The sequence below is a fragment of the Pongo abelii genome, chromosome 9 (assembly GCF_028885655.2).
Source record: "Pongo abelii isolate AG06213 chromosome 9, NHGRI_mPonAbe1-v2.0_pri, whole genome shotgun sequence".
NCBI lineage: Eukaryota > Metazoa > Chordata > Mammalia > Primates > Hominidae > Pongo > Pongo abelii.
Window position 1 is genome coordinate 17,885,352 of NC_071994.2, and position 68,742 is coordinate 17,954,093.

Consider the following 68,742-nt stretch of genomic DNA (forward strand, 5'->3'; position numbering starts at 1 on the left):
TCATCACAAGGAAGGTTACAGGAAACCTCTGTTTTTGTATTCTCTGCACCTGTCATGAGTGGTCAGGGCCCACTTGAAGAGATTCTAGATGAAAATTCTGCATCTCTTCTTCTGGGGCTGGGGACCCACCCAAGAGGACAATACTGACCCACAATGAATGACAAATATACAACTCACGTTTGCGAGGTTGGGAAGGAGTAGAATGCAGGGTAGATTGAGGAGCCAGAGTTTCAGCATGGTGTTGACCGAGATCAGTAGCTTTGGATGACATATCTGGAGTCTAAGGATATCTTCAAAGTCTGAGGCTATCTAAACTGTCTTCTACAAGAAGCAACTCAACTGGGACCATTGGAGATTCCTACCTGTAGGTCCCCACGTAGAGGAAAGACACAGTCTCATAGTAAATAATCATAATAACAATAGCATCATCATCAATAAGAGCAATGGTTTTCCAGAGGCTGAACAGCTGGGGAGATGGGGAGCTGCTGTTCAATGGGTATAAAATTTCAGTTATACAAGATGAATAAGTTCTAGAAATCCGTGTACAATATGGTACATATAGTTAACAATACTATTTTGTGCACATAAAAATTTGTTGGCTGGACGCGGTGGCTCATGCCTGTAATCCCAGCACTTTGGGAGGCCAAGGCAGGTGGATCATGAGGTCAGGAGACTGAGACCATCCTGGCCAACATGATGAAGCCCCATCTCTACTAAAAACACAAAAATTAGCTGGGTGTGGTGGCATGCGCCTGTAGTCCCAGCTACTTGGGAGGCTGAGGCCGGAGAATCCCTTGAACCTGGGAGGCAGAGGCTGTAGTGAGTGGAGATCGTGCCACTGTCCTCCAGTCTGGTGACACAGCGAGACTCCGTTTAAACAAAAAATTTTTTTTGTTAAGCAGGGCCCAGTGTGGTGACTCATGCCTGTAATGCCAGTGCTTTGGGAGGGTGAGGCAGGAGGATCGCTTGAGGCCAGGAGTTTGAAACCAGCCTGGACAACATAGCAAGACCCTAACTCTACAAAAAATTTAAAAAACCACTCAGGCATGGTGGCCTGTGCCTGTAGTCCTAGCTATTCAGGAGGCTGAGATGGAAGGATTGCTTGAGCCCGGGAGTTTAAGGTAACAGTGAGCTATGATTGGGCCTTTGCACTCCAGCCTAAGCGACAGAGTGAGACCCTGTCTCAAGGAAAAAATAGATAAATAAAAGGGCTTTATCTGTTAGAGATAAAAATAGATGAAGAAAATATGGACAAATGTTAACAATTCCTAAGTCTTGGTGATGAATATATGGAAGCTCAATGTCCTGTTCTCTCTGCTTTTCTGTATGTTTTAAATATTCCATCTGGGCATGGGGTGGCTCATGCCTGTAATCCCAGCACTTTGGGAGACCAAGAGGAGGATGGTTTGAGCCCAGGAGTTTGAAACCAGCCTGGGAAACATAATGAGACCCTATCTCTTAAAAAAAAAAAAAAAAAAAAAAAAATTAGCCAGGCATGGTGGCTCACGCCTCTAGTTCCAGCTACTTAGGAGGCTGAGGTAAGAGGATTGCTTGAGCCAAGGAGTTCGAGATTGCAGTGAGCACTGATCATACCACTGCACTCAAGCCTGGGTGACAAAGCAAGATCCTGCCTCAAAAATAGTAAGTAAAAATAAAAATAAATTTGCCCTAACGAAAGTCTAAAAATGAAAAAGAATGAAAACGATTTATTTTTATTGAGCATCTACCATGGACTAGGTACTTTACTTACACAATCTTTTATATAAATATTTTTCTTTCTTTCTTTATGGCCAGCTCTTACTCATACTTGTATAATCTTATTTCTTTTCTTTTTTGTAGAGATTTTTAAAACTTTTTATTTATAAATAATTATAGGTTCACAGGAAGTTGCATTAATAGTACAGAGAGGTCCTGTACACCCTTTAGCAACTGCCACTCAAGGTTAAATCTAACATAACTACATTCAATATCAAAGCCAGGTAATTTATATTGGTACAATGTGTGTGTGTAGTAGTTCTATGACTTTTTTTTTTTTTTTTTTGACCGAGTCTTGCTCTGTCGCCCAAGCTGGAGTGCAGTGGTGCGATCTCGGCTCACTGCAACTTCTGCCTCCTGCCTCCGGGGTTCAAGGGATTCTCCTTTCTCGCCCTCCCAAGTAGCTGGGACTATAGGCGCGTACCACCACACCTGGCTGATTTTTTTTTTTATTTTTAGTAGAGGCGGGGTTTCACCGTGTTAACCAGGATGGTCTTGATCTCCTGACCTCGTGATCCACCTGCCTCGGCCTCCCAAAGTGCTGGGATTACAGGCGTGAGCCACTGCACCTGGCTTTTTTTTTTTTTTTTTGGAGACAGAGACTCACTCTGTCACCTGGGCTGGAGTGCAGTGGCACAATCTCGGCTCACTGCAACCTCCACCTCCCGGGTTCAAGCGATTATCCTGCCTCAGGCTCCTGAGTAGCTGGGGTTACAGGTGCCTGCCACTACACCCAGCTAATTTTTTGTATTTTTAGTAGAGACGGAGTTTCACCAACAAGGCTGGTCTCAAACTCCTACCCTTGTGATTCGCCCGCCTCGGCCTCCCACAGTGCTGGGATTACAGGCATGAGCCACCGCACCCTGCCAGTTCTATGACGTCTTATCACCTGTGTAGATTCTTGTAAACACCACCACAATCAGGATACAGAATTATCCATCAACACAAAGATTTCTCTTGTGCTACCCTTTATAGGTACACTTCTATCTCCCCATCAACCCTAACACTAGGCAATCAGAAATCTCTTCTCCATCTCTATAATTTTGTGATTTTGAGAATGTTACTTAAATGAAATCATACAGTATGCAACCTTTCATAAGGCCCAGTAAATATTGCAAGATTCCTCTTGTAAGAAACCATCTCCTTTTCCCAAGCAGTTTCTTAACTTTCCATAATGTTTCTTTTTTGTGGGGGGCCGGGGGGGTGGTCAGAGTTTCACTCTTGTTGCCCAGGCTGGAGTGCAATGGTGCGATCTTGGCTCACTGCAACCTCTGCCTCCCAGGTTCAAGTGATTCTCCTGCCTTAGCCTCCTGCTTAGCCTCCTGAGTAGCTGGGATTACAAGCACCCGCCACCACACCGGGCTACCTTTTTGTATTTTTAGTAGAGATGGGGTTTCACCAAGTTGGCCAGGCTGGTCTCGAACTCCTGACCTCAGGTGATCCACCCGCCTCAGCCTCCCAAAGTGCTGGGATTACAGGCGTGAGCCACGGCACCCGGCCAATGTTGACTATATTTTCAAAGGCAAAAACCAAGGCAAGATATGTCCACCTGTACAAGAGTATCATAGCAGCATTATTGCATAATAGGCAAAAACTGGAAACAATCCAAACATCCATCAACAGGAGAATGGATAGATGAATTGTGGCATACTCATACAATCAAACACTAGACAGCAATAAAACAGAAGGAATAACAGATGCACACAACAATATGGAGGAAATCTTACAGGTACATTGAGCTAAAGAAGTCAGGCACAAAATAGAAAATAATGTATAATTCCATTTACATGAAGTTCAAGAACAAGGAAAACTAATTGATGGCGATAGAGGTCAGAATAGTGGCTAACTTCGAGAGGGGGTATTGATGGGGAAGGAACACAAGATAACTTTTTGGGGTGCAGGAAATATTTTATATCTTGATCTGGGTGGCAGTCATACAAATGTACATATATATACATATATATTTAATTAAGCTTAACATTCGTGTATTTTATGCACTTTATGAATGTTATACCTCAGTCTTTAAAAATTAGGGCACAAGTTTGGCAAAGATGAGTCTTCAAAGCAGTAGAAAGGTCAATGGTTTAAAATCAGGATGGTCTTGGACAATTAGGGAAGCATATGATGACCACACATAAAATGTCTAGCCCACCTTTTCCAATGGGCAATGTGCTCTTGCGTCATTAATTTACATCTTGTAAATTTATTTTACCAGGAAATTGTGTGACAAATCAAGGGACTGAGTGTTGTTTCCTTCTTTTTAGTGGGGAATGAGTGAATGGTGCAGTTTGAAGAACACATTAAGTCTTGAAAGTTGGAAAGTTCACCAGTACCCTTCTTTCCCTCACCCAAGATTAGCCCTGGTGGCAGCCGAAATTGCTTTTATTAATCTCTTTGTGGCTCAGGACCTCTAACTGTTGAAGAAAACATATTTTACACGTCTTGTCTTTCTGCGAGCAGGAAGCCTATCTCGCTTATCTTTGCAACCCCAGACGGGGCTTAGTGTGACCTACACACAGCAGTCCCGTGGAGCACTGCTTCTCAAATTTGGCTGTACATACGAATCACCTGGGGAATTTTATATTGTATTGCTGCCTTAGGAATTTTAAATTGTACTCCCAGAGATTCTGATTTAACTGAAATGAGGTGAGTCCTGGGCACTAGGATGTTTAAAAACGTTCCAGGTGATTTTAACGCGAAACAAAAACAGAACCGCTGTTTGGGGGCGTTCTTCCTTCTCCACGCCTGATTTGCGCTCAGGAGTCGGCTGTCCGGAACGGGGTTGAGGTTCACAGGTATCTGTCGCCACGCCTCTTCCTACAGAACCAATAAACTGAAGCCGCTCGGTGACATCTCAAAAGACTTGAATTCTGAACGGGCTGCAGACGCTCTGCACCCCGCCCAAGCCTCTATGGTACTTTGGCGTCCCCTCTAGCACTCGCAAGTCGCCTTCCTCTTCGCCCGGCGCCAGCCCCTCCCTCCCTATGATCGCCGAGTTCCCGGCGCCGTCTCGTTGGTATTTAATTCCGGAAGCGAGTTTGAATCAAAGAAGAGGCGGGACTTTCCTCCCGGGAGTAACCCACGTGCTTCCGCTGGAGCCTCTCGGGAGGCGGGTAACGTTATAGTATTTGTCAGAAGTTGGGGTCTCCGTGGGCATTGTGATCCGTCCCAGGCAGTGGTAAGTGACACATGACCTCTGAATTCTATGTGGCCCTGATGATGGCGTCGCCGTTTCAGAGGTGTAGCCTTTGGACTGGGTCCCGGTCGCCTCTGTTCAGCGTATGATCTCATTCCCAGGGCCCTGGAGGTTCAGGTTCGTGGGTTAGAGCGTTCTCCTCCGGTCCTCGATCTCCTGAATAGAGGTGACCTCCAGGGACTGGGGCATCAGAGATCCGGGGCTCGATTTCCAGGCTTGCCATGGACGTCCTGTGCGACCTTGGGCTAGGCCTCAGTTTCCACATCCGTGAAATGGGGTGGTTAAGCTCACTGAGGTTAGTGGCCCGTGGTGGTCTGGCGCCCTGTGAGTCCTCTGTATCCTCTAGCCCCAGGGGTAGGAGAATGAACGGCGGCGGTGGGTGCTGATGGTGATGTCTGCTCCCAGGATTAGGAGGCCAGAAGGAAATCCCTTCCACGGTGCTAGGCTGAGATGGATCCTCTCAGGGCCCAACAGCTGGCTGCGGAGCTGGAGGTGGAGATGATGGCCGATATGTACAACAGGTAAAGAGAACTATGTGCTACCCTGTCTTGGAAAATAAGTCTTGGTCACCCTTATCGAAGGTGAATGACTTATGACAAATTCCTTCCTGAATGTAGGGGAGCCTGAGGCCCATGCTTACCCTCCCCACACCCACCTTCAAGGTTGATCCTAATGTAGATGCAGTAAAGGGTCACTAGAATGAGTTGGGCATTTAGATGGGGATGGAACTGGCAATGCAGGAGCCAAGCAGGAAGAGAAACTCCAATCCAGGCTCTGGTTAGGTTCCAAGAAAAGCTGAGTATTTGCCTCCTGACAAATAGCACATAGCCAGCCCATTTAGTAGTTAACATTTTAGAACCCTTTATTCTGTGTCAGGCACTTGTTAATCTTCAAAATAACCCAGTGGGTTAATTTTATTAGTCCCGTCTTAAAATGAGGAAATTGATGCTTCTAGAGGTTAAGTAACTTCCTTAGGGTCCGCAGCTGGTCAGTAACAATGCCAGAACTAGCACCTCAGTCTGATTCTGCAACTAGTGCTCATAACCATTTGGCAAATTTGGGAACAAATCCTGGCTCCACCAATCACCAGCAGTATACTTGTACATGTTACTTGCACTGTTTGACAATTGGTTTCCTCATTATGAAAAAGACATAATGATACCTACCTCATAGGACATCATAAATATTAAATCTAAAAATATATGAAAGCCCTTAGCCTCAAGCCCAACACTTAGTGAAATGTCTGCTATTTTTATTGGCTTAAGCTCTCTTGATTGGTTGGTTTATCCTGAAGGCTATAAATTAGAAGGATTTTTAAGTGTAGACTGTGAGGTCAGATGACCTGGGTTCATATCCCAGCTCTGTGTGATCCTTAGAAAATGACTGAGCCTCTGTTTGCCTTAATTTCTTCATCTGTAAAATGGGGATACGTATCTCTTAGGGTTATTGTAAGCATTGCATAACAGAATGCAGGTAAAGCACTTAGCATGATGCCTGGCACATAGCCAGTCCTCAACAAATGATTTCTACTTAGTTAGTCATATACATGGGCTTAGGCAAGTTTCCTACTTGCAAGGACCTTCCAGTGGTTGAGGTGTAAACTGAGGATTTGCACTGCTTTCTTGGGGAAGGTGAAATCAATATAGCAGGGCTGGAATGGTCGAGGTTCCTGGGGTGTCACAGGATGCTGCTGACATGAACTTGCCCCTCCCTCCCTCCAGAATGACCAGTGCCTGCCACCGGAAGTGTGTGCCTCCTCACTACAAGGAAGCAGAGCTCTCCAAGGGCGAGTCTGTGTGCCTGGACCGATGTGTCTCTAAGTACCTGGACATCCATGAGCGGATGGGCAAAAAGTTGACAGAGTTGTCTATGCAGGATGAAGAGCTGATGAAGAGGGTGCAGCAGAGCTCTGGGCCCGCATGAGGTCCCTGTCAGTATACACCCTGGGGTACACCCCACCCTTTCCCACTTTAATAAATGTGCTCCCTGTTGGGTGTCATCTGTGAAGACTGCCAGGCCTAGGCTCTCTGTAGAGAGTCTTCAAGATCCCGGAGTGGTAGCGCTGTCTCCTGGTGAAGGAGTATTTGTCACACTGGAATGTGACTATGTGTGTGTGTATGTATATATATATATATATATTAAAACAAGTTTGTTGACACCTACTATGTGCAAAGCAGTGTGCTTGGCATTTGAGAGTAAAGAAAACAGACACAGCCCTTACCAGCAGAGGGAGACTAATGTAGTGTTTAAGAGTAAGACAGGCCGGGCACGGTGGCTCATGCCTGTAATCCCAGCACTTTGGGAGGCTGAGGTGGGTGGATCGCTTGAGGTCAGGAGTTCAAGACCAGTGTGGCCAACATGGCAAAACCCCTAAAAATACAAAAATTAGCTGGGTGTAGTGGTGGGTGCCTGTAATCCCAGCTACTCAGGAGGCTGAGGCAGGAGAATCGCTTGAACCCAGGAGGCGGAGGTTGCATGAGCTGAGATTGTGCCACTGTACTTCAGCCTGGGCAACAGAGTGAGACTCCATCTCAAAAAAAAGTAAGACAGCTTAGGTTTGCCTGCTGTCTGCTGCTTTTTGTGTGGCCCTGCACCTGTCACTTTTGTGTGCTTTAGCTTCCACATCTGTAAAATAGGGCTAGCCCCCTGACTAATCCTGTTTTACAGATGAGCAAGCTGAGGATTTAAGAAGTAAGTTGCTTGCTGGAGGTCACACAAGCAGAACAATAACATGGAGGCCAGACCCGACTGCTGCGTTTGCTGTCTCCAGATGGGACTGTGGTTGACACCAGTGCCACTGTGACAGCAGTACCTTCAAAGTGGTCCTTCCTGGTAGAAGTGTCTGGGATGTAACTAGGTCGTTGGAGTAAAGGAGATAGAATAGAGGCAGTGAGTTTGGGGCTTGTGAGTGGAGGTTCAAGCCAGACTGCTTATCTTTGAGTTTCTACTGAAATTTTCTAGCAGTGTGATCTTGGGTAAGGCATTTTAACTGCTCCGTGCCTCAATTACCCCATCATAAAACGGCAGTAAGGTTACCCACTTCATTAGGTAGTTGCAAAAAATTAAAACATGTTAATAACCAAAGCACTTAGGAGAGTGCCTAGCATACATTAGCTTTTTTCATTGCTAGTTTGGTGGGAGGTGAAGATACCGGATGTACTGCAAAACTTCAAAGCCTTTACTAGTCTTAGGGGTAGAAAGCAATAAAGCTCCTTTCCAGGTACTGAAGTGCAGATTTTGGTCAACAGGTGGCGCCGTCTGCTCATGGTCAGCGCTGCTGTGGACAATTCCGCACATTTTATCATTTGCCTATTCTTTGCTGGCCTTGTTCTTGAAAGAGAGGACAGGTGAGGAAAATCGATATTGTGCATGCCCTCAGGTTTAGCAAGAAACATCAAGAATTCTTTGTTAGCACATAGCCAGAGCATCTAGAAGGGGTGGTAGGAGTGGGGATTAGAGGTTCCAGCTGGAGGCAATGGCACTTGCAAAGGCTTCGTTGAAGTGGTGGTAAGTGTGGAGGTGGAGCACAGGAAAGGAGAGCTTCAGCTTCAGTGTGGCTGGAGTGCTGGGTGTGAAGAGAGGTGAAGATGAGGCTTGGAGACTGGGCAGATTTCGCTCCAAAAGAGCTTGGTGAGCTGTGGTAAGGAATTTGGATTTTCTCCTACTAAGGGCAACAGCAAACTATTGAAGAGTTTAAATCGTTCAGTGACAATGACAAGTTTGCGTTTTGGTGGCTCACTCGAGCTGCCAGCCAGGTAGACAGTGGCAGAAGATGGAAGATAAAGCACTAAAGGGTGATGAGGCAGGAAGCCAGTGAGGCGAGAAAGGGGATGATGTGAGTGACAGTAAATCATTTGTTGGGTTGCTGTTGTGTGCTAAGCTCTGTGCTAAATTCTTCACATGTATTATTTCAGCTAATTGATCTAACAACTCTGTAAGGCAGGTACAATCGTTCCCAGCTGAAGAAGCTGAGGCTCTCAAAAGCTAGTAACTTGCCTAAGTTCCTGCAGCATGCAAGTTGTCCAGCCAGGATTCTAACTTAGACACCAGAGGCCACTTTTAACCACTACTTTAGGACTGGGGGAAATGGTCCCTAGTGAGATATGTGTCAAGTTTCATATTTCATTCAACAATATTGTTGGCCTGCTACATGCGAAGAGCTGTGGAAAGTGCCCAAAGTGAGTTAGATCCCTATGAGCAAGTGGGATGGGGGTGGAGTGGACAGTAGGAGGGCTGGAACACACATAAAAGGGTATAAGAAATAACAATTAGGCCGGCCAGGGGTGGTGGCTCATGCCTTTAATCCCAGCACTTTGGGAGGCCGAGGAGGGTGGATCACTTGAGGCCAGGAGTTTGAGACCAGCCTGGCCAATGTGGTAAAACCCCATCTCTAGTAAAAATGCAAAAATTGGCTGGACTGGTGGTGCACGCCTGTAATCCCAGCTACTTGGGAGGCTGAGGCACGAGAATCACTTGAACCCGGGAGGCAGAGGTTACAGTGAACTGAGATTGCACCACTGTACTCCAGCCTGGGAGACAGAGTGTGACCCTGTCTCAAAAAAAGAAAACAAAACAAAACAATGAAGTAGGTACTTTCTGCCACAGGGAGGAGTCATAAACTGCTAGTCCTCAGGTGCGTTTTTGCTTATCAGTTTTAAAAATCAGAGAATGTCTCAAAAAATTAGGATGTCAGCTTCTTTTGAAAATTTGGGCCACAAGCGGTGGCTCACGCCTGTAATCCCAGCACTTTGGGAGGCTGAGGTGGGTAGATCACCTGAGGTCAGGAGTTGGAGACCAGCCTGACCAACATAGCAAAACCCCGTATCTGCTAAAAATACAAAAATTAGCTGGGCTGGTGGTGCATGCCTTTAATCTCAGCTACTCAGGAGGCTGAGGCATGAGAATCACTTGAACCCAGGAGGCAGCGGTTACAGTGAACTGAGACTGCGCCACTGCACTCCAGCCTGGGAGACAGAGCAAGACCCTGTCTTAAAAAAAAAAAAGAAAGAAAGAAAAAGAAAATTTGGAAGATCTGACAACAGTTGACCTGCATTCCTGCTCGGCATCAGCCTGATGGTGGATGGGCAGAGGCTCAGTTGTCTGCCAAACCTCCCATCACTGATGTCTTCCCTCCCTGTCATCATCTGCTTGACATGTAGGCATTTGGTGTGTGCCTTCTGCTCTGGGTGCCCAGATGAATCGGATGCTATATGAGAAAAATGTCTTGTGGTAGGCAACCTCAAAGATCACTGGGGCCTCCAGTGATCCCTCCTTCCTGGTATTCATGCCTGTGTATAATCCTCTCCCTTGAGTGTGTACTAGATCTAGATACTTGCTTCTAATAAACAGAACACAGCAAGGGTAATGGGATGCTACTTCTAAGGTTAGATTACAAGAGTGTAAAGTCTGTCTTGTTTGTTTCCCTCTTTTGATCTTCCTCTCATTCTCTCTCTCTGCCTCTCTCTCACTCTCTTACTGTCTTGTTCTTCCCTTTGTTTACTCTGATGAAGCAAGCTAGCAAGCATCCATGTTGTGACCTGACCTATGAAGAGGCCCATGTCGTGGTAAGGAACTGAGGGCAGCCTCCACCCAGCAAGGAACTGAGTCACTCACCATATGGGTGAGCTTGGAGACAAATCCTTCCCCACTTGAGCTTTCAGGTGACGGCAGCCCTGGCCGATGCTTTGCAGGCTTGTGAGAGACCCTGAGACAGAACACTCAGCTAAGCTATACCCTATCTCCTGAGATAGGGTATAATACATGTAGTTTTAAGCTACTATGTTTTGGGATAATTTGTTACTCAGCAATAGATAACCAATACATATACCATCTACATAACTGTTTCAGTTGTCTGAGACTATATTTAGTCATTTTACACCTACATCAAGAATGTGTTAGGCACGATTCCAGGTACTTGGAATACATCAATTAACAGAATAGGTAAGAGGCCAGGCATAGGGCTCACATCTATAATCCCAGCACTTTGGGAGGCCCAGGTGGGAGGACTGCTTGAGCCCAGGAGTTGAGACCAGCCTGGGTAAAATAGTGAGACACTGTCTCAACTAAAAAAAAAAAAAAATTAGTTGGGCATAGTGGCACGTGCCTGTGGTGCCAGCTGCTCAGGAGGCTGAGGTGGGAAGATCGCTTGAGCCCGGGAGTTTGAAGCTGCAGTGAGCCACGGTCACAAAACTGCACTCTAGCCCGAGCAACAGAACAAGACCCTGTCTCAATTAAAAAAAAAAAAAAAAAAAAAGGAAAGAAAGAAAAAAGTAGGTAAAGATCCTTGATTCTTGCCCTCTTGGAACTTGTATTCTAGAGGGGGATGGTTTTTCATAGTAGAAGTCTGTGTTGACAGCGCTGTTTAAAGCTCCTTCAGCATCTGGGGAAAAGGTTCTTCTTTCAGATCTTAGGCCTCTTTGAAAATCTGACAAAAGTCACAGCCTGTCTCCTGCACATAGAATTTTGCATGCAATTTTAGAGATTTTCTTTTTTTTTTTTCTTTTTTCTTTTGAGACAGAGTCTTGCTCTGTCACCCAGGCTGGAGTGCAGTGGTACAATCTCAGCTCAGTGCATCCTCCGCCTCCCAGGTTCAAGCAATTCTCCTGTCCCAGCCTTCCAAGTAGCTAGTATTACAGGTGCCTGCCACCATGCCCGGCTAATTTTTGTATTTTTACTAGAGACAGGGTTTCACCATATTGGTCAGGCTGGTCTCAAACTCCTGACCTCAGATGATCCACCTGCCTTGGCCTCCAAAAGTGCGGGGATTACAAGTGTGAGCCACTGTGCCCAGCCACAATTTTAGAGATTTTCATAAGAGCTCTTGTGGGCTGACCTAAGAGGAGTCTTGTGACAAGCATTGTTTTAGGTGCTGGGGCAAAGAAGATAGAAAATCTAAACCAGTTGTGGTCAGGTATAGTGGCTCACGCTTGTAATCCCAGCATTTTGGGAGGCCGAGGCAGGAGGATCGCTTGAGGCCAGGAGTTTGAGGTCAGCCTGGGCAGCATAGTGAGACACTCATCTCTACCCGCCCCTCAAAAAAGAGATGTTCAGCAGGGTGTATAAAGGAATGTGTCCCATTGTCTTAGTGTTCAGGGAAGACTGCCTCCCAGAAAGTAATAGGTGAGTGAGATTTGAAGGATGGTTAGGAATTTGTCAGGCAGGAGGCATGGTGGGTGGTGAGTTCTGTGTTAAGTGGTGAGAGGATAGTGGTGAGGAAGGTGGGCAAAGGCCCATGCCCTCTGAACTGTCAGAGGAACAAATATATGACGAGTTTTATCAAAGGGAAACTCAGATGTCATATAGGTTAACATTGCAAAAGGATTCATTGCTGGAGTCAGGCTAGTTACTACAAGAGGTCAGGCACTTAAAGGAAATGACCATTAAGATCTGAAGGGTTGCCTGGGCACAGTGGCTCATGCTTGTAATCCCACACTTTGGGAGGCTGAGGAGGGTGGTCATTTGAGGCCAGGAGTTCGAGACCAGCCTGGCCAACATGGTGAAAACCCACCTCCACTGAAAATACAAAAATTAGCCGGGCATGATGGTAGGTGCCTATAGTCTCAGCTACTCAGGACTCTAAGGCAGAAGAATTGCTTGAACCCGGGAGGTGGAGGTTGCAGTGAGCCGAGATAGATTGCACCATTGCACTCCAGCCTGGCAACACAGTAAGACTGTCTCAAAAACAAACAAACAAACAAACAAAAGATCTGAAGGGTTAGTTGGCTAGGCTAGTGCAGAGAATGTTCCAGCCCAGGAAGAACTTGAGGTAGGAGAGAGCATGGAGTATTAATGGGTGTGAAGGAGGTTACCATGGCAAAAACACAGAGGGCAGAGGGCAGACCCAGACGGCACAGGACTCAGGGGCCATCACTGGGAGTTTGTGCATTTCCCCGAGGGTCACAGGAAGCCGTTCAAAGGATGTGGCCTGATCAAATCTACATCTTGATTCGTCCATTCCGAGAGGCTAGTGGGGTCATGTGCAGGGGTTAGGATTGGGAAGACCAGGTTAGAAGGGTTGCAGGAGTCCAGGCCTGAGCTGATGGTGATCTGGGCTTGGGGGACGGTAGTGGCTGGAAATGAGAAGTCTTTACGTGGTAGGACCCACAAGCTGGCTGATAGGCTGGATGTGGAGAGTGAGGTGGGGAGAAAGTCTGGGATGACTTGAGTTTCGTGTCTTAAGCCACTGGGTGGAAGAGGGTGGTACTTTTATGATACGGGCAACAGTGGAGGCAAACAAGTTAGGGAGGAGGAAGGTCAGTTTCGGTCGTTTGAGATTATTGCATACTCTTTATTGTCTCAGAAGATCCAATGCAATTAGTGTGTTACCTTTCCAGCTGCAACCTCACACCACAGGCTCTGCATCCTATGTGCTTTGTTCACACTGCCCCTTGTTCAGCTCTCAGAATGTCTCTGCATCCTCCTGTTGTAAGATTTTTCATTTGCTGTTTCCTCCTCTGGAGGATTGATAAATTCTACTGATTCTGACATGGAAAACTCTTAACACAAGCATCACCCTGAAAGATTCCTCCCTGAGCCCCAGTCTAGATGAAATCCCCTTCTCTAAGCATATGTTCTCTTGGCACCGCGCCTCTCTTCCATGGCACTTCCTATAGATGACGTAACACTTGATTCATCTGTGACTCTGTCCTGCTGGGCTCTGTGTTCTCTGAGGATAGGGTCTGTGTCTTATTCACCATTGAATCCCTAGTGCCTGACACACGCAAAGGTTTTTTTTGTTTGTTTGTTTTTTTAATTGAGATATAATTCACACACCATACAATTCAGTCTTTTAAAGAATACAATTTAGGCCGGGAGCGGTGGCTCACACCTGTAATCCTAGCACTTTGGGAGGCTGAGGTGGGCAGAGCACTTGAGTCCAGGAGTTCAAAATCAGCCTGGGCAACATAGCGAAACCCTGTCTCTACTAACAATACAAAAATTATCCAGGCACAGTAGCACACGCCTGTAGTGTCAGGTACTCAGGAGGCTGAGGCAGGAGGATTGCTTGAGCCTGGGAGGCGGAGGTTGCAGTGAGCTGAGATCGTGCCACTGCACTCCAGCCTAGGTGACAGAGCGAGACCTTGTCTCAAAAAAAATAAAATATAATAAAGTATACAATTCAGTGTGTTGTATATTCACAAAGTTTTACAATGATCACCATTATCTAACTGTACAACATTTTCATTACCCCAAGAAGAAACCCCATACCATTAGCAGTCATTCCACATTTCCCATTATCTCCTCCCTCCAGTCTCTGGCAACCACTAATCTACTTTCTGTCTCTATGGATTTGCCTATTCTGGGCACTTCATATAAATGCAGTCATACAATATGTGGTCTTTTGTGTCTGGTTTCTTTCACTTAGCATAACATTATCAAGGTTCATCCATGTTGTAGCATGTATCAGTATTTCCTTTTTATGGCCAAATAATATGACTTTGTATGGGTATACCACATTTTGTTTCTCCGTTCATCAGTTGATGGACTGCTGGGATGTTTGCACTTTTTAGCTGTAATGAATAATACAGCTACAAACACTTGTGCATACACTTTTGTGTTAACAAATATTCTCAATTCTCTTGGGTGTAGTATATTTAGGAGTGGAATTGCTGGGCTATAGTGGTAACTCTATGTTTAACTATTTGAGGACCTGCCAAACTGTTTTCCGAAATGGCTGCACCATTTTATGTACATTCTTCATGCAGAGATTTTTTTTTTTTTTGAGACGGAGTCTTGCTCTGTTTCTCAGGCTAGAGTGCAGTGGCACGATCTTGGCTCACTGCAGCCTCTGTCTCCTGGGTTCAAGCATTTCTCCTGCCTCAGCCTCCTGAGTAGCTGGGATTACAGGCACATGCCACCACACCTGGCTAATTTTTGTATTTTTAGTAGACAGGGGGTTTCACCATTTTGGTCAGGATGGTCTCAAACTCCTGACCTCAGGTGGTCTGCCCACCTTGGCCTCCCAAAGTGCTGGGATTACAGGTGTGAGCCACTGTGCCCAGCCTAAAGATTTATAATAGCTATTTGTTAGGCTAAATAATTCATTAAATAATGAATTGAATTGGATACTTTTATTTTCAGCACTTAACAGACTAGAAGAGTGAGGCTCATGAGATGGAGTGATTTGGACAAAATCACACAAATAATCAGCTGCAGAGCCAGGATTTAGACCCACCCTGTCTCAGTGCTCTTGTCCACTAAGCTGTGAAGCAGCCTCTAGCCAGCAGCCCACACGACAGCCAATGTGATAATACTGTTATACTTAACCTATGAGTAGTGTCAGGAGAACAGAGTTTAGGAAGGAATTAGTTTTGGGGGCAGAGGAGAAGGTTGATAAATCCTATTGATTCAGATATGGAAATATATCTTAGGTCTCTTTCCTCTTCTCTGTTTTTTATTATTTTACTTATTTATTTAGAGACAAAATCTTGCTCTGTTGCTCCGGGTGGAGTGCAGTGGCATGATCTCAGCTCACTGCTACCTCCGCCTCCCAGGCTTAAGTGATTCTTCCACCTCAGCCTCCTGAGTAGCTGGGATGACAGGCATGCACCACCACTCCTGGCTATTTTGTTTGTTTCTTTTATATTTTTTGTAGAGACAGGGTTTTGCCATGTTGCCCAGGCTGGCCTTGAACCCCTGGGCTCAAGAGATCTGCCCACGTTGGCCTCCCAAAGTGTTGGGATTATAGACCTGAGTCACCATGCCGGGCCTATTTTTTATTATTTTAAATGGGAATTATTTTTGTTTGTTTCTTCTTCTTCTTTGTTTTTTTCTTTACTTCTTCTTAAAACAAAACAGGATCCACGTGCAGAATGTGCAGGTTTGTCACATATGTATACGTGTGTCATGGTGGTTTGCTGCACCTATTGTCCCGTTCTCTAAGTTCCCTCCCCTCACCCCCCAGCCCCCACTCCCCAATAGGCCCTAGTGTGTGATGGTCCCCTCTCTGTGTCCATGTGTTTTTGATGTTCAATTCCTGCTTATGAGTGAGAACATGCGGTGTTTGGTTTTCTGTTCCTGTGTTAGTTTGCTGAGGATGATGACTTCCAGCTTCATCCATGTACCTGCAATGCAATGGCGCGATCTCGGCTCACCGCAACCTCTGCCTCCCAGATTCAAGCGATTCTCCTGCCTCAGCCTCCTGAGTAGCTGGGATTACAGGCATGTACCACCACGCCCAGATAATTCTGTATTTTTAGTAGAGACGGGGTTTCTCCATGTTAGTGAGGCTGGTCTCAAACTCCCGAGCTCAGGTGATCCGCCCGCCTCGACCTCCCAAAGTGCTAAGATTACAGGCGTGAGCCACCATACCTGGCCTCATTCCTTTTTATGGGTGCAAAATGTGAACTATTATGGTGGTCTCCTAACTGCTTTAAGGTCTCTGTCCTTTCCAATATATCCTCTGTTAATTAAACACAAAAACCTGACGATAACTCTCTTCTTCATTAAAAACAAACAAAACCAAAAGAAAACAAAATCCAGGAGTTTCCTGTTACCTACCCTGCAAGACTGAAAGTCCTTGGCCTCCCAGGGGTAATTCCAAACTGACTTTAGCCTACCTTTTCAGCTTCCTTTCCCACCATTCCCTTTCATTTATTCAACAATAAATGGCCGCAAGCTTATTAGGCGCCAGGCCCTGTGATAGGCAGCAGGCACACAAATCACCTACCACCTGGTGGTTTCTGCCTCCACGAGATGTATATCTCATGGGGCGGGATGGGGGCAGAAAACTAAGCTGATTATTCTAGATCGGTGTGGAGACTTCCACAGAGGTTAGCAGAGTATTTGGGGGGGTATGTGGACAAGGCCCTGAATCCAGCCTAGAGTAGAGCTTCCGGAGAGAAGTGAAACTTGAGCTGAGTTGTGAAGGATAAGTACATTAGAAATGAAGGAGGCTGAGCGCAGTGGTTCATGCCTGTAATCCCAACACTTTGGGCGGCAGAGGTGGGTGGATCATGTGAGGCCAAGAATTCAAGACCAGCCTGGCCAACATGGTGAAACCCCATCTCTACTAAAAAAATACAAAAAATGGCCGGGCACAGTGGCTCACGCCTGTAATCCTAGCACCTTCGGAGGCCAATGTGGGCGGATCACGAGGTCAGGAGTTCGAGACCAGCCTGTCCAATATGGTGAAACCCCGCCTCTACTAAAAGATACAAAAATTAGCCAGGCATGGTGGTGCGCGCCTGTAGTCTCAGCTACTTGGGAGGCTGAGGCAGGAGAATCACTTGAACCCGGGAGGTGGAGCTTGCAGTGAGCCGAGATCTCGCCACTGCACTCCAGCTGGGGCAACAGAGTGAGACTCTGTCTCAGGATAAAAAAAAAAAGAAAGAAAAGAAAAAAATATCAGCCCACAGGTGGTGGTGTGCACCTGTAATCCCAGCTACTTGGGAGGCTGAGGCATGAGAATTGCTTGAACCTGGGAGGCAGAGGTTGCAGTGAGTTGAGATTGTGCCACTGTACTCCAACCCGGGCAACAGAGCTGGAATCTGTCAAAAAAAAAAAAAAAAACAAAAAAAAAAGAAATGAAGGAAATCTGTCATTCCCACAAGAAGGAATAGCAGGTGCAAAGACTGGGAGGTGTGAAACCAGCTGGCTGACTCTTCATTGCACATGTGCTGAGTGCCCCTTAGGTGCGGGTGCTGTTCTGGGTGCTGGGATACACAGCAGTAAATGAACACACCAAATGAGGCCTGTGTCCTCATGCAGCAGACAGTCCAACGCCATGGAAATGTGGGTTGGGATGAGGAAGAGCAAGTGTTCCAGCCATGGGGGTCCATAGACCACTGCAGTCTCATGGAAAGGGCCCATGAAAACCTTGAAATGTGAATGTCGATGAGTGTGTGTGTCCATGTTCATGCAAGCATTTTTGTTGAGAGTAGATCAATAACATCTTTATTCTTTTTTTTTGTTGTTTATTTTGAGACAGGGTCTCTGTCACCCAGGCTGGAGTGCATTGGCGAGATCTCGGCTCACTGCAGCCTGGATCTCTCAGGCTCAGGGATCATCCTACCTCAGCCTCCCCAGTAACTGAGACTACAGGCACATGCCACCATGCTCAGCTAAATTTTTTGTAGAAATAGGGGTCTCACTATGTTGACCAGGCAGGTCTTGAACTCCTGGGCTCAAGTGATCCTCCTGCCTCAGCCTCCCAAAATGTTGGGATTACAGGCACGAGCCACTGCCACTGCGCCCACTGTCTTTTGTATTCTCAAAGGGATCCATGACTCTCCTAGCTTAGAAAGTTGACTCTAGGGCCCCCTGTGCAGAGCTGAGGAGTTTGACCTTGATCTGGAAGTTCTGGGAGGCAGTATTGCATTTTAAGAAGTTAAACCATCAGAGCCTGACATGTGCTTTGGCCAGCGAGAACTCCTGTGCCTTTCCCACTGCTAAGCCTTTGCTCTTGCCATTCTCCTTCTGGGAGGAATGGAAGGAGCCGTACTTATAAATGCCAGGCCGACCTGACTCGGCATCCTACCTCTAACCGTGCTCCAGCTGCAAGCCTACAGTTTCTCCCTCTGTGAAAAGCTATGAGGTTTAAATGGGACCATGATGTCTTGAGGAATTAATAACAATATTTTTATTTTGGAAAGTGCCCTGTCTATGGTAGCCATTAGTTCCTCTCTTGGCTTGGTGGCTCATCTGTTCAGGGGTTCCCTTTTATCTGAGGCCTTCTTGGAGCTTTCTGTAGTCACTCTTGTTTTGTTTTTGAGACAGAGTCTCACTCTGTCACCCTGGCTGGAGTGCAGTGGCATGATTTTGGCTCACTGCAGCCTCCATCTCTCCGGCTCTAGTGATCCTCCCACTTCAGCCTGCTGGGTAGCTGAGACTGCAGGTGCACGCCACCATGCCTGGCTATTTTTTTTCTCTTTTGTACAGACGGGGTTTCACCATGTTGTCCAGGTTGGTCTTGAACTCCTGAGCTCAAGCGATCCTCCTGCCTTGGCCTCCCAAAGTGCTGGGATTACAGGCATGAGCCACCACACCTGGCCACCAGTATCACTCTTTTTTTGTTAATTTTTATTTTTATTTTAAGTTCTGGGGTACATGTGCAGAATGTGCAGGTTTGTTACATAGATAAATGTGTGCCATGGTGGTTTATTGCACCTATCAACCCATCACCTAGGTATTAAGCTCAGCATGCATTAGCAACACTCTTAACACACAATTAAGCTCACATGTAAGGAGATTACTTCTCATTACTCCACACCATAGTAGTCTATTTTACAGATGAGGAAACTGAGGCTCAGGGAGGCTGAGAGATTTACCTGGAGTCAATCAATTGTTGATCTGGAAGCATCCGATCACCAGGTCTTCTGAAATAATGACAGCAGCAACAATTAACATTATGCTTACTATGCCAAATGCTATGCTCAGCATTTTACCTGCATCACAATCCCGATTCCTAAGGGCAGTTAGGTAGGTTCCATTTTAACTGAATTTAGGGAGGAGGAAGCTGAGGTTCAGAGAGGTAACTTGCCCTAGGTAACCCAGGGTAGTCAGTTGAAAAGTCAAGACTCAGACCTCGATCTGACTAACTCCAAAGAAACCCGTGCCACTCTGCCTCTCGGAAAACACTGCTTCCAGCTGCACAGTTCAAAACCCCACCCAAGGCGGCCCTGAATCGCGGTCAGTCGGCTTCAGCCGAGTCGCACTTTGTTTTGAACAAGGATACAGAGGGCGCTGCCTGACGTTAGTCTGGGGGCTTGGGGGAGAAGATGGGGGTCCAGGGTGGAAATGTAGGTACCGGGGCTGTGCCAGAGGGAGAGTGTCCGGGACCAGCGGGCGAGTCACGTGCGCGTGAAACTCGACCTAAGGGGAGGGGAAGGGAAGGGAGCCCCCGCCCCCACCTCGGGGCGCAGCTCCGGACGCGTGTAAATACAACTATCAACTCCGCAGATCCACTTCATCCAAGCCCAGCTTCGCAGACCTCTGGCGCCCGGCGGGTTCCCAGTTCCCCCGCTTCTTCCGAGGAGACAGCGGAGGCGAGGCCACCGGGCTGTCAGGCTGAAGCTCCGTGGCCGCCGGGTCCTGCACGCAGAGAAGACCCCAGCGCGGGCGCGGCTCAGGGCTGGGCCCGCGGGACTCCGGACGCGCCGCGAAAGCGTTGCGCTCCCGGAGGCGTCCGCTGCTGCTGGCTGCTCATTTGCCGGTGACCGGAGGTGAGCAGCGTGGGCGGGGAGGGGGCGCGCGTAGGGTCTCCGGCTGTGCGTCGGCTGAGAAACACCGAGGCCGGCTCCCGCCGACACAGCCAGGCTTCCCAAGGAAAGCCTGTTACTTGCGCCCGCGGTTTCGCGGCACAGTGTCACATCTCGCCAAGCGCGTCCTTCCGTTTTTTTTTTCTCTGACCCCTCCGACTCTTCTCTTCCTCCCGGGCCCCCGCTCGCTGCACTTCCTCTGCTTAGAGCTGCGCGTTTGCCAGAGTTCCAGCGGACCTCCTGGAGCGCTTGAACCCAAAGCCCCATTTCACAGATGAGAATACCAAGTCCCCCTGGAAGAAGTGACTGGTACTTCCTCCCCTCTCTCTGGGTCTTTCTTGCCCTTCTCCTCTCCGCTTTCCTCGGTCTCATCCCGGTTGTCGCTCCCCACCCCCGCGCCGCCCGCTTTCCCTCTCCTCCCGCCGACGCTGCAGCGGCCGCGGCGGGGGGAGCTGGGGCTTCTTCCCTCCCTTTGGTAAACACACCCGCCCGCCAGCCCATCCGCCACCGCTGCCCTTATAAAGTCAGCAGCCGCCAGACTTCCTGCCAAAGTCCGAGCCCCCTCCCGAGGCTGGAGGGGGGCAAGCGGGTTCCCAGGTGCAAAGCCTGGTGCCCCGAGCCCTGCGGAGTGAGGGGCGCGCGGGGGAGGAGGGAACCGAGGAGAGCCCTTCCTGGGTCTCCCTCCACGTGGCAGCTGTTGGCTTGGCCCGAGAGACTGTAGGGTCGTGGGTCACCTGATACAGAAAGGGGAGGACTTGCTGTTGCCCGGCCCCAGAGGGAAGGAGAGGTCTTGGAGGGGCAACTGGAAGATGGGGTCGTAGGGTAGCCTTGAACTTGCCCTTCTTCCTGCCAGCTTCTAGGGGTCTTTCCTGGCGCGAGAGTCCGGACATGGTCCCGCGGTGCTTCAGAGCGCGCTCTGCCCCTTGCTGTCCTCTGGGGACCTGGGCAAATGCGGACTTGCTCCCCAGCAGCCCGGCCCTGCGCGCCCTGACCTGGGTGGGAGAACCCGGCAGCCTGCCAGGAAGCTGCAGTGCGCAGACAGGACCTTCCTTGTTTCCGATAGTGGCTCAGCGGGAGCCTCGTGCCGCGTGCACCTCTGGCACTGCTAGTGCGCGCGGAGCCAGCTCTGTGGCACCGGCTGGGAAGCCCAGGGCTCTATGGGGACTCCATGAGGGGCTCCTCGCGGGCTGGCCCGAGAGGTCTCGGGTGCCACCATGATACAGGACCCTTCCCTGGGGCCACTGGGGGGCCCTTCACCCAGCGCTCTGTTTCTGTGCAGGCTCGCGGCCAGCATGGCCCCCACGCTGCAACAGGCGTACCGGAGGCGCTGGTGGATGGCCTGCACGGCTGTGCTGGAGAACCTCTTCTTCTCTGCTGTACTCCTGGGCTGGGGCTCCCTGCTGATCATGCTGAAGAACGAGGGCTTCTATTCCAGCATGTGCCCAGGTATGCCTGAAAATGGGCTGGGTGGGCTGTGGGGAGGGATGGCAAAGGGGTAGGTGGAAGCCAGAGAAGGTTAGGTGGCCAGGTGGACAGAAAGCAGGGTCAGCAGTTGGACAGCCTCACTTCTCGACCTCTTCAAACTTCAGGGGGAGAATGGGTGGCACTCTGCCCACTATCTCATTTATCTAATCCAGTGGTCACTGAATGCCAGGTGTCCTGCTGGTCATCGAGACCCTGGAACTAATAGGCAGAGTCCTAAGCCTCTGACAGCCTCAGGTCTAGAGCTCTTTGAAGGAGACATGCTGGGGGAGGAATTTCTTAATAGGGTTATCATAAGACAAGGGAGAGCTGCACAAAGTGGAGTATGAATGTAAAGGGCCCCACATTCTTCCCTTTTCAGGACCTGAGAGCCCCCAGGTTTTCAAATTACTCATTTGGACCAAGTTACATAGCCTTATTTCCTCTAGGAGGGCATTGTGGAGGGTCTCTCGTTTCCACTTCAATCACCTTGTGTCAGTGGCCCCGAACCTGGGAGTGGGAATTCTAACACTCTTTGGGAGCAGTAACTACAGCCATAGGCTGTCTGCAGCTGCCTTGGGGGAGGGAGTTACCACTGCTGGTGTCTAGGACTTGCCTCTGATGGGTATCTTCCTATTCTGGGAAGGAGAGAGCTGTGCTGACAAGCTCCGCCTAAGGAGCTGGGTGGAAATGGAATTGGGCTCCCCTCTCTTTTTATCCCCTTTCCCCAACCTCTGTGTTGTGGAGTAAGCTTGGAAGGAAGGTTAGCTTGGATTTGAATCCCAGCTTCCATCACTTTTATCAGTTGGTGACTTCGGTGAGTTCCTTAAACATTGAGCTTCAGTTGCCTGGTCTTCAGAATGGGGATAATAATATCGATTCCATGGGAGTGCTGTGAGAGTCCGCAGTGCTTAATAAATGTTAGTGTCCTTCTGGTTGCTCCTGGCTTCTCGTTTCAACTCCTTGCTGCACAGCACCTGATGTGGCTATGGGAGAAAACCGATTCCTTGAGGGGTGGTGATGGAGAGGTCTTGATCACTGCTCTGAACAGCAGCTGCTCCACCCCAGGATCTGCCGCATCCAGCCATGGTTATCTGTAAAGATGCAACAGATGGCACCGAGAGATGGCGACTCTCCCATGCCTCCTGGCCCCAATTATGGGATGATAGGGGCTGGAGGAGGTGGGGTTGGCAGCCAGGCTGGGATGGCTGGGTGGGTCGGGAAGAAGAGGCCTGACATGAAATGATACACATACCAGGGTGGCTGCGAGAACCAAGTGGAGGGCTTTTAGGGACCCACATGGCATCTAAGTCCCCTGTAAGTTTGTCCTGGAGATAGGAGAGACCTTGCCTGCCCTTGACACCTGCCACTGTCCCCTATGTAACTTCTTTTTTTTTTTTTTTTTTTTTTTGAGACAAAGTCTCACTCTGTCACCCAGGCTGGAGTGCATTGGCATGATCTCGGCTCACTGCAACCTTCTCCTCCTAGGTTCAAGTGAGCACGTCTGGCTAATTTTTGTATTTTTAGTAGAGACGGGCTTTCACCATGTTGGCCAGGCTGGTCTCGAACACCTGACCTCAAGTGACCCACCCGGCTTGGCCTCCCACAGTGCTGGGATTATAGACATGAGCCATCACTCTTGGCCTACCCCTTGTGTAACTTCTTCCTGCCTTCTCCACCTGGTGCTGGTGGTGTTTCTTTAAAATCAACTTTCTTGAAGATTACATCATACATTTTGATGAGGTCTGATAAATTTATATGCCTCAGTACCCACCACACAATATTTAGAACCTCCTCAGACTCCTGCTTCTCTTTTGAGGGCTCATCCCTCCACCTGCATTTTTAAATATGTAAAACAGCTTTATTAAGATATAATTTCCATGCCTCACAAGTCACCCATTTCAAGTATATAATTTAACAGTTTTAGTATGTTCAGAGTAGCGCAACCATCACCAGAGTCCATTTCAGAACAGATTCTTTATCCCCAAAAGTAACTCTGTACCAATTAGCAGTATTCACTCCACTCACCCCCACCTCCGCCCCCAAGCACTAGGCAACCACTCATCTATTTCCTGTCATAGCTTTGCCTGTGATAAAGGTTAGATTTACCTATTCTGGACATTTCATTTAAATGAAATATTGTAATAGGTAGCCTTTTGTGATTGGCTTCTTTCATTTAGCATAATGTTTCAAGGTTCATCCTTGTAGCATGTATCAGGACTTCTTTTTATTGCTGAGTAATACTCCATTGTATGGATCAACCACCATTCTATTTATCCATTTGTCAGTTGATGGACATTTGGGTTGTTTTCACATTTCGGCTATTATGAATAATGGTCTGGCTGGGTGTGGTGGCTCATCTGTAATCCCCGCTCGTTTCAAGGCCAAGGCAGGAGGATCACTTGAGGCCAGGAGTTTGAATCTGCAGTGAGCTATGATTGTGCCACTATACTCCAGCCTGGGCCACAGAGTGAGACCCAAATGTTCTTCTGGACTTTTTTTTTTTTAATTTTTTTGAGACAGGGTCTCTCACTCAGTGACCCAGTCTGGAGTGCAGTGGCACAATCACAATTCACTACAGCTTCAACCTCCTGGGCTCAAATGATCCTCCCACCTCAGCCTCCAGAACAGTTGGGACTACAGGCCCGCATCAACACATGCAGCTAATTAAAAAAAATTTTTTTTGTAGAGACTGGGTCATGCTATGTTGCCGAGACTGGTCTCGAACTCCTGGGCTCAAGTGATCCTCCCTCCTGGGCCTCCCAAAGCGTTGGGATTATAGGTGTGAGCCACCGCGCCTGGCCCTTGTACAAGTTTTTAATGTCGAGGTATGTTTTCATTTTTCTTAGGTATTGCTGGTCAGTTGCAAGGGTAACTATGTTTAACATTTTGAGGAGCTACCAAATTGTTTTCCAAAGAGGCTACACTGTTTCACATTCTTAAAAATTTTTATTTTTATTTTTTTTGGCACAGTTTCTCTCTTGTTGCCCAGGCTGGAGTGCAATGGCGCTATCTCAGCTCAGGGCAACCTCCACCTCCTGGGTTCAAGCGATTCTCCTGCCTCAGCCTCCCAAGTAGCTGGGATTACAGGCGCCCGCCACCATGCCCGGCTAATTTTTGTATTTTTAGTAGAGATAGGGTTTCACCATGTTGTCCAGGCTGGTCTCGAAATCCTGTCTCAGGTGATCCACCCCACTCGTCCTCCCACAGTGCTGGGATTTACAGGTGTGAGCCACTGTGCCTGGCCTCCTTTACATTTTTTAAATTTAAATTTAAATTTTTTAATTTTTAATTTCTCATATATATATTTTTAAGACTAGCCAAGTGAAGCAGTGGGAGTGGAGAAGGAACTGGTTTTGATCAATTAGGTGTAAACACCACTGTACTGGGACCAGCCTATTTTACATTCCTGTTAGCAGTGATGAGGGTTCACTTTCTTTGTAGCCACAACAATATGTGTCATTGCCCATCTTTTTGTATTTTTTAATCTTTTTTTTGAGATGGCGTGTCACTCTGTTGCCTAGGCTGGAATGCAATGGCACGATCTCGGCCCACTGCAACCTCCGCCTCCCGGGTTCAAGTGATTCTCCCGTCTCAGCCTCCTGAGTAGATGGGATTATAGGCATCCACCACCATGCCCAGCTAATTTTTTGTATTTTCAATAGAGATGGGGTTTCACCATGTTGGCCAGGTTGGTTTCAAACTCCTGACCTCAAGTGATCCGCCCACCTTGGCCTCCCAAAGTGCTAGGATTACAGGCGTGAGCCACTGCACCCAGCCTGCCCATCTTTTTTTTATTATAGCCATCCTAGTGGATGTAAAGTTTTTTTGTGATTTTGATTTGTGTTTCCCTACTGACTAATGATGTTGAGCATCTTTTCATGTGCTTATTGGCTTTTGGTATCTCTTTGGAGAAAGGTCTATTCAGGTCCTTTGCCCACTTTATCTTTCTATTACTGAGATGTAAGAGCTCTTTATGTTCTAGATATAAGTCTCCTATATATGATTTGCAAAAATTTTCCGTCCATTGTTGGGTTGTCTTTCACTTTCTTTTGGTGTCCTTTAGTGCACAACAGTTTTTAATATTGAAGTCCAATTTCCTATTTTTCTCTTTTGCCACTTGTATCTTGGTGTCATGTTTAAGGAACTATTGCCTAATCTCAGGTCACAAAGATTTACACCTGTGTTTCCTTCCTTCCTTCCTTCCTTCCTTCCTTCCTTCCTTCCCTCCCTCCCTCCCTCCTTCCTTCCTTCCTTCCTTCCTTCATTCCTTCCTTCGTCCTTCTGACGGAATCTTGCTCTGTCACCCAGGCTGGAGTGTAGTGGCGCGATCTTGGCTCACTGCAACCTCTGCCTCCTGGGTTCAGGCAATTCTCCTGCCTCAGCCTCCTCAGTAGCTGGGACTACAGGCACACACCATCATGCCCAGCTAATTTTTGTATTTTTAGTAGAGACGGGGTTTCACCATATTGGCCAGGATGGTCTCGATCTCCTGACCTCGTGATCCACCTGCCTTGGCCTCCCAGAGTGCTGGGATTACAGGTGTGAGCCATCATGCCCGGCCTGTGTTTTCTTAGAGTTTTGTAGTTTTAGCTCTTATAGTTAGATCCTTGATCCATTTTGAGTTGATTTTATATATAGTGTGAGATATCCACCTGGTGTTGTAAATTGCCCAGAAGTGGGTATGCTTCTAAATCTGGCTGTTAGGGATTACTAGAGGTGACCAAAGTGAATTCCTCTCTTTTTCTCAGAATTTCTTTCTTTCTCTTTTCTTTTCTTTCGACAGAGTCTCTGTCACCCAGGCTGGAGTGCAATAGCTTCATCTTGCCTCAGTGCAACCTCTGCCTGCTGGTTTCAAGCAGTTCTCCTGCCTCAGACTCCTGAGTAGCTGGTATTACAGGCGTGTACCACCATGCTTGGCTAATTTTTGTATTTTTAGTAAAGATGTGGTTTCACCTGTTGGCCAGGCTTTTCTGGAACTCCCGGCCTCAAGTGATCCATCCACCTCTACCTCCCAAAGTGCTGGGATTACAGGTGGGAGCTACCATGCCCAGTCCTTTTCTCAGAATTTATTTGTCGTTTTTTTGTTTTGTTTCATTTTTGAGACAGGGTCTTACTCTGTCAGCTAGGCAGGAGTTCAGTGGTGTGATCATTGCTGCAGCCTTGAACTTCTGGGCTCATGTGATCTTCCCACCTCAGCCTCCTGAGTAGCTAGGATTACAGGCATGTGCTTCCACACCTGGCTAATTTTTTAAGTTTCCAGAACTTATTTGTCCATTCTTGCAAAGTAGGGTACAACATGCCTAACTCTACCTACCTCTCTTCCCTTCAAGGGACCCCAGCCTAAATCCTTGAGGCTGTCGGGCTGACTGTGGATGCTGTTCCCTGATCTGCCTCAGTCATGCTGCATGATCAAAAGTGTCTGCTTTCTGCTTCTTGGAACTTTATTCACTTTGGGTGTCAGTCTTCCTCTACAGTGTCCCAAGAACACAGAATCAGAACAGGAATCTGTGTTGCCATAGTGTGTAGAAAGAGGCAGGCTTCCAACTCCGCTATGTGCTGTTGGGTGATTGAAGGCAGTTATTTAATTTTCTTTTCTTTTCTTTTTCTTTTTCTTTTTTCTTTCTTTCTTTCTTTTTTTTTTTTTGAGATGGAATCTCACTCTGTTGCCCAGGCTGGAGTGCAGTGGTGCGATCTCACCTCACTGCAACCTCCGCCTCCCAGGTTCAAGCAATTCTCCTGCCTCAGCCTCCCAAGTAGCTGGGACTACAGGTGCCCGCCACCATGCCCGGCTAATTTTTGTAATTTTAGTAGAAACGGCATTTCACCATATTGTTCAGGCTGGTCTCGACCTCCTGACCTCAGGTGATCCACCCGCCTTGGCCTCCCAAAGTGCTGGGATTACAGGTGTGAGCCACCGTGACTGGCACTTAATTTTCTTAATACCTCAATTACCCCATATGGTAAAATGGGACTAATAATCCATACCTTATAGCGCTGTTGTGAAAATGAAATGAGGGTAAGCAGATAAAATTTCAGACTACAGATGGGACTGTTACTACATTCTAGGCCTGGCTTTGCTGTTATTTGCTATGTGACCTTATCTTCTCTGGATCTCCATTCTTTCCAAGTCTATAAAACAAAGTGGAAGTTGTCAACCTTTCTTCCAAAGAGCAATGATGCAAGGATCAAATGATGTCATTTAACAAAAACATAAAGAGCTCAACAAATGAGGAACTCATTATTATTATTACAACTATTATTATTTTAGAAATAGGGTCTTGTTCTCTTGCTCAGGCTGGAGTCCAGTGGTATAAACACAGCTCAATGCATCTTCAGCCTCCTGGATACAAGTGATCCTCATGTCTCATCCCCCTAAGTAGCTGGGACCACAAGCATGTACCACCACGCACGGCTAATTTTTTATTTTTTATTTTTATTTTTTGAGACAGTCTTGCTTTCTCGCTCAGGCTGGAGTGCAGCAGCGCAATCACCGCTCACTGCAACCTCCGCCTCCTGGGTTCAAGTGATTCTGCTGCCTCAACCTCCCAAGTAGCTGGGATTACAGGCCTGTGCCACCATGCCCAGCTAATTTTTTTGTATTTTTGGTAAGGATGGGGTTTCACCATGTTGCCCAGGCTGGTCTTGAACTCTTGGCCTCAAGTGATCCCCCTTTCTTGGCCTCCTAAAGTGCTAGGATTACAGGCGTGAGCCTCTGCACCTGACCTCGGCTAATTTTTTATTTTTTGTAGAGACAGGTTCTCATTATGTTGCCAGGGCTGGTCTTGAACTCCTGGGCTCAAGTGATCTTCCCACCTCAGCCTCCCAAACTGCTGGGATTACAGATGTGAGCCACCGTGCCTGGCCTGGAACTCATTATTGAAGCATTTACTACTATCAGCTTTGGGGTTACCTGGCCACATCCTCTGACCTACCTATAAGGGTATCACAGTAACGGAGCCTCTGTTTCTCAGAATTTAGGCAGAAGCAGTTCAATTTATCACAAACTACTCTATATCCAGCATAAGTGCCCAAATAAAACAATTGCTAAAGTTCTTTAGGCATTTACTATTTGTTAGTTAGATATTTAGTCCTCACTACAAATCTGTGATACAGGTATTATTTTTATTAACACCATTTTATAGAAGAGAAACCTGAAGCTCAGAGATGCTAAGTAACTTGTGCAAGGTCACACAGCTAGTAAATAAAGGGCAGAGTAAAGATTCAGTTTCACATTGGACTCCAGAACCTTTCTACTGGGACTCATGGGAATAGTGTGGATGTCCCTGACCTCCAATGGCCCAGGGCTCTCCTGGGGGAATCCAGCCATAGACAAGACACCAGTGAGAGCCCAATCCTAAGATGTTTTTCTGTTTGTTTTTGAGACAAGGTCTCTATCACCAGGCTGGAGTGCAGTGGCATGATCAATGCTTACTGCAACCTTGACCTCCCAGGCTCAAGCAATCCTCCCACCTCAGCCTCCTGAGTAGCTTGGACTACAGGTGCACACCACCACACCTGACTAATTTTTAAATTTTATTTAATTAATTATTATTATTTTTTGAGACAGGGTATCACTTTGCCACCCAAGCTGGAGTGCAATGGTGTGGTCTCAGCTCATTGCGGCCTCCACCTCCCAGGTTCAAGTGATCCTCCCACCTCAGCCTCTGGAGTCACAGGGACTACAGGTGTGCACCACTATGCTCAGCTAATGCTTTTATTTTTTGTATAGATGGGGTCTCACTATGTTGCCAGGGCTAGTCTCAAACTCCTGGACTCAAGCGATCCTCCTGTCTTGGCCTCCCAAAGTGCTGAGATTACAGGCATAAACCACCACACCCAACCCCTAAGGTGTTTTTGCTGAATGTGACCATGTCAGAGGCAGGAAACGGAAGCATCATGGGGTCAGGAAAGGAATGCTAAGCAGGGGGACAAAGAAAATGGGATCATTTTGTGAGTGTTCGCTGTGTGTGTATGTGTGACAATTCTCAGAGCCAGCCTCTCAGGTGGTTGAGACCACTGTCCCCATTTCCCAGATGAGATAATGGAGCCTCAGAGAGTTTCTGCAGCACAGCTAGTGGAATTAGAATTTGAACCCGGCTCTTCCAGACTCCAGATGCTTCTCAACCATCCCATTTTCCAGTGTTTCCTAGACCTAGTCATTTGCAGTTCACCTTCATGATTTTACCATTTCTCTGTGCCATAGCTAGTGTTATTTACTTAATAATTCCTTTTGAATCAGTCTACTTAAAAAAAATAGCTTCATTCTAAAGTGTAATATTCTTGGAATATCGGGTTTGCTGTTACCCACCCCCTCACGTTATACATATACATGTATGTTTCTAATACATATATATGTACATATATACGTGTATCTTTTTTTGTTGTTGTTGTTAGTTTTTTTTAGATAGAGTCTCTCTCTGTAGCCCAGGCTGGAGTGCAGTGGTATGATCTCAGCTCACTGGAACCTCCGCGTCCCGGGTTCAAGTGATTCTCCTGCCTCAGCCTCTGGAGTAGCTGGGATTACAGGCACCCACCACTACACCCAGCTAATTTTTGGATTTTTAGTAGAGACAGGGTTTCACCATGTTGGCCAGGTGGGTCTTGAACTCCTGATCTCAAGTGATCCACCTGCCTTGGCTTCCCAAAGTGCTGGGATTATAGGTGTGAGCCACTGCGGCTGGCCAATGTATGTTTTTAATACACATTCAAATAATGAATAACTATGAAACCTCAAAAACTGCTCCATGTTACTTCCTGAACCCATCTTGAGTGCCCACTTGCTGTGCATACCACATATTGGGAAACACTGCTTTCCCTGGCTTCCAAGCCCAGCTTAATCACTGTCCCATCCTATGCTTCGTTTTATTTGTCTATAAATGTTGGGGTTGGGGGTTGATGCCAAAGACCTTTTCTGTTGTCATTAATATGGACACAGCTCTAAGAGGTCTTGAAATCTTGGGCTGGCTCCCCTTTTAGTTCAGAATTTGGATTTTTATCCAACTACTCAGAGTGATCAAGCCTTATGAATGAACTCATTGGTCAAACTCATAAAAGGCTGATCGATAAAACAGGAATGAGTGTATGAATTGACACTAAGTCATTAGCAGTTCACGGGACTGGATTCTCCATTAGTGGAAGAGCACATGTCCTTTCTGGCACCGACGTGTGCTTGGGAAACTTACTAAGCTAACTGGCCCACGTAACACAGAGGCCCTTTGGTGCAGTGGAAAACTGTTGACTTTGGAGATTATCTTGAGTTTGAATCTGAGCCTGCCTATAAGAAGCTGGCTAACTGAATTGCTTGGCTTCTTGGACCCTTACTGTTTATAAAATGGGGACCATTGTACTCACCTTTTAGGGTTGTTGCATGGATTAAATGGGATTCTCTATAGAAAATATTGGCACAAAGTAGGTGTAAATTTGCATGCTAGTGGGATTGTTTGTGAGGGAAATTGTCGTTTGATTATCAAAGACTTAGGAGCAGGAACAGTGTCTAATTCAGGGACTGCAAATGGAAATGCCAGTTGAGGCCAGGCATTTGCTAATAATTGGGTAAAGCAGGGCAGGTGTAGGATAGCAAATGTCTGGGAATTGAAAGAGAGGTGAGGACGTGTATGACCTTGAGAAGGCAAGCCCTGGCAAAAGGGGATGGCCTCCACTCAGCTACAGTGATGCCCAGATCTTCCAACTTTTTAGTTTTATTTTTATTTTTTGAGACAGAGTCTTGCTCTGTCACCCAGGCTGGAGTGCAGTGGCGCGATCTCGGCTCACTGCAAGCTCCGCCTCCCGGGTTCACGCCATTCTCCTGCCTCAGCCTCCGGAGTAGCTGGGATTACAGGCGCCCACCACCATGCCCAGCTAATTTTTTTTTGTATTTTTAGTAGAGATGGGGTTTCACCGTATTAGCCAGGATGGTCTCGATCTCCTGACCTCGTGATCTGCCCTCCTCGGCTTCCCAAAGTGCTGGGATTACAGGCTTGAGCCACTGCACCCGGCCAATCTTCTAACTTTTTAAAGAGAAGCAAGAACTCTGGATTTTTGTGATAACTCCTGATTTTAAACTGGCACCCAATTATAATTTATAACACTATAAGGGTCAACATTGCCAGCAAAGCAAAACATGGGTGGGGGCAACTGCTAGTCACCAGTGTGCAGCCTCTGGTCTAAATCATCTTTGTACTTCTTCTTGCTTTATGCATTGTCCCAACACAGTACTGGTGTATAGTAAATATCCACTAAGTGGGTGTAGAATGAATAAACCAATGCAGATAAACCTGTAGAGAGGCTGGGCACAGTTGCTCGTGTGTCTAATCCCAGCACTTTGGGAGGCCCAGGCAGGCAGATCACTTGGGCCCAGGAGTTTGAGACCAGCCTGGGCAACATGTTGAAACCTCATCTCTACAAAAAATACAAAAAGTAGCCAGGTGTGATGGCATGCACCTGTAGACACACCTACTCAGGAGGCTGAGGTGGGGGTATCACTTGAGCTCGGGAGGTCAAGGCTACAGTGAGCTGGGAAGTCAAAAGTGCAGTGAGCTGTAATTGCACCATTGCACTCCAGCCTGGGTGACAGAGTGAGACCCTGTCTCAAAAAAAAAAAAAAAAAAAAATCAAAAAACCTGTAGAGAAATGACAGTGATCATAAAGATCACTAAATTATAGGGCTAGCCTGATCCCCAAAGGCTGTGTGGTCCAACCCCTTAAGTGCTTCCTGGAGGTGTCTGAGCACTTTCCCCACCTCCTTGGCAGCTGGTACTGAAGAAGACTCTCTGTTGTCCACGACAGTTCCTTCCATGGCTGGTCAACACTCAGGATCTGCCAGGCCTTTGTGTTCTTCCTTATGTTAACATGCAGATTCCTTTATCTTTACTCTTCTGACACCTGCATGCCCTTTGGATATGTAAAGTCAGGGGTCATTTTCACTACTGAGGGCAGATGTCCTATACCACCCCCTAGTATCCAGGCATTATCACATCCCCTTGTCTCCTTGTTGGTTTTTTTGTTTTGTTTTTCTTTTCTTTTCTTTTCTTTTGAGACAGGGCCTTGCTCTGTCACCCAGACTGGAGTGCAATGGTGTGATCATGGCTCACCGCAACCTCGACCTCCTGGGCTCAAGCAATTCTCCCACCTCAGCCTCCCGGGTAGCTGGAACTACAGATGTGCATCGCCATGCTCGGCTAGTTTTTAAAATTTGTTTTGTAAAGACAAGGTTTCCCAATGTTGCTCAGGCTTGTCTTGAACTCTTGGGCTCAAGAGATGCACCCACCTTGGCCTCCCAAAGTCCTGGGATTACAGGTGTGAGCTACTGCACCTGGCCTGGTTTGTTCTTTTAGCAGCACCTGTCACTCTAGAGCTGAGAACTTCCTGTCTCATGTAGTGTGGATGCCCAGCTCCTAGAGTACGTGCTTACCACATGACCCACCAGGAGAGTCAGCTACCCCTTCCTTAGATCCTTCAGGAGCACTTTCTCTGGGCCAGGCACTGTGCAAAGCTCTTTGTTTACTGTCTCCAATTTAATCCTCCCAAGGAGGTCATGGGTTAGGCATTCTTTGGTCCAGTTTACAGACAACAAGGAAGTTACTTGGTCAAGGTGCACAGCTAGTAAGGCTGGTGGTGGGAATTCAGACCCTGGTCTGTCTGCCTGCTCCAGGTGCACCCTGAGTTTGCCCTTGGCAGTGCTGCCAAGTGACAACTTGGAGGCCTGGGGGCAGCCACCTCATGACTCACTGAGCATTGAGTAAAGCGAAGCAACCCTTTGTCTCCTATCACTAGCTTTTCTCCTTAACTTGTCACAACTCCAAGTTGGCAGTTTACTGTCAAGGACAAGTCCTCCAAGTGGACTTCTAGAGGGGACTGGAGGGCAGTGCCTGGTTCTCATTCTGTGCCTCAGCTTCATCACCTGGGGAACGGGATACTTTATTAACTGACTTAGGGGGCTGTTGTGTTTAGGACAGTGCCTGGAGCATAGTTAAGTGCTCAATAAGTATTAGTTATTATTTTATCAGACTATCATTTATTGGGAAAGCTTCCTCTAAGTTTTAGTGTTCTTCCTAAATTTCTTTTCTTTTTTTTATTTAGAGATGGGGTTTTACCATGTTGCCCAGGCTGGTCTCAAACTTGTAGGCTCAAGCGATCTGCCTGTCTCAGCCTCCCACAGTGGTGGGATTACAGGCATGAACTACCACGCCGGGCCATTTTAATGAATTCTTGTTATAGCCGTTAGAGTACCACTCACTGCCTTTGCCTTTGCCTGTAGATATGGGGGCACTTCTTGTTGGGGGTCCACAACCCCCTAAGCTTGGACACTGAGTGCATATTACAACTTAGTAAATACTTTTATGTCCAGTATTTCATTTGAGCTAGTTGAAGCCTCAGGCTGTGTGTGCACAAGACTCTCCCAGGGTCAGGTACTAACGGCTGCCATTTCTGGAGCAGCCCTATCAGAGGAGACGTGACTCTAGGGTACCCCCAAAGGCAGTTGGCATGGGATTTGAAAGCAGGCTGCCTGACTGGGCTGCTGTCTCCTGTGCCCAGCTGTTCCTGCTGTCATGTGCTGAGCCCTCCCTTCCCCCTCCTCAGCTGAGAACAGCACCAACACCACCCAGGATGAGCAGCGCAGGTGGCCGGGCTGTGACCGGCAGGACGAGATGCTCAACCTGGGCTTCACCATTGGTTCCTTCGTGCTCAGTGCCACCACCCTGCCACTGGGGATCCTCATGGACCGCTTTGGCCCCCGACCCGTGCGGCTGGTTGGCAGGTGAGGTGGCTGGGCTATGGGGAACGGGAAGACAGGGACCATGCTGCAGGGGGAGGGGAGGGGTGGCGCTCACAGGCCAACCCCTCGCCCTTCCCTGTGTCTCCACAGTGCTTGCTTCGCTGCGTCCTGCACCCTCATGGCCCTGGCCTCCCGGGACGTGGAAGGTGAGCTGTCTGTCCTCTTGTGGCCCCACAAGAAAAGAATAGGTGGGACGAAGGCGGATGTTTACCCCAGCTCCTGCCCTTGGCTTCCCACAGCTCCCCAAATGCCCTCATCTGCTGCTTTCCCCTTTCCAGTTCTGTCTCCGTTGATATTCCTGGCGCTGTCCCTGAATGGCTTTGGTGGCATCTGCCTAACGTTCACTTCACTTACGGTGAGTGTCACAGGCCTGGCCTGGCAGCAGAGTTCCCCCGAGTAGGGTGAGGGCAGAGTGAGTGGGGTGAGGGCAGTATGAGTGGGCTGGGGGAGGGGCCTGTGGACGCAGATCACTAGATCAAGTGAGTGTGTGAGAAACTGCAGGTGGCTGCAAAGGGCAGCTGTGAGGCTGTGTGTGTGTGTGGATGAGACTGTGTGTCGGGGTGTATGTTAATGTGTGTGTTTGTGTGTACAGAGCCCATGAATGTCTATGGAGCTCTGTTCTAGGTCCTGGACTACAGCACAATCAGGACTGACCACGTCATCCTCCCTGCTGGAGGTTACATTTTGGGGGTGAGGGGCACAGATAACCCAATAAACAAGTAAACTAATAAATTATGTCAGTTGTCATAGGTGCTGGGAAGAAAATAAAACTGGGTAACATGATCGTGAGGGGGAGGGAGCAGCTTGAGACAGCGTGTGCACGCCTGCCATGTCGTGGGAGAGTGGGTGTGTGACCCCGTCCCTGTGAAAGCCATGAGTTGGTAGGTGTGAGTGTACTAGGTTGAACCATATGAAATTGTCGACACCTCGTCGTGCACATGGCTTGACCTATTACATGTGGTGAGTTGTGTATGTGTGTTGCTCTAAGTGTGTTTATGTGAGTGTGTAAACGCGTTAAAGGCTTAGGAGTGTCGGGAGGGTGGAGGGGAAGGTTCCTGGCCGGGCTGGCTCGGACTGTTTATCTCTGAGAAGGGCTGCCTGACTGGGTGGTTTTGGCTGAATTTCACCTCGCCCCAGCAGCCGCCTTTAATTCCAACCGGAGACATTTCACAACTCTCAAGGAAGGAAGCGGATCCCTTTCTCCCCGCCCCTCTGCGCAGCCCCTTCTCCCTGCTGTGCAACTTGGCCCAGGGCCCTAAATCCCTTCTCTCCGGGGCTTGACCTCAGACCCTCCCTGGCGGCCTGACGGAACTTGTCCAGCGGCTCCTCCCCGCTATATCCCCGCCTCCTGTAATCCCCAGCCAATGGCAGGGACCGGCGCTGGCACCGCCCCTCAGCCGCTCCCCGCTCCCTCTGGCCGGCCCCGCCCCCTGGGCCGCTGCTCTTGGCCCAGACTTGGACCAGGACGTCCCGTGCTGCGTCCTGCGGGCCCAGCTGCTGTTGCCACGCGTGCTGCAAGGCCGCCAGCCCGGGGTTAGCCGGCCGGCTTCACCCTACCCACGGTACTGGGCAGAGACAGCGTTTGTGGCCCCTTGGAGGGGAGAGGGCCCTGCCCCTCTCCAGGCCTGGCAGCCTTCCCTGGCGTCCTTGGCAGTGGTGCCTCACAGATGCAGGGTGCAGGAAAACCTCTGCCTGAGTGGGTAGAGGTTTTTCCTGAGCCAGCCACTTCAGGGGAAGGGGGAAGGATAATTTAGTTATATGTGTTTAAACACCTTTCTTTTTTTTTTTTTTTCGAGACGGAGTCTCGCAGTGTCGCCCAGGCTGGAGTGCAGTGGCGCGATCTCTGCTCACTGCAACCTCCGCCTCCTGGGTTCAAGCAATTCTTCTGCCTCAGCCTCCCGAGTAGCTGGGACTACAGGTGCACGCCGTCACGCCCGGCTAATTTTTTTGTATTTTAGTGGAGACGGGGTTTCACCGTGTTGCTTAGGCTGGTCGCGAACTCCTGAGCTCGGGCAATCCACCCGCCTCGGCCTCCCAAAGTGCTGGGATTACAGGCGTGAGACACCGCGCCTGGCCTAAACGCCTTCTTTACCAGAGCTATTGAGGCCTCCCTTCAGAGTCTCAGTTTCCCCCTCTGTGGAGTGTGTTTGGGCTTTGTATGGATCCTAAGGTCCTTCTCAGCTGTGGGATCTAGTGACTTGGGGATGATGGTGGGGCCAGAGGAGGGTGTGTGCGAAGGGCATCCTGACTTTGCCTTCCTGTGCCCTGAGGGCTTGGCTGAGGCAGGTGAGCGGAACACATGATCAATTAAATTCTCTCCTGGTGTGGGTTGTGACCCTGCTCTGCGTCAGAGCCACCTCCTCTGGAGACTGTGTCTGCCCTGGCTCAGTTCCCTCCCTTATTTCCACCCTCACCTCCCAGGACATGATTTGTCCTGATTAAGCAGAAACTGGGCTGGGACATCAACTGAGAGGGTTAAGAGGCACCGCCTATTACCGGGACACAGCCATGGTCACAGCCTTGGGTTAGGGCTGGGACAGTGACAATGGGGAGAAAGCTGTTAATGTGCTCTGTGAACTTGAGTACACTTTTCCTCCCTGGGTCTCAATTTTCTCATCTAAAATGAGTTGGACAAGATCACTGTTTCTTTCTTTTCTTTTCTTTTTTTTCAGGGATGGGAACATAGTCTCGCTCTGTCACCCAGGCTAGAGTGCAGTGGTGCGATCTCGGCTCACTGCAACCTCCACCTCCCAGGTTCAAGCGATTCTCCTGCCTCAGCCTCCGGAGTAGCCGGAGTAGCTGGGATTACAGGCGCACGCCACCATGCCTAGCTAATTTTTGTATTTTTGGTGGAGATGGGGTTTCACCATGTTGTCCAGGCTGGTCTTGAACTCCTGACCTCAAGCTTCCCACCAGCTTCGGCCTCCCAAAGTGCTGGGATTACAGGCATGAGCCACTGTGCCCAGCCAAGATCAGTGTTTCTTAAGCACCTATTCCATGTGTTGTTCAGAGGTGTTACGTAACAAACTTGGGAAACCTGGGATTAAACAAAATTAACAAAATGTCTCTCTGAGGGGTGTCTGGGAGCCTTTTTGAAGCTAAAGGGCACTGTGACTGTGTAGGCAGGGGGCAGAGTACAGTTTCCCACATTGATTTTTCTGTTTGTTTTGCCTTGGGGCTTTTCTGCTGCGTCTCCTGGGGCTGTTGTATGGAGCAGGGCTGGGAACGCTGGGCGAGGGTCACGGTGTCCCCACCTCATGGGTGCTGCTTTCCCTCCTCAGCTACCCAACATGTTTGGGAACCTGCGCTCCACGTTAATGGCCCTCATGATTGGCTCTTATGCCTCTTCTGCCATCACGTTCCCAGGAATCAAGGTATGAGGCCACCTGGGTTTTCTTTTTGTCTTGACACAAGAACTGGGTGGGGCCGAGTGAGCAGCAGCTAGTGCTGACCCACGGGTCTGACTTCTTCGCTCTCCTTTCTCTGTCATCATCCCAGTGCAGGCCTTCCCCCTCTTTCCTGGGCCACAGCAAGCTTTCTCAGCTGGTCTCCCTGCCTCTGATTCTTTTTCTCTGTACTCTCACTCACGTGACTTCCAGAAAGATCTCAGATGGGGAACTGGCTCACACACTGCTGAAAAACCTTCAGTGGTTTAGCTTCACCTACAGAATCAAGTTCAGCCCCTTCACATGCATTCAACGTCCCTGACTCTCTGGCTTTATTCAGCCTTTGGGGCCACATTTTTCCACACCTTCCAGAGAGGATGGATGGTTTGGTCCAAGGTCACAAAGTGAGTTTATGCCAGGCTGGATCCTGGACAGGTCAACCTGGTGTACCTGGAAGCCAGGAGGCCAAAGTTTTAGCTCAATGCAAGATGGGGTCCTCTATTTCCTCTGTCAAATATCAAAGGACCCTTTGACTGAGCCATGCCATGCTCCTCAACCTCCATTGTGGGCAGTACCAAACTGCATACCATTTTGCACTTTACAAAGAGTACTAAAGAAGGTACTTTTGCTCAGTGTCTCCAAAGGAGTTTGAGAGAGCGCATGGGTGGGGGGACCATCAGTTGTTCTGGTGGGCAGGCATGGAGAGTGGGCAGTTCTCCCTTCTTTTCAACTGAAGTAGTGTTTGAGGAGACAGATCTTACCTCCACACATTTGGGGGTGTGGCCCTTTGAAGCTCTGTCCTGCCCCTAGGGAGGAAAAGGCACCAAGGTCCAAGACTGCAGAGAAAAAGGTTTGAGCAGGAACCTGAGGGGAGAGCAGACACTAGTCATCCTGGTCAGATGGTATGGGGAGGACAAGAGGACAGATGGTGCACCAGCTTCTTCCATAAGAGGGGCTGACACATTTGCACAGAATCTCATTCAATTGAGAACTTACCTGCCCTGGGGTTGACAGCCCTTGGGCAGAGCATTTGCACCTCCCTCTCCCCAACCCCCTAGTTGTTGCACATGGGAGGACCTGGGAAAGGTGAGAAAAGGCTGAGCATGAGCAGTCTGGGTTTGCCTTTTCCCCTGGGGAACGTGCCAGGAAGGGGCAGGATAAACACGATTAGGCCTGGTAAACCTAGAGCACTAAGTTTCCTTTGCACATACTATGAAATGGACATTTTTGTGTGAACATGAACATGAATGTTTGTGGAGTCATAGGCAAAAATGTATGTATCTTTTTAAGATAATGGAAATTTCAGAGGTATTTTGAGCCAGTGGCCAGCAACTTCAGGCTTTGTGGAAACTATTTCATAGCTCTCTAGGGGGCCTCAAGTGAAAAAGAAAAAGGAATGATGGGTCTTCTGAGTCTGACTCTAAACTTCCGGTCTTGGTTTCCTCATCTGCAAATTGGGCACAAGGACAAGGGGAGGAGAGAACTTCTTTAAGGCCTCTGAGGCCTGGGATCTACTTTGGTGGGGTCTGGGGCCAGGCAGTCTCCCCCACGGGCCTGCCCCCTCCTCTCACAGCTGATCTACGATGCCGGTGTGGCCTTCGTGGTCATCATGTTCACCTGGTCTGGCCTGGCCTGCCTTATCTTTCTGAACTGCGCCCTCAACTGGCCCATCGAAGCCTTCCCTGCCCCTGAGGAAGTCAATTACACGTGAGTGGCTGGAGTGGGCAGAGACTCTCCCTGGGGCAGAGAGGGCTGTGGTGATATGATAGATGGAATTAACTTTGGATTCAGAGAGACCTCGGCTTGGACCTCTGCTTGGCAAATCGCTTGAGCCCTCCAAGCTCTGCTTTCTCATCTGTAGTATGAGCCTGTTCCTACCTACCCACAGGTCGCTTTTGTTTGTTTGTTTTTTTAGAGGCAGTGTCTTGCTCTGTCACTCAGGCTGGAGTGCAGTGTCTTGGTCCTGGCTCACTGCAACCTCAAACTGCTGGGCTCAAGCAAACCTCTCCCTCTGCCTCCTGAGGTGCTGGGGTTATAGGCACACACCACCATGACTGGTTAATTTTTTTATTTTTTGTAGAGACAGGGCTTACTGTGTTACCTAGGCTGGTTTTGAACTCCGGGCCTTAAGGGATCCTCCCCCCTTGCCCTCCCAAATTGCCCGATTACAGGCGTGAGCCACTGTGCCCAGCCTCCCATGGGTGTTTTTTAAGTAATAGAGTTGGCACATAACAGGTGGTCAAAACATGGTAAATATTTATTTATTTATTTATTTATTTATTTATTTATTTATTTATTTTTGAGACAGAGTCTCATTCTGTCGCCCAGGCTGGAGTGTAGTGGTGTGATCTCAGTGAACTGCAACCTCCGCCTCCTGAGTTCAAGCGATTCTCCTGCTTCAGCCTCCTGAATAGCTGGGATTACAGGCACACGCCACCACACCCAGCTAATTTTTGTATTTTTTAGTAGAGACGGGGTTTCACCATGTTGGCCAGGCTGGTCTTGAACTCCTGGCCTCAAATGATCTGCCTGGCTCAGCCTCCCAAAGTGCTGGGATTGCAGGCGTGAGCCACCGTGCTCAACCCATGTTAACTATTTATGTGAGTGCAAAAGTAATTATGGTTTTTGCCATTAAAAGTAATGGGCCAGGCACAGTGGGTCATATCTGTAATCCCAGCACTTTGGGAGGCCGAGGAGGGTGGATCACCTGAGGTCGGGAGTTCTAGACCAGCCTGACCAACATGGAGAAACACCGTCTCTACTAAAAATACAAAATTAGCTGGGTGTGGTGGTGCATGCCTGTAATCCCAGCTAGTCAGGAGGCTGAGGCAGGAGAATCACTTGAACCCTAGAGGCTGAGGTTGCGGTGAGCTGAGATCATGCCATTGCACTCCAGCCTGGGCAACAAGAGCAAAAACTCCGTCTCAAAAAAAAAAAAAAAAAGTAATGAGAAGTACTGTTTTCATCCTTTCTGGGTTTGGAGGAGGAGATCTGAGTAGGAGGCACCTCAGCAATGGCACTCGATGCCATGTGGTCCCAAAAAGAGGGACATAAAAGAATCAAGCACCCCATCTTTTGTAGGGCCACCAGAATGCCAACTTTTTCCATCCCCCTGTCAGTTCAGCAGAGGCAAGAGGTGATGCTCCACACCAAGCACATAAGGTGACATTACAGAACTGACAGTTATGCCAGGCACTGTACTTAGGCCCTATACCATCCTCAAACAGCTGTATGATGTAGATTGGGTATTAACTCCATTAATAACAAAAGTGCAGGGAACAAAGTGACTTTCCAAAGGTCATGCCATTCAAAGGAGGGTGAATCTTAGGTTGGACGCAGGCTGTCTGACTCTGGAGTCTGAGGTGTTAATGCTGCCTCCTCCATGGGAACAGCCCAAGTGAAAAACAGCTGATCCACTCTTCATTTACTTGGCGTCTGTGCTAAGCTGGTCCCTGAGCCAAGCTCTGAGCAACAGAAACAGGAGCTCTGCATTAGGGAGCTTGTGAGCATGTCAGTGCCGGGTAAAGGAGTGCTGGAAACCACTGGGACGGCTGCCGAGCGCTAGGCCGTTGAAGGTGGGCTCTGTGTGACTGGTTCCCCTACACTCTGGCCTGGCTGCCTGCAGGAAGAAGATCAAGCTGAGTGGGCTGGCCCTGGACCACAAGGTGACAGGTGACCGCTTCTACATCCATGTGACCACCGTGGGCCAGAGGCTCAGCCAGAAGGCCCCCAGCCTGGAGGACAGTTCGGATGCCTTCATGTCATCCCAGGATGTTCGGGGCACCTCAGAAAACCTTCCTGAGAGTGAGTGTCTGCTCAAGGTGCCGGCCTTGGGGGATAGGGATGGTGGGTCCTCATATTCAGTGAGCACTCATGGTTGAGTATTTATTCGCACCCCTCTTCAGTCCTTACAACACCCCATGATGGGCACATCAAAGCTCAGCTAACGCTGGGAAGTTCAGATTCAGGGTTACCCTGCTGGATTCCTGGGATTGGGGAGGGAGGAGCTTCCAAAATGGGGACAAGGTCTCTGGGCCTGTCGGGTAGCTGTTTTCCTCAGGGCCCCTTGCAACCTCTGAGCTTATTGCATCAGGTGCAGCCAGGCCCGCGAGCCTCCTGGCAGGGGTCCTCCACACCTGGCTGTCTTTTGCCTCCTGCTGGTCACAGGAGGAGCTGCACCACCTGCCTGGGCTGCTTCTCAGGAGGGTACATGAAGATCCCAGGACCGTCAGCTCCATGATAAGTGGAAGGAGCTCCTTGGAGTCAGGAGTGGGAATTGAGGGCTTTGAGTCCTGCTCTCCAGTTATAGGCTGTGTGACTTGGGTAGATCTCCTAACCTTGCTCTTGATTTCCTTACCTCTTAAACTAGCACTAAAAGCACCCCACAAACTGTAAAGTTAGTTGTGATGATTGAATGACACCATGGATGTGGAAGCTCTTTGTAAAGTGCAAAACGGTGTGCAGTTTGAGGGTGGTTACCCCCAGTGCCGATTCTCAGAGGGCAACATGGCTAAGGGCATGAGCTGGAGTTAGGCTGACCTGCTGCTTCCAGCCCTGTGAGCTTGAGCAAGTCATTTAACTTGCTGAGCTGCAGTTTCCTCGTCAGTAAAATGTGATAAGGATAGGGTTGTTGTAAGATTTTATTAAATGGGATGATAAATGTCAAGTATGTAGCCCATAGTGAGTGCTTCAGAGTTTTTTTTTTTTCCTTTTCCCCCCCGATATGGAGCCTTGCTCTGTTGCCCAGGCTGGAGTTCAGTGGCATGATCTTGGCTCGCTGCAACCTCTGCCTCCCGGGTTCAAGCAATTCTCCTGCCTCAGCCTTCCAAATAGCTGGGACTACAGGCGTGCACCACCATGCTTGGCTAATTTTTGTATCTTTAGTAGAGACAGGGTTTTACCATGTTGTCCAGGCTGGTCTTGAACTCCTGACCTCATGATCCTTCTGCTTCAGCCTCCGAAAGTTTTGGGATTACAAGTGTGAGCCACCGTGCCCTGCCAGGTTTTTTTTTTTTTTTGTAAAATAGAGACAGGGTATTGTTGTTATCTGGGCTGGAGTGCAGTAGTGCAATCATAGTTCACTGCAGCCTTGACCTCCTGGGCTCAAGCGATCCTCCTGCCTCAGCCTCCTGAGTAGCTGGGAATATAGGTGTGTACCACCATGCCTGGCTTATTATATATATATATTTATATATATAAATGTTATATATGCATATTTATATGTATAAATATATATAATTTTTGCATATAAATAAATAAATATATATATATATATTTAGAGATAGGGTCTTGCTGTGTTGACCACCAGGTCTTGAACTCCTGGGCTCTGCCTTTCACAGTGTTGGGATTACAGGCGTGAGCCATGGTACCTAACTGAGTTATTTTTTACCACGTGAAGCATAGGACATACATCCAGAGGGCACCTAAAAATGTTCTGAGCTGAGCAAGAGCCTGGAGGCAAGTGAATCTGAACTTTCCATTCTTTGAAGAAACCAGTCCCTCTCCAAAGTCACATAGTTAGTGTAACTCCCCCCCAAGAACTGCATGAGCTGAGACAATCAGAGGGCAGTGGAAGGTCTGGGGCTCAGGGGCGCCCCCTGCTGTCTCCCCAGGGTCTGTCCCCTTCCGCAAGAGCCTCTGCTCCCCCATTTTCCTGTGGAGCCTCCTCACCATGGGCATGACCCAGCTGCGGATCATCTTCTACATGGCTGCCATGAACAAGATGCTGGAGTACCTTGTGACTGGTGGCCAGGAGCATGGTGAGGCACCGCTGAGGCCCCTGGGGGTTGGGGGCACAGGAGGGTCACCCTGGCTGAGCTCCCCTCACCATACCTTTCCCTACCCACAGAGACGAATGAACACCAACAAAAGGTGGCAGAGACAGGTAGGGTGATGAAAGCAGGGCCCTGGCCCACGCCCACCCCGCTGCAACCCGCTTCTCAGGGGGTGGGACTCCTCTAGGCCTGGGCCCACCCAGGTAACCCTTTTGGGGGATGTAAGAGTCTGGGTTCAGAGGAAGGCTATTTTGGTGCTCTCTGGCCTCCGCTGGAAGGGGTGGTAGTGTCCACTGAGTGCCAGTTCCTGATCCCACTGCCCTTCCCATTCTGCCCAGTTGGGTTCTACTCCTCCGTCTTCGGGGCCATGCAGCTGTTGTGCCTTGTCACCTGCCCCCTCATTGGCTACATCATGGACTGGCGGATCAAGGACTGCGTGGACGCCCCAACTCAGGGCACTGTCCTCGGAGATGCCAGGTGACCTGCCTGTACAGGGATGGTGACAGCAAGTGGTCAGGCAGTGCTTTTCATTTTCTCTGCACGTTTACATCCAGCAGCTTGTTGCTTTCTCCCAAGAACCCTAGGAGATCAGGGGTACCTCCCCATTTTACAGATGAGGAAACTGAGGCTAGGAAGGGACCTGGCTTGCTTCATAATAAGAATAGCTAATGCAGAGTGCTGACTGTGCACTCGGCACCTTGCCTTGTTTAGTCCTACAACACCTCTCTGAGGTAGATACATTAATATCTTCATTTTGCAGATGAGGAAACCGAGGTACAGGGTTGCACAGTTAGGTCATTCACCCAAGATCACACAGCTTTCAGTGGCAGCCTCCAGAACCTGTGTTATAAGGGTACACGCTAAAGTCTTGTTAGGGCTAGAATAGGTAGAGTTGGTATATTAGATATTTATTGCTGTATAACAAATCACCCCAAGGCTTGGCATTTTAACACAACAAATGCTTCTCATCTCATACAGTTTCTGACAGTCAGAAATCAGGGAGAGACTCAGCCGGGTGATTCTGACTCACAGTCTCTCATGAAGACATAGTCAGCCTGTCAGCCAGGGCTGCAGTCATCTGAAGGGCTGACTGGGGTTGGAGAATCTATGTCAGTTCAGTTACCCCCATGGCCTCTCCATAGGGCTGCTCAGGACACAGCACCTGCTTTCCCCTTGAGCAAGAGGGCTAAGCGACAGAGACCCCGTATCTTCTCTCACATAATCTCAGAAGTAGCATACCATCACTTCTGTTACATTCTATTATATGCACAGAGTAACCCTGATATACTGTGGAAGGAGACTGGACAAAGCAGGGGAATACCAGGAGGCAGGATCCTTGAGGGCTGTCTTGTTGGCTGAAGACCACCACTGAGGGTTTTTTTTTTTTTTTTTTTATTGAGACAGAGTCTTGCTCTGTCGCCCAGGCTGGAGTGCAGTGGCATGATCTCAGTTCACTGCAACCTCTGCCTCCCAGGTTCAAGCGATTCTCCTGCCTCAGCCTCCCGAGTAGCTGGGATTCACCATGGAGTCTTGAACCCAGATTCTGTGACTGTTTTTGTTCTTTTTGTGTTCATCCAAACGGTCCCTGTTTATCCTGAGAGGATGGGAGAAAGAGACTGGGAGAGAAGGAAATCCAGTGGCTTCACTCCCTGCTAGCAGAGCCTGGCCCTGGCACTGAACCTTCCTCCTCTACCCTCTGCTCCTAATGGCGAGGGTCCCCTAGCAGGGCCCTTCTGTCCAGGACACATGGGCCACCTGTCCTCACCCCAGCCTACTGACCTCTCTCCTGGGCTGGCCTCAGAGTCCTTGATTGTGCCAGAGAGAGGAAGCGCTGGATAGTCAGGCCAAGCTGCTGTCCCCAGGAGGGCATCTGCTTTTGTCTAGGGCAGGGACAGCTTCCTGAGGACTTCTGATGAGAGACGGTGTGAGAGCTTCCCACTCTCCACCTTCCTTCCCATCCTTGGTTCTCAAACCTTCAAGTGTGCATGAGAATCACTTAGTGGGGGATATTTGTCCAAATGCAGATTTGCAGATCTCCCCGCTGAGATTCCGAGGGCCGAGATGAGGCCTGTGAATCTGCATGTTAAGAAAGCACCCCCTTTGATGCGTGTGTCGTTGGGTAGGGGAGCAACACTTTGAGAAACATGGAGCTAGAGAACATGGGTTTCTATGGGTTTCCCATAGAAACATGGATTTCTATGTTTTCGGCTGCCCTCACATCAAAGGCACATCTGAAGGGGGAGGGGCCAGGCCAAGAACCAGGGAGTCTTGGGAACGTAGAGGCAGCAGCCAGTGACTTCCCGTTCTCCTCAGGGGTGGGGTTGCTACCAGATCCATCAGACCACGCTACTGCAAGATCCAAAAGCTCACCAATGCCATCAACGCCTTCACCCTGACCAACCTGCTGCTTGTGGGTTTTGGCATCACCTGTCTCATCAACAACTTACACCTCCAGGTACCCACCTCCATCCCTCCCCTTTCCCTGCCTCCTGAGGCTCCTCCAAAGGGATGGTCCATCCAGCACCTGCCTTCCAGGAAGCGCAGTTCTGGTCTTCTGATCTGGATCTATATTCCGGGTTCTCCAGGAAGTGTTTCTAGTAGATTGGGTTGGTGAGGGGGTATGAATTGAGGCCCAGTTGGCCTCTTCGCCCTACCCCTCCTTCCTCCAGCCTCCACACACTCTCCTAACCTCTTCAGTCTCTCTTTTTGGTTTTAGTTTGTGACCTTTGTCCTGCACACCATTGTTCGAGGTTTCTTCCACTCGGCCTGTGGGAGTCTCTATGCTGCAGTGTGAGTCTGTTGGGCTGAAATGCCTTCCTGAGCTTTGCAACCGTGATCAGAGAACCCCAGGGAAGGGTTGGGAGGGCCCCAGGCATCCCCTAATGCACCCCTCTCTGAGCCCCTCTGATGGCAGGGAGCTCACTTCCTTAAAGGCAGCCTATCCTGCTGTAATTGACTCCCCCTGTTGGAGTCTTCCCTTAGAGGAAGCTGAAATACCTGGCTTGATGACACTTTGGTTTTATGTCTGCTGTTTGAAACGGCCCCCAGAATGGCCTCCCCTCCATGCCCACCCCGAAGAGATTTCCCAAGGGCAGCCATTTACCTTACAATTTTCCTCTTCATGTTGGACAGTCCCCACTTGCATCTCTCTCCTGGTTTCCCCTGCTGGGCGCTGCTGAGGGACTCTCCCCTGTGTATGTGATGGAGTAGCAGGACATTACGATAATGATGACAAAATCACAACCATTATCAAGTGCTCCGTTGGTGCAGGCAGCAGGCAGGATCCTTGACCATCACTCCCTGAGTTCAGCCTCACCGCAGCGGTCTCGGCAGAGGGCAGCTCTGTTTCCTTCATCTGCTGAAGCCAGAACCCTGGAGTTTCCTTGATTCTTCTCTCCCTCACCCTCCATGTTCACTCCGTCCTCGGTACAGCCAGCAGCAGCTTCTACACACCCCAAATCTGACCCCTCCTGTCACCTCCACTGCTGCCTCTCCAGTCCTAGCCACCAACATCTCTAGCCTGGATTATTGCGGCAGCCTTTAGTCTCCCACATCTGCCCTGGCCCCGCCGCCTCAGTCTATTTTTAACACAGGGGCTGCAGTCACCTGTCAGGACATAAGTCTCTTCACATCACTCTGGTGTCCTGTCTCATCTGTCTCAGAGTCAAAGCCAAAGGCTTTACTATGGTCTAAAAAGCCCTGTAAGTTCTGGTCCCAGCACTTCACTCCCCTCTAGCTCCCCCTCCTCCCTTGTTCACTCTGCCACAGCCACAGTGCTTCCTAGTGCTCCGGAAGTATCAAGTGTGTTCCCTGCTTGGCATCTTTGCATGTACTAGTCCCTGTTTCTAGAACATTCTTCTCCAGATATCTGCAAGGCGCCCAGTCTTACCTTCTCTCCTTCTTCAGGTCTTTCCCTGACTATCCTCTTCTCAGTGAGGCCTCCCTTGGCTGTCCCATGTACAATTGCAACCTCCCTACTGCCCGCTTCTCTGCTTGGTTTTTCTCCTTAGCGTTTATCACTAACACTGTGCGTTTCTCTTGCTTATTGTCTGACCGCCACCTGCTCCATGGGAATGCCACCTCCTCGATGGCAGGCATCTGTTGACTTGCTTGATCGCGGTATCTCCAGCACCTAGAGCAGTGCCTGGCACATAGTAGGTGTTCAGCTAAATATTTGTTGACAGAATACAGTGGACAGTCCTGCGAGGTCAATGCCATCCCTGTTATTAGTGGAGGAAGTGGGGCTCAGGGAGGTTGAGCCACTTGCTAATATCACACATACAGGAGGTGTGAGAACCCAGCTCAGTGGCCCTGAAGTTGCAGCATTTGCCCTCAAGGCTGGGGACCAAAGATCCCATGCAAAGAGCCTGAACGCTCAAGCACCACCCTGCCTGGCCAGTGGGGACCATGGTGGGGAGGGGATAGGAGAGGTGCTGGCCTGGGCTGGAGAGGACCACACACCCCTGATGCTCCCCGTCTCGTGGACAGGTTCCCATCCAACCACTTTGGGACACTGACAGGCCTGCAGTCCCTCATCAGTGCTGTGTTCGCCTTGCTTCAGCAGCCACTTTTCATGGCGATGGTGGGACCCCTGAAAGGAGAGCCCTTCTGGGTGAGAGCGAGGGTTGGTGTGGGGGAAGCAGGAGCCACTCTCCTGGGGGCAGGGGTAGGGCCTTGTATGTGGTGCCATCCCTCACTCATCTCAGCCAGAGGCACCTCAGAGGTCTCTAATCTGCAGGTTTCCAAGTTGTCTGCCTTTTAGAACCCCTCATGGAGTGTTAAAAATACAGATTCCCCAGGGCCCTGAATCAGGATATCTTAGCCTGACCTTAGGAGTCTGTTTTTGTTTTTAATTCATTGTTTTAGTTTATTTATTTATTTTTATTTTTTGAGACAGAGTTTCACTCTGTCGCCCAGGCTGGAGTGCAGTGGTGCGATCTGGGCTCACTGCAAGCTCCGCCTCCCAGGTTCACACCATTCTCCTGCCTCAGCCCCTCGAGTAGCTGGGACCACAGGTACCCACCACCACACCCAGCTAATTTTTTTTTTTTTTTTTGGATTTTTAGTAGAGACGGGGTTTCACCGTGCTAATCAGGGTGGCCTCAATCTCCCGACCTTGTGATCCGCCCGCCTCGGCCTCCCAAAGTGCTGGGATTACATGCGTTAGCCACCACGCCCGGCCCTATTGTTTTTTTTTGTAGAGAAGGTGTCTTGCTCTGTTGCCCAGTCTGGAGTGCAGTGGTACAATCACAGCTCACTGCAGCCTCTGATTCCTGGGCTCAAGCAATCCTCCGGCCCCAGCCTTCTGAGTAGCTGGAACCACAGGTGATGGCTACCATACCTGGCTAATTTTTTTTAAAAAAAATTTTGTACAGATAAACAGGGTCTTGCCATGTTGCGCAGGCTAGTCTTAAACTCCTGGCCTCAAATGATCGTCTCACCTTGGCCTCCCAGAGTGCTGGGGTTACAGGCGTAAGCAACAGTGCCTGGCCTCCTAGGAGTCTGTTTTTAATAAACTCCAGGTGCTTTGTGAAGTGGCCAGTCCTGACTCTTGGGCCTGTGTTCAGGCACCATTGGTCCAATCCAGTTCTACATAGTGTGGGATCCTGTCTCCAGCACCCGTGAAAGGGGACTCTTCCCTCTTAGCTTAGATACCCTCAGTGGTAGGGCACCCACTCCTGCACGAGACAGCCCTGCTGCTGTTAGAAAGTCTTTTCCTTACATTGAACTCATCTGCCTCCCTGACGGCTGATCTTTCATTTGCCCTGTGGGGCCACCCACACGTAAACCCTCCTCCCACAGAATTGTGATGAAATAACTGCTTCTATTTACCGAGCACTCGCTATGTGCTAAGCATGATGCATACTTTTTTTTAACTTACATCTTCGCCACGACAGCCCTGAGAAGGAGGCACTCAGTAAGAATTGCCATTATTTGCCCAAAGTCACACAGTGAGTAATGCAGAGTGGGATGTGAACCGAGTCAGAGCCCGTGTGTCCTGGGCCTTCCAAGCCTTCTGTCCGCCAGGCTGTGCATCCCAGCTCCTTGAACTGTGTCTGAGAGCCTCCTCTCGCCACCCTGAACAGGATCCCATTGGTTAACATCTCCAAAGGTCAGAGGGGTGAGCCCAGAAGGCCCCATTTCAGGAGCAGCCTGACCAGCCCAGACTCCTACAGTGCTGTGCCTTCCTCATACCTACCTAGAGAGTGCCATATGGTGTGGGCACCCACCAGGCCCTGCCACTTGTTATACCCGAGCAGTCTCATCTCAGCCACTTTGCAGAATTGCTGAACATTAGGTGACATACTAGTGGAACAATGACTACACATAATAAGTACTAGCTGTATTTATTCTGGCTCAGGACCTGGAGAAAAATGGCCGCCTTCTCCTTCCTGTGGGTGGCTAAGGGCAGATGAGTACCTACTTGACTCTGTTTCTCTCTCCTTGCCCTAAAGGTGAATCTGGGCCTCCTGCTATTCTCACTCCTGGGATTCTTGTTGCCTTCCTACCTCTTCTATTACCGTGCCCGGCTCCAGAAGGAGTACACCGCCAACGGGATGGGCCCACTGAAGGTGCTTAGCGGCTCTGAGGTGACCGCATAGACTTCTGAGACCAAGGGACCTGGATGACAGGCAATCAAGGCCTGAGCAACCAAAAGGAGTACCCCATATGGCTTTTCTACCTGTAACACGCACATACAGCCATGGCCGTGGATTTATAAATACCAAGAGAAGTTCTATTTTTGTAAAGACTGCAAAAAGGAAAAAAAAAAACACCTTCAAAAACGCCCCCTAAAGCAACGCTCCATTGACTGAAGATAGTCCCTATCCTAGAGGGGTTGAGCCTTCTTCCTCCTTGGGTTGGAGGAGACCAGGGTGTGGAGCTGCCTCTTATCTCCTTCTAGGGGTCTGCCTCCTGGAACCTCTTGGGATCGGCAAACAGGCTACCCCTAAGGTCCCATGTGCCATGAGTGTGCACACATGCATGTGTCTGTGTATGTGTGAGCGTGAGAGAGACACAGCCCTCCTTTCAAAAGGAAAGGGGCCTGAGGTGCCAGCTGTGTCCTGGGTTGTGGGTTGGGGGTCGGCCCCTTCCAGGGGCAGGAGGGCAGGTTCCCTCTCTGGTGCTGCTTCTTGCAAGTCTTAGAGGAAATAAAAAGGGAAGTGAGAGACTTGCTGGTGTGCGCCTGTCTTTGGCGGTTGGTGGGGGGTGTCTTCCCACACCCCCATCCTTCTTCACCCAGGCTCAGCTGGGCATTAAGTAGGACGCTTGGCATGCCAGCCCGTTCGCCTCTGGCTGTCTGGCTCACCTACCTGTTCCCAACCATGCCCTGCCCTTAGTGCTTGGAGGGAGTCCAGCTCCTGCCCGCTACTTCCCAGGATTTGGGGTACATCCAGGAAGCTGGCTTTTCTCCATACAGAGGATTAGGACAGAATGCTTTAGAAAGAATGCTAAGGTATGACTCAAACTTTCCCACCATAGCATCCCTAGGGCCTGCTGAAAGTAACACTTTTTTGGAGTCTCCTATTTTATCTTAAAACTTTATGCAGATTTTGAGCTTCCTTGTCATACTATATTTACATTTACCTTTAACATTAAAGTGAGGCTTTAAAGTAAATAAATAAATAACGTGAGGCTTTAAAATTATCTACATCAAGAGAAGACACCATCAGTGAGGACAAGAGATTCTTGCAGAAAGACATACCTTATTTATCCAGCCCTGCACCTGCTTGTGCCCTGCTCTAACCTGGGACATAAGCCCTGGAGGTTAGAGCAAGTCCCCAAATGAAGGGAAAACTAACATTGGTTTAGGATCTGTCTATTCTACACAGCTATCTCATTTTATCCAAACTATAGCTAAGAGGTTGGTGTTGTCATTCTTTCTTGTCGCTGTAGGAAACAAGCCCAGAGAGGTTAAGGCACACACCCAAGGGCACACAGTGTTAGGTGGTGGAGCTCAATTTGGAACCTCGGCAGTCTGTGGAAAGGACAGCTCTGCAGAAAGGAGGTCCCAAGCTTCTTTCCGGTTCTCAGCTGCTCCTGGGGCTAAGAGTGACCTCAGAGGCCTTGGCCATCCCCCCCACCTCCAAAGGTTGGCTCTGTAAGACAGCATTCCAGATAAGCCATTTTCCCTCCCTTTGTCTTTGTTTCTCTTGAGAAGTTAATAAGAGAGACTGACCCCTCCATTTTCAGATAGGAAAACCTGCCCTCAGGGGTCTGGAGACTTGGCAAAGTCACATCGCAGATCCCTGCTGCTCTGAGCCCAGACTCCCGACTTCCAACACTGACTTTTTTTGTTTTTGCAAAGTACAAAATCAGAATTGGACAGCACCCACCAGCGGGTTCGGCTGGCTTTCAGTGGGCTTGCCGGGGTCTCTGCACTCTCTGTCCGGGATCCTCAGTTTGCGAATAGTCTGGGGAGGCTGAGCGCGAGCCAGGAGCGGACCCTGGGGAAAGCGCCACGTGCGCGCCAGGACCTTGGTGTGCCCGGCAGGCGGCGCTGCGTGGCTGCGGCTGGCGCCGAGGGTGCGGGGGGCGGCGACCCGGGAGGGAAAACCTCTGCCTCTTCCCGGGTCTTGGGCTGCAGAGCCCCTACCCGGGGCTTGCTCTGCCCGTCCTTTAAACTCTCCCTACACCCTCCCCGACTCCCGTCCTTGCAAGCGTTATTTGCAGCCTCACCGGCCCTCGCAACGGTGGTGGTGGTTGGTGGGGGGTCTCGAAGCTTGCCGCTGGCCAGCCGGACCCCGGTGGGAGATGGAGGCAGAAATTCCGGCCTCGTAGGAGAAGGGCGTCTGCTCACTCCCCCACTTCCCGGGGCTTGGGGAGGGGGCTGGGCAGGGGCGGAAGCGAGCTGGAGCCGTGTTTGTCGCGGCGCTGCGGAGTGGAACAGATGGCTGGGGAGGGGAGAGGGTGCGTGGCGGGGAGGAGGAGGGGTGCGGGGGCCGGAGGATAGGGAACGAGGAATTTCGAAGCCCGGAGTCTCCCAGGAGAAGCCCCCCTCCCCATCTTTTCCCAGAAAGAGGGGCGGATATGCGCCTGCCTCTTTCCCGGAGAGCCGTGGCCTCTGGCCTGTGGCAGACCCTGCCGCGCAATCCTCCGCCCCAGGGCGCGCCCCTCGCCCCCAAACCCCCACCGCGGGACGGGGTGGCGGGGTCAGGACCGCCGGGAGCGGCCCGGGTCGCGAGGGTTAATGGGGCCGCCCTCCCAGGGGCGAGGGAGCGGCGGGAAAGGGGCTCGGGGTGGGGAACGAGTTCTGGGATCGCAAATAGCAAAGGAAAAACATGTTAATTGGAGCTTTATGCAGATGAGCTAGGACTGGGGACTGTGGGGTAGAAGGAGGGACAAGGTCGGACCTCGAGGAGCGTTGGTAGGCTCTGGCCAGGGGAGTGATGGACGCCTATCCAGGTATCTGCGCGTTGAGCCTCCGGGGAAGGCCGCTGGTGCCCGGGGATGAGAGGCTTCCTCTCTGACCCCCGCCCCAGAAACAAGGTGGGGGGCTCTCCAGGGTCTCCACGTCCTGGATCTCAGATCGCCACGAAGAGAGGGCGGGGTGCACCCTGTAAGTGTCTGCTTCGGTTTCTGGCTGCTGACCTGTCTCACCTTGGCTGTGCCCCCCTCCTCCCCGGTCTGGCTTGGTCTCCACTCACTTTGCCTCCTCTATCTGTTATTCCCCACACCTGGCACCACCCTTGCCACTCAGTATTGTCTGAAACCTTCCCTAAGTGTGACCCCTTCCCCCTTTGCATTTTCCTGTCTGCCCCCCACAGAACCACTCCACCTTTGAGGCGTATCTCAAACTTTGGAGTGCTTCATAACCCACCTCCACTTGCTAAAATGCAGATTCCAGGGCCCCCTTAGCTATCTGATTCAGCAGATCTGAGGGGCTCAGGAATCAGCTTCCTACTTAAATCACATGCAAAAGGCCCTTATTTTATAGAAACACTGGGCAAGGGATTGGTGGGCTGGAAAGACTGGGCAAGTCTCCTTTGACAGCCCCCACCCCTTCCTCAATGCTCACCTCTCCACAAACGAGAATTGAAACTTTCACCAAGTGTAGTCCTCTCTGCTTCTGTATGATGGTACCAGGTGTGGAGAAGATGGAGGGAGGGAGGGAGGGAAGGAAGGAAGGAAGGAAGGAGTCTCCGCCTAGCTGTTCTTTCTCTGAGCAGGGTCTTCCCTTCCTCTCTCCACTGCCCACTTCCCTCCCCTCTGCTAGGGCTTCGCCGTCTATCCTCCTCTCTCACTCCACCGGCCTTGCCCACTTTCTTATCTCCCTGCTGCCTCCTCACTTGAAGTTTCTACAAAGGCCAAAGGATCTTGAGGCGGGGAGTTTGGGCCTGAAGAGAGAGGGAAGAACCAACCAAAGCTCCTCCCTTCGAAGCAATAGCCAGAGACATCTTTGGGGTTGGAAGAAAAGCTGGAAGAGGGAGGCAGAACTTGAGGAAAGAGAATAATAACAGCAAGCATGTAGGTCATCTTGCCATGGGCTATTGCACTGAGTCCCCACAACAAATTGATTTAGGCTGGCACTATTGTCCCCAGCTTACAACAAAACAAAACAAAACAAAAAACAAAAAAAACCCAAAACCCACAAAACTCTAATGTTCAGAGAGGTTAGGTAACTTGCCCAAGGTCACACAGCTTACCAGTGGGAGCATAGCTAGGTCATTTACCCTTCTACTGTCCCAAAACCATTTCTCCAGAGGCCACTGAATATCTATCCCAGGCCTGCCCTCCTGCAGGGGCAATGGGGTTGGAGAAGGGCATCATGTACAGAGATGAAAGGAGATGCTCAGGTTTCAGAACATTTGACAGGTCTATCTGGAAGCATTAAAAATTCATATAGAAACCTGACCCCAGCTGGACCTTGGGCCTGCCACCTGGTCTATCCCTGGCCTCCTGGCCTCTCAGAGTCTGTTGGGAAATTTCCCTTCTACAGTGTCCTGAGAGTCCCAAGTCTGTATTTCACAGGAGAGGAGTTCCTCTCGGATTAGGGATCGAAAATTGGGAGCCCGCAGCTAGGAAAACAGGGCTGAGAACCGTCCCCCCTCTACTCTGGGTGTAAGAACCTTAGAGGCTTAAGGGCTTATAAACCTTATGATCTGGTGTCCTTCTATTCCTCTCCCCAGGCGGTTAGATGCTCATTCTCAGTTCCGGACGACTGAAGCCTAGCTGTGCTTCCCAAGGAGGCCAGTCGGGGGCAGCCGTCTGCTTGGAGGGAGCCAGAGCCTGAGCCTCTATCTGCTGCTTTGAAGAACCCCCCCTATATGGTCAGAGAGGTGCAGTCTTGGCCTTGGGAAAGGGCTGTAGAGTCTGAGATCTGAGGAGGGGGGAGAGGTTTCCTACTTCAGGAGAGACAGAAATTTTAGGGGGCACTCAAAGTCAGTTGGTGGGTTTCACATACATGATAACTGGTGGCCAGTATGATACAAACGTTCTAGCTGGAGTGAAGGTTTGGGATGAGATTGTGAGAGAAAAGGCTAGAAAAACAGCTGGTACCAGACTCTGAGGGATCTTTGATGCTTTGCTAAGGTGTTTTACCTTTACCCTATAGGCATTAGGAAGCCATTATAGACTCCTGAGTGACATCATAACATATGCAAATTTTGATCAGATGAATCTGGTCACCATGGTATGGCTGGGTGGGAGGGAGGGAGAGATTCCATGTAGGAAAGCAGCGAGGAGGTTATCGCAGTTTTCTTTTATATTCCAGGCATGAGGTAATGAGTAGCTGGAGCAGGGAGGTGGTGGGGAGAATGGGAAGGAAGGGATAGACTGTGGCTGGGTGGGGGACTGGGTAACTGAATAGATACAGGAAATTAGAGAAAGGGAGGAGTTAATTACAACTAGGCTGGGTGTCTGGCAGACGAAAATGCAGAATGGGGGTACACTCACAGAATGTGGGAGGTGAATGAATTTTGCTTTTTTCAGGGGATAGAGGAATCTTAGACAAATCCCTTCCTTTCTATGGCCTCAGTTTCCCCATCAGAGTGTTGGTGGGGGTTGGGCTGGATGGCCTTGAACATCCGTCCTATTTCAGGGTGTGTGGGTCAAGGTGGTAAATCTAGGTTGTTTGGAGAGCTTGGGGGTCTGTGCATGTGAGATCGCTGGAGGTGATCTCTGTGCTGGGTCCTGATTGAGTGGGTGTGCATGTCAGTGTGCATGTCAGAATTTAGGGGACACCTGCCTGTTTGTGGGACCCGTGGGTGGTTGGTGTGCTTGCACGTGCTACATGGCTCTGATTGGTGCGAGTGTGTGTGAGAGCTCGGGAGTGTGGGTGTGCACGTGATGGGCGTCCGTGGGTCTGTCTGGGCTGGTGGTGGGAGGGGTGGGGGTTGGTGGAGAGTGGCTTTGCTTCAGCCTTCTTCCTGAGGCTCACACACTCCTCCTGCTTTCACTGTTCTGAAATAGCATCTGGACTGAAGGCCCATGAATATTTCACAATGATAATTCTGTGACCTGGACAGCCTGCCTCTAATTTACCAGCAGCCCCCCTCCCCCTGCCCAGGCCCCAGCAGCCCCTCCTCCACCAGAGCTCTTGCCTGGCTGTCCCCCCCAATCCAATCCATTAACCTCCTCACAGCCAGCCTGACACAAGCCCCTGCAAGACCCCAGACTCCGAGCTCCCTGGATTTCTGACCAGCTGCTCTCACTCTCCCCCAACCCACCCCACACCCTTAACCGGGAGTCTACCTGCCTCAGGCTTAGATGCTGATTTCTTCTCATTTCTTCCTCCTCTTCTCAAGATCATTTGACCTCTCCAGCCAGAATCACAGAACCTCAGCCTGCCTCCTCAAGCCCTAGCATCTAGGCCCCCTCTGTCTTTCTATTCCCACCTCCCAAGCTAGATTTTTTTTTTTTTTTTTTTTAAGACAGAGTCTCTGTCACCCAGGCTGGAGTGATTCTTGTGCCTCAGCCTCCTGAGTACCTGGGACTACAGGCACCCGATATCATGCCTGGCTAATTTTTTTGAATTTTTAGTAGAGACGGGGTTTCCGCCATGTTGGCCAGGCTGGTCTTGAACTCCTGACCTCAAGTGATCTGTCCACCTCAGCCTCCCAGAGTGCTGGGATTACAGGCGTGAGACATCACACCCCGCTCCAAACTAGATTCTTAAAAAAACATTTTTAAGAGACTCAGTCTTGATATGTTGTCCAGGCTAGTCTCAAACTCTTGGCCTCAAGTGATCCTTCCACCTCAGCCTCCCAATTAGCTGGGATTACAAGTGCAAGCCACCACACCCTGCCCAAGCTAGATTCTTAGCTCCAAATTCAAACTACCAAACTTCTCTCCTAGTGCTCAGTCTGATGAGACTCACCCCTAAACCCCAACGCAAGTCCTTCTTAGCCTGAGCTCTTCCCAGTCCCCAGCCTCTCTTCCACACACCAGAAAGATGAAGGTTCTGATTGTACCTCAAGCCAGTAATGCATCCCAATTTGGGATTCCTGTCCCTCTGATCACCCTAGTTCCTTGGTCCCTCTTCTAGCCTGTTTGGAAACCTGCTTCTCCGACCTGGTTCATCCCTGATGGCTTCTACCTCACAGGAGCGGAGAGACCACATACCCACAGGGTTGCTGTGTGCAGGTGTGTAGGCTGTGCACTGCACAAGGGCACTTAGCCAAGGAGGCAAGTGTGTGCCGAAACCCAGCCTTGGTCTCTGTTTGCTAAGGTGTTTGCTCTGGCATGGGGCTGTGTTTCCCTGAGGGAGCAGTGCCTTTTTCACATTTACCCAAAGCCATGTTGGGGCTGTCTGTGACCAGGAGTGTGTACGTGACTCCTCCTTGCAGGAGAACTGCTCTTGTTTCCTGAAGGAACAGGGTCTGGAAGAGGGCTGTTAACCAGACAGCAGGTCTTCCCCAGGCTTAGTTCCTCAGGCGCCAGACAACTCAGGGTTGGCTGCAGCTCTTCCCCTGGACACATGAAGAGAAGAGGTGCCACCAGCACCCACTCTTGGTTGCCAGATTGCGCCTCACCTAGAATGCAGGGCTTCAGCTCCTCATCATGGCGGGGGAGCGCACACCACCTCCAGCTACCAGGAAGCTCTTTGATGGCGGGGGACGGCTCCCCTTCTCCAACCCTCCTGGCCCTGAAATCCTTACATTCTGAGACCTCATCCCGCTTTCGGCGTCCCAAGTCAACAGATCTTACAGTAGATAAAATAATAGAATTTTTTAATAAATTTTCTTTTCCCAAACAACTTCTTTTGATCTTCACCACGCAGGGGCCACAGTGGAGAGGAAAGTTCTCTCCAGGTGCCCTAAAAAGTGTCCAGGGTAGACTTAGGAGAAAAGTTTTCCTCCAGTGTCAGGAGGTTGAGGGGACTAGGGTAAGCAGGGTTCAGGGTCAGCCTGGCCCTGACTGAGGCATCCCCCAAAGGGTCCTGGGTGGGGCTCCCTGGGGGAGCTTCCAAAGGCTCTGCTGGTGGAAGATGCTCTGCAGACAAAAGCCCCTCTGGTGTCCGCTGTGGGCCCTTAGGAGTGCGGGTCAGCGGCTGCCTGGGGGGCCCCACCCCAGCCTTGGGATGGGGAAGAGTTAATGGCCAGAATTGGGGAGGGCAGGGCTGAGCCACCACACACACCCTCTTGGGGCTGCCATAAGTCAGGACAGCCCAGGGGGCAGGCAAGGAGAGGCGGCCTGGTCCCCGGGGAGGAGAGGAGCTGGGAGGGGAAAGGGAGGCAGCAAGGCCGGGGCGGGGGCGGGACTGGGGCCGGAGCCGCAGCCCCAGCTGGACAGGAAGCGGGGATCGGACACTGGCCTCTTCGATCTCAGCACCGCAGTCAGAGGTGGTGGGGCACCAGGAGCAGGAGGCAAAGCAGAGGGCTGGGGAGCCCGGCCGCGAGCGCAGGGCCTCGGGAGTCCGGGGGCGCCTGGCAGGCAGCGCCGGGGCACGTCTGCTCCCCTCGCTGGTCCTCACCCCCGTAGCCCCCCCAGTAGTCGTCCTCGGTAGGCGCGTCCCCGCCCTGGCGCCCCCGCGAGTCTTCGGCAGGCAGATCTCGGTAGAGGGTGGAGGGGTCGGCTGGGGGCGCCCCGGCCTCGGCCACCCCGTACAGGTGGTTGGAGGAGCTGTTGCCGCGGGCGCGGCTGCCCGGCCGCGTGGGTGCCGCGGGCGGACACGCCTGGAAATCGGCCTCGCTGAGCGCGCGCAGGTCTCGGCCCTGGCGCTCCGGGGGGGTGGCGCAGGTCACGTCGGAGCTGGACACGCGCGCGCGCTGGAACCAGGCCCAGAGCGGCCGCGCGCGGCAGTCGCACGCCCAGGGGTTAGCGTTGAGCCGCAGGAACTCGAGCGAGGGCAGGTCGGCGAGCGCCTCGCCGGGCAGCGAGGCCAGGCTGTTGTTGAACAGGTAGAGGATGGTGAGGCGGCTGAGGCCGCGGAAGGCCGCGCGGTGCACGCCCTGCAGCCGGTTCCCGTGCAGCAGCAGCCGGTCCAGGCTGCCCAGGCCGCGAAACACGTGCTCTGTGAGCAGCCGCAGGCGGTTCCCGTGGAGGAAGAGGTGGCTCAGGTTGGCCAGGTCCGCGAACAGGTCATCCTGGGTGGGGTGGAGTGGGACACAGAAGAAGAGAGTGGGCCTGAGGCAGGGTGCAGACCCCGCTGGGGCCTGGGCCGGGGGAGGGAAGGGGGTGCACCGTGGCAGAAGAGAAAGGGTTGACCTTTTGATTCATAGCATCCTGGATTTGGATTCCGCCTCCTCTAACCTATTTGCTGTGGAAAAAGTGGTATTGGTGAGGTCAGTGGTTCCTAAACTTTCGGGTGTATTGGGATCCCCTGCGGATCTCTGAGCGGGGTAGGGCCGGGGGCAGAGTTTCTAATTCAGGAGGTTTGGGGTGGAGCCTGGGAATCCGCATGTCTACAGGTTCCCCAGGGAAGCCAGTGCGGCCATGGCAGGACCACAGTTTGAGTTTCAGAACTTCTGGTTTGGTGAAGTATGGAGACTGGGGAGCTAGCCTTTCTGATTTCAAATCTTGGATCTGTCATGAACTGATGCCACCTGGGGCAAGTCACTCAGGATATCTGTGACTCAGTTTCCTCATCTGCATAATTTAGAGATTAAATGAAGCAGCATGTATGAAGGTGCTTAGAACACCTTTCCTTGTGGAGTTCTATGAGTTCCATGAGTTAGCCATTATTCTTTTTTTTTTTTAATTTTTGTTTTTGTTTTTGTTTGTTAGCCATTATTCTTAACTTGGCCAAGCCAGTCATCTCTCTGTGCCTCTTTCCTCATCTGTAAGATGGGGATGAGTATACCTACTTCCTGGGTTTGTTCTGAGGATTCCAGAGGATGGTTCACATAAAGATCATATGAGGGAAGTGCTGGACACGTGCCCAGCACACAGGGATTTGGTCCAATGATGAAGCCCACAGGCTCAGCACTTAGAGCCCTGGTTCAAAATCCAGCTTGCCTTTTCCCTAGCTGTGTTATTTTAGGCAAGTTTTAACCTCATGGAGTCTCAGTTTCCTCGGTACGTGTAACATTCCTTATTATGTATAACCCCCTCAGCAGGCTAAAGGAGGGTTGGATGATAAATGCTGTTAAGGGTACAGTATCTGGCAGGTGCATAGTCAACCATCAATAAATGGTGGCTACTATGACAATAGGGGCTCAGTTGGAATTGGGTCCCGTCCCTTTTCTTTAAAAGAGGAGCTCCCTGGGGGAAACCAAAGTACTGCTACTAGGCTGGGTATTGGGGTGAGGGGCATCAGCTCCACCCCCAGAGGCGGCAGGAGAGGAGAGGAAGGAAGCCGCATTGCATTACTGCTTCCCTTAGAGGCGCTGTCCCACCTGCCTGGTGCTAGGGAGTCACCTAATCAGGCCACATTAGCGCAGAAAGGACCTTGGAACTATGGTTCAGAAGTAACAGCGGGGAGCGGGGTGTGTGTGTGGCCCATGGCCAGTAGGGATTCCTGGACTCTGCATTATAACCAGCTCACCAGGGGATTCTGATGATCAGCTGACTTGGGAGCTAATGCCTTGGCACCCATCAGCCCAGCTCACTTTTTTAGAGGACAGCACTGGGGCTCAAAGAGATAAGGGCTTGCCAGAGAGGGAAGCAGGACTTCAACTCCCTGACCTCACTGCCTTGAGGTCCTCCCCTCTTGTGCAGAGCATCACTGTGGTCAGCAGGTTCCAGGAGGTCTGGGTCTCAGAACAGGAGCATCCACTCTGCTCAGGCCAGTTCACCCGGGGGCTTGTTCCCTGACTGTTGCTCTCCCTCCCTCACTGCCTGGGGAGATGCTCCCCTTCCCATGCCTGCCACCCAGGAGCCTGGTCGGAGGCCTCAGGTTGGGGGAGGGCATCGACTCCCAGCCCACACCCACAGCCTCCACCTTCCTGTGCTCCTGCCTGTTCTCGCCCCCTCCCATCTGGCTTCCGCCCTCTTCGCTACAGGAACTGAGCCTGCCAAGAGCCCTCCTCTTGGCCACATTGAGATCCGTCCCCCTCAACCTTCTCGGCTGCCTCTGACACCAGCATTCTCCGCCCCCTGCTGCCACCACCCCAAATCCTGGTTCAGGCCTCCAGCTGGCTCCTTGCACCTCCCTGGCCTCGGCCTGGCTCACCATGGCCTGGTGCTCTTGTTCTCTTCCAGGCCCATCCAGGGGGTAGGCTTGGAATCCCTGCCACTCAAAACACCTAAATGGGGTTCCTATTTTTATGGAGTGTCAGCAAGAGTAGGACACACCCAGAGATGTATGGTCAGAGGATCGATAAGGGGCCGGGGGTGGGGGGAGAGGGAGCAGGGGTAATCCACATTTTGGGGGACCTCAGGAGGTCAGGAAGAGTAGACCAAAGGTCCAGAGATCCTAGGGAATTCAGGTGCCTTTGACCCACAGCCCCAGGTTTTGGCCCATAGAATTTCTTGATTCCAACCTCCTCTCCTCTCCTTTTGTTTCTCTGCAAAAAGTCCTGCCCCTCCCTTCTCTGAGCCTCTGCCTTGGGGTCCATTGCCCCCTCCCCCCATCCAAGCTGTTGCCAAATCCCGTTGCCACTTCCTTGACTGTAGCTTTCAAATCTGGTCCTTCCTCTCTCCACTGTTAAAACCGTTCTCTATGCATTAATAAGCTCTTGACTTTCACAGCCCTAGCCCTCCCCCCGCCCCTCCCTGTCTCCCCTCCCTCTGGTCTGAGAGCTTCTGCTAAAGTCATCCTCTTCCATTTCAAAAACCACATTTCCCTTGCCTCCCCACTGGCCAGTTCACAGCTCTCTGCATCCATTTGGAATCTTAACACAGCATCCCTGCCTGCTTCCCTGACAGCATCCTGTTCTTAACCTTGCCTCCCTCCAAACTCCCAGCTCTTGGCTCTGACACTAATCAAATCAGCTGCTTGGCTGTGTGACCTCGGACAGCTCCAAGCACCTCTCTGGGCCTGGATCTTTTCATCTGTGAAACAAGGGACTTAGGATAGGTGATCTTTAAGATCCCATCTGCATCTGATTTTTATGAATTGGTGAGTTCTGGGATGTGCCTCATTCATTCCACAGAGCTGTACGAGTGTCTACTCTGTGCCAGGCACCCCCGCTCACAGAGCTCATCAGTCTAGGATGGGTATCGTCGTCATCATCAGCGTCAGCATTGTCAAGCAGGTAACTTATTGAGCTCTTACCATGTGCCAAGCTCTGTGCTATACAGATCCTATATAGTAACTTAATTGTCACAACCCTATGAGGTGGATACTATTATTATCACCATTTCAGAGATTAGGAGAGGGCACCTCAGAGAAGTGAAGTGACTCGCCTAGGGTCCAGCAGCTAATATGCAGTGGAACGTGGCTTCCAACTCCAGAGACCTCTGAACAACTGCACTCTGGATTCAGACAGTCCTGGGCCAATTCTAGGTCATTTTCCTTACTAGCTGGGTGACCCTGGACTGTGCTTTTATTTTGTTGAGCTTCAGTTGGTGTCCTCCCTGGTAAATGTTAATGGAGAGCTACCATTCATTGGATACTCACTTCGTAGCAGACATTGGGCTGAGCTCAGTAGTATCTCCTTTAATCCTCACAACCCCTGCTCGCCAAGGTACAGGTTATCCCCATTTCACAGATGGGTCCATCGAGGCTCAGAGTGGTTAAATAACTTGTACAAAGCTGTAGAGCAAATTGGAGGTGTGGCTGGGATTCAAACTGAGATCTGATCTGCTTGAGCGTAAAGACTATTTTTAAACCATTCAGGCCAGCTGTGTACGGTGGTTCATGCCTGTAATACCAGCACTTTGGGAGGCCGAGGCGGGTGGATTGCTTGAGTTCAGGAGTTTGAGACCAGCCTGGGCAACATGGTGAAACCCCGTCTCTATAAAATACAAAAATTAGCTGGACATGGTGGCACATGTCTGTAGTTCCAGCTACTGGTGAGGCTAAGATGGGGGAATTGTTTGACCCCAGGAGGTGAGGCTGCAGTGAGCCAAGATTGTATCACTGCACTCCAGCTGGGTGACATAGTGAGACTCTGTCTCAAAAACAAAAACAAAACAAAACAAAAACCATGCAGGCCACTGTAATGATTGAAAGAGAAAACAAGTGTCGGCGGGTGCGGTGGCTCACTCCTGTAATCCAACACTTTGGGAGGCCGAGGTGGGCGGATCACCTGTAGTCAGGAGTTCAAGACCAGCCTGGCCAACATGGTGAAACCCCGTCTCTACTAAAAATACAAAAATTAGCCAGGCATGGTGGCACACGCCTGTAATCCCAGCTACTTGGGAGGCTGAGGCAGGAGAATCGCTTGAACCTGGGAGGCAGAGGTTGCGGTGAGCCGAGATCGTGCCACTGCACTCCAGCCTGAGCAAGAGAGCAAGACTTCGTCTCAAAAAAAAAAAAAAAAAAAAAAAAGGAAAGAAAAAAAAGAAAACAAGTGTCTTTATCATCTGGCTACATTTGAGTAGGGAATATGCTCTGGGAGAACAGGGCTGCTGTTTCTGTTCTTCCCTGAATCCCTGGCACCTGGAACATTGCCTGGCATGTGGTAGGTACTCAGTAAATATCTGTTGATGAATGAACTCACCTGGCACAGTGCCTGGCCCTTCCCCATTCTGAAAAGCTGTGGTCCTCTGGTAGAGTTTCCTCCAGAGCTCCCCTTCGGGGCGGGCCTGGCTCCATCTTGGGTCACATCTGCACCCTGCAGATCTCACCCCAGCCCACATGTTTCCTCACCTGCCTGTGGCATCTCCCAGCCCAGCCCCACCAGGCAGTTCACAGGCAGAGGCTGTTTTTTCCATCTCCTCTATAAAAGGCCAGGTGTGAAGTTGCTTCCTTCCCATGATGCCTGGTACCATTCATGCCAGGGGCGTAGAGAACAAACACTTCCCATTTCAGAAGACCCCAGTGTCCACCTGAGGTCCCCTCTGCCCAAGCCTTTGCTGATCTCAGGTCCTGATTGCTGTTCTTGGCCTGAGAGTCAATGGAGGATGGGGTCATGATAACATGATTTCTTCAGCACTGAACTATGGGCTTTTTTTTTTTTTTCTTTTTTGAGACAGAGTCTTGCTCTGTCACCCAGGCTGGAGTACAGTAGCACGATCTCAGCTCACTGCAACCTCCACCTCCCAGGTTCAAGTGATTCGCCTGCCTTAGCCTCCCTAGTGGCTGGTTTTACTGACACCTGCCACCCCGCCTGGCTAATTTTTGTATTTTTAGTAGAGACGGGATTTCACCATGTTGGCCAGGCTGGTCTCGAACTCCTGACCTCAAGTGATCCACCCACCTTGGCCTCCCAAAGTGCTGGGATTACAGGCATGAGCCACCACACCAGGCCTGAACTATGGGCTTTCTATACACTAACTCGTTTCCTATTTACAACCATTCTTGGTGGAAGGTATTATTTTCATTATTCCCAGTTTGCAGATAAGGTAAGTGAGGTTCAGAGAGGGTTAGCAACCTGCTTAAAGTTAAATAAGTCAGAAAATAGTAGATTGGGGATTCAAGCTCAGGCCCTCTGACTCCAAATTCCTCCTAAATAGCTAATATATATTGATAAGGAGATTTTGAAAGCATTAAATGCATGATCAATTTGTAGTAGTATTTGATCTCAGTATTAGTATTAGTAGTAATTACTATTATAGTGCCCATATGTGCTAAATGCCTTACATTTTAATCCTTACAAAACTTCTTAAATAAGGATTATTATTGGCTAGGCATGGTGGCTCACACCTGTAATTCCAGCACTTTGGGAGGCTAAGGTGAGTGGATCACCTGAGGTCAGGAGTTCAAGACCAGCCTGGCCAACATGGTGAAACCCGTCTCTACTAAAAATACAAAAAATAGCTGGGTGTAGTGACACATGCCTGTAATCTTAGCTACTCAGGAGGCTGAGGCAGGAAAATCACTTGAGCCTGGGAGGCAGAGGTTGCAGTGAGCTGAGATCGCGCTACTGCACTCCAGCCTGGGCAATAGAGCAGGACTTCGTCTCAAAAAAAAAAAAAAAAAAAAAAAGATTGTTATTAAGTACTATCCTGATTGCCATTTTAGAGATGAGGAAATGGAGATTGGGAGAGGTTAAGTAATTTGTCCAAAGTCATATATATAGGAGCCAGGATTTGAAACTAGGTCTTGCTGAGTCCAAACTGTGTGCTTTCAAAAATGAGCCTGCTCAATTGTACTCCAGAGTACTGTCCCCTCGTAGCCAGACCATGAGGTTCAAGCACCAGCTCTTCTTGGGTGTGTGGCCTCAGGAACATTCATCCGATGTCCCTAGTGCCCCTAACTGTCCCTATCACCAGGTTGTTGTGAGGCCCAACATGATGGTGAGAAGACATAAGCCTCCGGTCACACCGACAATGATTGAAAAGATTTATGATTGGAGGTGACTATATCTCTATAGAGTCTTCAGGGCCCCCAGTCTCAGCTTCTCCGTTGTTAACAAGGAGGTGAAAATAATCTCCCAACTGGGCTGTAGAAATGAGATGAGGTGGCTGAGTGCACTTCATAAACTGTGAGGCTGAGTGCCCTTCATAAACTGTGAGGTGCAATTTCTGGGACTCACTCATGACTTCAGTATAATCCTTGAAGTTGACCCATATCTTCAGGATGGAGTCCAAGTTGGGCCACTTCACTGAAACCAATGTTAAATAAGGCTCGTTTCTTTTTTTAAAATAGTATTTTAACAAGCATTTATATAGCACTTACCGTATGCCAAGCACTATTCTAAGTGCTTTACAAATTATTCATGCATTTAATGCTTTCAAAATCCCTAGGAGATGGGTGCTCTTGCTACCCCCATTGTACAGATGAGAAAACTGAGGTCTGAGGAGGTAAAAAAAAAAAATGCCACATGCTTGTAAATGGCAGAGTGGATACCTGTAAAGTGCTGGGCACTGTGGCTGGCCCTGTGTACCCACTAAGTGGTGGTGGCTACTGCTATTACTGTCACTATTTTGGCAACAATAAGAATAATATAAGACATATTTCTCCAATATACCGTGCATTTTACTTCTTTCCCTCCTCATGGGAATGGTATCTCTGTGAAGGCAGGGGGCTTGGTCTGTTCTGTTCACTACTGTACTCTTAGCATCTAGCTCGTAGTGGGTGCTCAGTATGTTTGTTAGATTGTTATGGCTATTGTTATTATCATTAGCATCATCAGCACTGACCTGATTTTCCAACCAGCAGATTGGTAACTAGTTAGGCACTAGCCCCGGAGGAGGCAGAGGAAGCACCTTCCAGGTTCAAGTAGGGAGAGGGCAGAATTTGGATATTCTCACCCCCTTCCAGCCAGAGGCTCTGTAGCCAAGGGAAGATTTTCTCTCAGGGTGGTTTGGAGGGTGTGTTATTGCTCCCTGGGGAAATGGAGTGGGATGATTTGCATGTCAAACAGTCAGCATAACAACAACAATAAACAATAATTAGATCAATAATAATAACAGTGAATAACAATTACTGGTATTCCATTTTCCGAGCATCCATTCTCCAGCTGCATAACAGAGATTTACCCTTTTCTTTCTTCCCCTGCATTGAGATGACAGGTTTGGAAAACGGGAATCTAGAAGGGGTGTGGGCTTCTACCATCCCATTACCCAGTGAATTGGAGAGAAGCGCAACTTTCTGTGGGATGCCAGTGGCTGTGGCTCTGCCTTCTCTCTCTACTTCCCTGTGATGTGGGCAGACTTGAGGGTGGGTGAGAAAAACAGCTGCAAAGGCCTTTGGGCAGGGGACCCTGGGGGAAGGCAGAGTGCCCTGAAGGCAAACACGTGAGATCACAGAAAGAGACAGATACACACACGCAGACAGACATGGGGGTGTATGCAGAGTGGGTGTGTGAAGGGAGACAGACAGAAGAGGCAGAAGACAGATGGGGGAGGCAAGTTAGTGAGAGAGGCAGTGATGGAAGGAAAGGGATAGACAGACAGACAGGCAGAGGCAGAGAGGTGAAGGTTGTGGAGTTGGAGAGAGAGAGAGAGAGGGAGAGAGAGAGAAGAGCAGCAAGGGACCTAAACAGGTAGAGAGACAGAAGGAAAAAAGTAAAGCCCCTGGAGAATGTAAGAGAGACGGAAACTTAGAAAAGAGACAGAGACAGAGACAGAGAGAAATGGAGATGCTGAGGCAGGAAGGGTGGCCTGGGGAGAGAGGAGGGACGCACGCCAGGGTCGGGGAGCAGAGGGGTCCACAGAGAGAGGAAACCGGAAAGGAGTTGAGGGTGGGCACAGGGCAGGCTCACCTGTAGGTGGAGCAGGCTGTTCTCCTGGAGGTAGAGGTACTGCAGGCTGACCAGGCCTCGGAAGATGTTGCCGGGCAGGCTGCTGAGCTGGCAGCGGTACAAATGCAGCGACTGCAGTCGCTCCAGGCCCTGAAAGGTGTCGGGCTCCAGCGAGCGCAGGTGCCGGTTGTCACCGAGGTCCAGCTCCTCCAGGGCTTGCAAGTGGCGGAAGGTGCCCGGGTAGATGGTGGAGAGGTTGTTGGAGAAGAGCCACAGGGTGAGCAGGTTGGACCCAAAGGTGCCTGGCCGCAGCGTGCGGATGAGGTTGTTCTGCAGGAAGAGTCGCTGAGTGCTGGGTGGCAGGGACAGCGGCACAGAGGAGAAGTTGTTGGCCTGGCAGCTCACGGTGGGCGGGGATGAGTAGCAGGTGCAGAGCATGGGGCAGCTGGGGGCCGCCAGGGGCAGGGCCAGGAGCATCAGCAGGAGGCAGGCCAAGGCGGGAGCTGTGGGGAGGGGAAGCAGAACTTACTAGGTGGGCTTCCAGGGCAGGAGTGCCAGCTGGGGGCCAGCCCCCCCACTTGGTAAAGGCCTAGACCCGGCCGAATATGGTGGCTCACACCTGTAGTCCCAGCACTTTGGGAGGCCAAGGCAGAAGGATTGTTTGAGGCCAGGAGTTTGAGACTATCCCGGGCAACATAGAGAGATCCCTGTCTTTACAAAAAAAAAAAAAAAAAAAAAAAATTAGCCGGGCATGGTGGCATGTGCCTGTAGTCCTAACTACTTGGGAGGCTGAGGCAGGAGGATCACTTGAGCCCAGGAGTTTGAGGCTGTAGTGAGCAATGATCACACCCTTGCACTCCAGCCTGGGCAACACAACAAGACCCTGCTTCAGGGGGAAAAAATTAAAAAATAAAAATAAAGGCCTAGAGCCCTGGTGCTCCCATGTCTGGGGGCTCAGGGGACAACATTATAGCTTCAAGTGGCCTGGCCACTTCCACTTTCTGAGGCTTCTCATATATTAAAAAATAATGCCAAAAGGCCATTGTAGAAAGCACTGCAAATTGTTTGAAGAATGATCATCTCTTCATTCCTGTTTTCAGTATTGCATGTTTGACCTTGTCTAGAGATTAATGTCAAAAGACTAACGTCAGGGTTTCTCTGCCTCAGTATTGACAGTTGGGCCGGATAGTTCCTTGTTGTGGGGGCAGCCCTATATAAGGCATTTAGCAGCATCTCTGTCTTCTACCCACTAGATGCCAGCAGCACCCTGCCTCCAGTTGTGACAACCAAAATGTCTCCAGACATTGCCAAATGTCCCCTGGGGGGCAAAGTCACCCCATTGGAGAATGACTGGAAGTGACTTGGGACCCTTTGGAGATCTGAGGCTCGTGTGAAATGGACTCACCCTGGGGTCTGGTCTTGCCAGCCCATTGGTGCCCAGTGCCCTTACTTTCCTGTACTTTTCACCCTTGCAGAGTCAGAGCCTCTCTGCCGGGAGGGGCCTTAAGGGTCAGGGCTCAGTGGGTCTCTAAGTGAGGCCACCAGCCAGTCCTAGGAACGATGCAGAATTCCTGGGGGGA

At 50.0% G+C, this 68,742-nt stretch overlaps 4 protein-coding genes and 1 long non-coding RNA gene across 16 annotated transcripts in view; 2 read left to right on the forward strand and 3 right to left on the reverse strand.

The window, feature by feature from the left end:
• Window positions 1–1,435, reverse strand: part of SMTNL1 (smoothelin like 1) — a 16,537-nt gene extending 15,102 nt beyond the window's left edge. The window contains exon 1 of the mRNA XM_054524356.2: window positions 178–1,435. Coding sequence (XP_054380331.1) covers window positions 178–271 — 94 coding nt within the window. The 5' untranslated portion in view covers window positions 272–1,435. The remainder of the gene's footprint in view (window positions 1–177) is intronic.
• Window positions 1,436–3,390: 1,955 nt separating this feature from the next.
• On the forward strand, window positions 3,391–7,114 carry TIMM10 (translocase of inner mitochondrial membrane 10). 5 transcript variants are annotated; one of them, XM_054524360.1, is made up of 4 exons: window positions 3,391–3,484; window positions 4,020–4,933; window positions 5,357–5,472; window positions 6,673–7,114. In XM_054524360.1, exons 3-4 carry the CDS (start codon window positions 5,402–5,404, stop codon window positions 6,872–6,874), a joined length of 273 nt encoding a protein of 90 aa, XP_054380335.1. In that variant the 5' UTR covers window positions 3,391–3,484; window positions 4,020–4,933; window positions 5,357–5,401; the 3' UTR covers window positions 6,875–7,114. The 5 variants fall into 5 exon arrangements, with proteins under 5 accessions (XP_054380335.1, XP_002821828.1, XP_054380336.1 ...); XM_002821782.5 differs by having other exon boundaries at window positions 3,405–3,484; window positions 4,579–4,933; XM_054524361.2 differs by having other exon boundaries at window positions 3,418–3,484; window positions 5,298–5,472.
• Window positions 7,115–19,429: 12,315 nt separating this feature from the next.
• SLC43A1 (solute carrier family 43 member 1) lies at window positions 19,430–50,721 on the forward strand. Of its 6 annotated transcripts, XM_054524364.2 has the most exons (16): window positions 19,430–19,689; window positions 19,850–20,112; window positions 21,428–21,594; window positions 34,192–34,369; window positions 34,478–34,533; window positions 34,666–34,742; window positions 37,669–37,761; window positions 39,347–39,480; window positions 41,399–41,577; window positions 43,386–43,532; window positions 43,622–43,657; window positions 43,886–44,024; window positions 45,861–46,002; window positions 46,264–46,337; window positions 48,036–48,159; window positions 50,003–50,721. In XM_054524364.2, the coding sequence occupies exons 1-16, from the start codon at window positions 19,669–19,671 to the stop codon at window positions 50,147–50,149; spliced, it is 1,977 nt and encodes a 658-aa protein (XP_054380339.2). In that variant the 5' UTR covers window positions 19,430–19,668; the 3' UTR covers window positions 50,150–50,721. The 6 variants fall into 6 exon arrangements, with proteins under 6 accessions (XP_054380339.2, XP_054380338.1, XP_009244626.3 ...); XM_054524363.2 differs by lacking the exons at window positions 19,430–19,689; window positions 19,850–20,112 and adding an exon at window positions 20,318–20,457; XM_009246351.4 differs by lacking the exons at window positions 19,430–19,689; window positions 19,850–20,112 and adding an exon at window positions 20,654–20,745.
• Window positions 50,722–52,791: 2,070 nt separating this feature from the next.
• LOC129048612 (uncharacterized) lies at window positions 52,792–55,105 on the reverse strand. 3 transcript variants are annotated; one of them, XR_008511106.1, is made up of 4 exons: window positions 54,952–55,105; window positions 54,642–54,810; window positions 53,566–54,283; window positions 52,792–53,070 (listed from the first exon to the last, which is right to left on the reverse strand). It is a non-coding gene; the product is annotated as an uncharacterized LOC129048612 (long non-coding RNA). The 3 variants fall into 3 exon arrangements; XR_010141845.1 differs by having other exon boundaries at window positions 52,792–53,064; window positions 54,642–54,867; XR_008511105.1 differs by having other exon boundaries at window positions 54,642–54,867.
• Window positions 55,106–57,701: 2,596 nt separating this feature from the next.
• RTN4RL2 (reticulon 4 receptor like 2) overlaps window positions 57,702–68,742 on the reverse strand; it is a 17,095-nt gene continuing 6,054 nt past the window's right edge. Inside the window, exons 2-3 of the mRNA XM_024255490.3 lie at window positions 67,184–67,665; window positions 57,702–59,074 (exon numbers count right to left, since the gene is read on the reverse strand). Of these exons, the coding sequence (XP_024111258.2) occupies window positions 58,325–59,074; window positions 67,184–67,665 (1,232 nt within the window). The 3' untranslated portion in view covers window positions 57,702–58,324. The remainder of the gene's footprint in view (window positions 59,075–67,183; window positions 67,666–68,742) is intronic.

Excerpts from the sequence above, each read along its gene's own strand:
- TIMM10 (XM_054524360.1), top strand. The coding sequence starts at position 5,402 with ATGGATCCTCTCAGGGCCCAACAGCTGGCTGCGGAGCTGGAGGTGGAG. Across the intron at positions 5,473-6,672 it reads ATGGCCGATATGTACAACAG|AATGACCAGTGCCTGCCACC; the intron begins GTAAAGAGAACT and ends CCCTCCCTCCAG.
- SLC43A1 (XM_054524364.2), top strand. The coding sequence starts at position 19,669 with ATGGGGGTCCAGGGTGGAAAT. Across the intron at positions 39,481-41,398 it reads CCTGAGGAAGTCAATTACAC|GAAGAAGATCAAGCTGAGTG; the intron begins GTGAGTGGCTGG and ends GGCTGCCTGCAG. Across the intron at positions 41,578-43,385 it reads CTCAGAAAACCTTCCTGAGA|GGTCTGTCCCCTTCCGCAAG; the intron begins GTGAGTGTCTGC and ends CTGTCTCCCCAG.